We start from the raw sequence: 57,345 nt of genomic DNA, 5'->3' as shown, positions 1-57,345 counted from the left end.
TAATTTTTTGGCCCAATATGAACACAGACATAGAGCAAGTCATAGAAAATTAGCAAATTTGTTCAAAATTCAAACATAATAATTCTCATGAACCATTAATTGTAAGTGAAATACCTAAATATCCATGGGAGAAAGTTGGAGGAGATTTATTACAATATAAAGACAAAAAGTATCTAGTTGTGATTGATTATTATTCAAAATATATAGAATTAGCTTTGTTAAATACTGGATCTTCAGCAAAACATGTCATTTTACATTTTAAATCGATATTTGCCCGCCATGGTATTCCCTTAAAACTATTTACAGACAATGGACCTCCATTTGATTCAATGGAATTTAAAGAATTTTGTACAAATTGGGATATAAGTCATAGTACGTCGAGTTTTTTCCACAATCTAATGGACAAGTATAGAGTCAGCTGTCAAGATTGTAAAAATATTTTACGCAAGTCAGATGAAGATAATGTAGATCCATATTTAGCACTTTTGCACTATCGTTCTAATGCAAAAGAATACATGAAGTCTCCTGCGGAAATGCTAATGTCAAGAAAGTTGAGGTATAATTTACCAATAAAGATGAAATTACTGAAACCTAAAACAGTGAGATTCAAAGATATTGAAGAAAAATTAAGGAAGCACAAAGAAAACTATAAAAAATATTATGATAAACGCACAAGAGAATTAACTCCATTGAATAAGGGTGATCACATATGGTATAAGAAAACTCCAAATAGTAATTGGTCGCCAGGTATAGTCATAGACATAGTAAATAATTGTCCAAGATCATACTTAATTAGGTGTAATGATGGCTCCCAATATAGGAGAAATCGTTATCATTTAAGATTAAATAAAAATAATAATGAAATACTGAAACAAAATAAAAATTTAAAACGGTCATTCACTTCTTTACAGAAAAAATTGTCAGATGAAACCAATTTGTTAACAAATAAATATTCTAGTCTACCTATATGTCAAGTCAGGTTTCTGGGTCAGAACAAAATCATTCAACACAGTCACATAATGGTACATTGTCTCGATCAAGTCAAAGCTATGTTCAAGAACCTGATCACAGCACATCAGTAACAGTCTTGCCATCTGAGTGCCAAAATGATACAGTAAATGATGTCTCTAACAACTCACAAATCCAGTCGAATGGTACTCTTAATGTTAATAATAAATCACTGTCTTGTAATGTTGATGGTAATCCCACTATGAGAACAAGGTCTGGACGTGTTGTCCGACCACCTGTTAAACTTGATTGTTAATTTTAAATTATAATGAATAGAATGTGAGCATTTTCTCATTTATATAAATTCATGTTCATTTCTTTAAATTTTGTTTATCTTTATGTCAACATAGGAGATGTTGTGTATTTTGTTTATCTATGGTTGGGTATGAAGAATCAATCTGTGGCGGACATCGAAGTAGGAAGTAACTTTTAACTTGTCAGATTTATAATAAATAAAATTACAAAATATCAATCATTGTTTTAATGAATAAAATACAGTACACTTTGTTATGTCCATGGTACTGCTCATGTCTATAGGCGACTGTTACTACTTTCCATCAGGTGGGTCATCAGCTTGTTTGCCATTCTAAGTTGTATAAGAAAAAATCTTAATAGTATCTGCTTACAGGGCACATTTCTGTTTATTGATTTATTAACTGACTTTAAAAAAAAGGAGATTCTCAATTCGGTTGTATGTTTTTTTTTTATATAAGTAATAAACCTCATAACTCCGTCAGTTGTAAATTGTTTTTTTTTATGGGTAAAGATGAAATGGTAACCCCGCCTGAGCTATCGGTATACGCTGGCGGGGCACCAGTGAACGGTGACAGGTGAGGATGAAGGCAGGTCAGTAGGCCTATAGTAACCAATTGAACAAGAATTAATCACTATGGTTTCCAGGGGGAGTCGCGTGGAGGTTAACCTGATGGGGTGCATTGTTAGCAATCAGACTGTTAACCCTTCACCTCCCCATTGTAAACCGATTTGGGAAATTATTATTTTTTATCTGAAAGTATAGAATAGTGATGATAACAGAGTGGGCTCATGAAAAATTTATCAAAATCAGTTTAATAGTTTAGTTTTTAGATTAAAGTACTGAAAAAATATTAATTAATTAAAAATAATAAAAGAAAAAAAAAAACTTCGACACTGACATATATTGTGATAATACCAATATTGTTATTATTATTTTACATTATTTTTATTACATTAACATAATAAGTAGATATAATTAATTACTATACACATACTTAAATATACATACATATATAGTTTTAACAGAATTACCTAAATGCTCTATAATAAGTAGTATGGTTGATTATTTTGCCTTGAACTGCAAAAACAAGTCTACACAAGGTCCATATCGTTATGTCGTGTCGCAATAGCTCGTTAGTCGGTATAAAGGGTCTTTGACATGTCTCCTTTTCTATACTCTGTATGTTGTAGTATGGTGCGCATGACAAATTTCTAAATCCATACAAAAAGCAAGTATATTTTGCAACGCACACATGCTCACACTCACATATGTATATACACGTACATCCACACATATACATACATGTACACACATGAAGGCAGATAGAGAGAAATATTTATATACTGTATATATTTGAAATAAGAACGTAGAAGTGCGTGTTTACAAATGTTACTTAGCTGCAACCAGTTTTTTGCTCCACATAAAAAAAGGCAGTGTCTATCGTTACAAAAATTATATGGGATCAATATGGATGTAAATTCTATACCACCTTTTATCTATATCACCAGACGGAGACTTTGTACAAAATTGCTTGGGCACCTCTGTCCCAATTATGTTTTTACCGTGAAGCAGTTGTGTTTGCATGGCTGTGTTTCGGTTTGAAGGGTGGGATATGGCAGTGAATTTATAGTGTATAGAGGAATAACACCTAAGTCAATGAAATCAGGAACAGCAATGCATGGGGATATCATGGGCGAAACAGTATACTCTGTTATGCCCATGGTACTGCTCATGTCTATAGGCAAGGGTTACCACTTTCCATTAGGTAGACCGTCAGTTTGTTCATCATTCTAAGTTGCATAAAAAAAAACTCTATACATTGCAAAAATAATTGTGAAAATCAGTTCAGAACTAGATACGTAATCGTATAAAATTGTGGCATGAAAAAATCACACGAATTGGGAAATTTCTTTTTTCTTTAATGGATGATAATGGAATGGTAACCCAGCCTGCGCCATTGGTATACACGGCGGGGCACCAGTGGAAGATGATAAGGTGAGAATGATTGCAGGTCTGTTGGCCCACCATGATTAATTCGACAAGAATTAACCATGATGGTTTCCAAGGGGAACCACGTGGAGACCGACCTGAGAGGGTATATTGCTAGCAATGGGACTATCAGACCTCATTACTAACAATCCCTTTCCCCCAACATAGATAATTTCAACAAACTGACATTTTTTCGAGATTATGAGTTAACACTAATTATATTATCTGAGAGCCTATAGAGCGTCTATAATGGAATTGTACAAGATGTTATCTGTACAAGTGGACTCAAGTAACCCAAACTTCGCTAATCTAGCGTTGGTAAACGGTAAAATCTCACTTACAAGGCAATCCGGTGGTATGTTATGCGAAATTGAAGTTGCGAAACGGACCCTTTTGATATTGCATCGAAACCAATCTGTACCTTTCAAGTGGATTAGACTGTGTATAAATGTTTACTTACATTGATTGAGTCTATATATTTTACGAATACCTACATTTTTGTCTGTTGTCTCGTATTTATGTAACCCATTTCTTTATTTAATTAATAACTAGCTTTTTTTTTAATGGGTGATAATGGAATGGGTACCAGTGAAGGATGATAAGTGAGAATGAATCAGATTAATTAGTTCATCGTAATGAATTCAACAAGAATTGGTCACGATGGTTTCCAGGGGGAATCACGTGGAGGTCGACCTAATATTGCTAGCAATGGGTCTGTCATACTCCATTGCTAACAATCCCTTTCTCCCCATTAATGACTACATGTATACTGCGACTCTGCCCGCATGAAACTGTGCAGTCCTATGTGCTAAGTTGGGATATAAGTTACCTATGTATATTGGGGGAAAGGGATTGTTAGTAATGAAGTCTAATAGTCCCATTGCATGCATTATAACTTTTCAGGTCGGCCTCCACGTAGTTCCCCTTGGAAACCATCATGGTTAATTCTTGTTGAATTAATCATGGTGGGCCAACTGACCTGCAATCATTATCACCTTATCATCTTCCAATGGTGCCCCGCCGGTGTATACCAACAGCGCAGGCGGGGTTACCATGCCATTATCATCCATTAAAAAAATCTGCCTATGTTTCAAACATTCAAATCTGTTTAGTAGCTTTTGTACGACAGAGTAACAAACATCCATCTATCTATAATTACAAACTTTCGAATTCATTACATTAAATAAAAGTAAATTACTAAGTTACCAGAGGGAGACTTTGTACAAAAGTCGATTGCTTGGGTACCTCTGTCCCATTCGTGTTTCAACCGTGAAGCAGTTGTGTTTGCATGGCTGTGTTTCGGTTTGAAGGGTGGGATATAGCGTGAATTTACTGGGTACAGAGGAATAACACCTGAGTCCTCAGGAATGGCAACGCATGGGGGGTATCATGGGCGGAACAGTACACTCTGTTATGTCCATGGTTGTGTCGTCCACTGCTCATGTCTATAGGCGACGGTTACCACTTTCCATCAGGTGGACCGTTAGCTTGTTTGGACTTGGTTTTATAGAAATTTTAATCAAAATCGTTTAAAGACTTTAGTCTTTTTTCATTCGTGTAGTCCCGGCAAAAAACGAGCCACCCCTTACTTTTCCATGGCTATCGTAAGGGGTTTTTAAGGGAATTCAAGGGTCGAGGGATGGGCAGCAGTGTTGCTCTTAAAATGTCACCCAATATTTAAGTGCAGCTGCCAATTCACCTGCCAAACATGGCAACTACTGGGCCCTTCTTTTTACGGGGTAGCCCAATGTTCAGCAGTGGACAGTTACCGGCTGTTATATTGACTTTAGTTTTAAATCAAAATATCTGTTTCTATCACAACTGAAGTCGATATTTGTGGAATAAAATTACATTTTATTAAGTAGGTTAAATTATACACATACATACATACATATCTGTCACGCCTGTCTCCCATTAGGGTAGGCAGAAACAAGGGAATGCCAAATGCTTCGATTCAAACAAACCTCTTTCGCTTCTTCCACATTCATCAATCTTTTCATACACGCTCGCCGGTTACGGGTACTTTTAATTTGGCCCTTCTTCAGCACGTCGCCTATTTGGTCAACATACGTCCGTCTAGGGCGGCCCCTACCGACATTTCCATTCATTCTTGCTCGATAAATCTCTTTCGTAATTCTTCTTTCATCCATCCTCTCCAAATGACCAAACCAACGCAACATTCCTTTTTCGATTTTTGTCACTACATCGTCTTTCAGTCCACACTTCTCTAATTATACACGTTCTGCATAATTATCGTTACCTTGAACTTGAATAGTAAAAGTAGAGGGAAATTAAACGAACAATGGTCGCCACAAACCGTGAAGTCGAAAGTGTACGCCATTTTAATTACTGCAATTATACAATACTGATAATTGTTATGTTAAAGTCGCGTTTACATCATACAAAGTGTAATGCACTAACAGATCTACTTATCAACTGAATTAGTTTCCTTAAGGAACATAAATGAAGTATAAAAATGTATATTTTTTCATATCATCTTATTAGCCTTAAATGTCCACTGTTGAACACAAGTCTCCTCTTATCTATGTGCTAGTAGTTGCCACGCTTGGCAGGCGGATTGGCAACCGCAGTTAGGCTTTAGAGATATTTTGAGAGGGACTCTAGTGTGTATCCCTCGTCCTCCCTTAGTCGCCTCTAATGACATCCATGGGAAAGGAAGAGGTGGCCTAGTCTATGCCGAGACTTTGTACCACAGGGAGACTTTGTACAAAAGTCAATTGCTTGGGTATCTCTGTCCCATTCGTGTTTCAACCGTAAAGCAGTTGTGTTTGCATGGCTGTGTTTCGGTTTGAAGGGTGGGATATGGTGTGAATTTACTGGGTACGGAGAAATAACACCTGAGTCCTCAGGAATGGCAAGGCATGGGGGTATCATGGGTGAAACAGTATACTCTGTTATGTCCATGGTACTGCTCATGTCTATAGGCGACGGTTACCACTTTCCATCAGGTGGGCCATCAGCTTTTTTGCCATTCTAAGTTGTATAAAAAAAAGACCACACGGCCATACGGTTTATTAAGATCAATTATTTCTCTAAATAAATTTATGAATAATAAAATGATAGCTAAACAATATTATCATAAAGTATTTATACATAAACAACAAAATCAAGAGGCAAAATAATAAGATCATTTCGTCCGTTCCAACGAAGTAATTCCTGAAACGGCCGCCATTATAACTAAGCGAGTAATCTTCATAAGATTTCATTATTTTTAGCGAACTAGCCAAGTACAGTAATGAATATATATTGCATGTAATATATGTACGCATTTATGGTAACAAACCTATTATTTTGGGAGCATCGAAGGAGATTTGCCACTGAGAAATTTCTAGAAGTATTATTACGTTACTTTTGGTACGTCTTTACATAATCTATAGAACGACAATGCTGATGGTAAATGTTCTATTGGGTTTTGTGATTTTTGCTCTTCGCCTGTGTATTTTTATTAGAGTACCATTGGAATTAAGTAGGTTCGTCTAATTAATTAAAGATGAGTTGAAATGTCTCTTTCAGTATATTGTCTATGAAGTAAAATGTAAGAAAAATCTATACTAATATTAGAAAGAAGTTGGCGACTTTAGATGTTCGTGGTAATCTCCGGTACTACTCTAATTTTGAAAATAATTTCACTGTCAATCGATAAAATAAATCAGTTGCAGTGGCCAGAGTAGACCAGTTCCTACGGGCAGCATTCGTTCACGAGTATGACGGATTGTATGGATTTGGTACACGGGTAGGTAGTATTTTTATTTCAAACACAGGATATTTTATATAAAGATTTACGCAGGTGAGGCTGCATGAAATTAGTAGTAATTAATTTGTATATATATTTAATATTATAAAGAAGAAATATTGCATTTTTTGTTTCTTTGTCTATAATAATTATATAGAGGAAAGATTTGATTGTTTGTTTGTACTGAATACATTTAAAAAGTATTTAACTGATTGTATAGTTAACTATACCAGTTAGGGGGAGGGCCCCATTGCAATGCACTCAACCAGTTCTTCTTCTACGAGGTTCCCCCTTAAAACCATTGTGGTTAATTCTTGGTCAATTCGTCACGATTGGTCAACTGACCTGACTTCATCTCCATTTATCGCCGATCACTGGACTCCTTTAGGGTGTACAGGTAGCACAGGCGAGGATCCCATTCCATTTTCATCCATTAAAAAATCTATATTAGTGAGTAGTCAGTCGAGTCAGGCATATTTCGCCAATCAACAATTAAGTAAGCACCACGAAAGTACGTATTGCGCAAGCGTGTATACCGACACTTATGCCGTAAGGTTATATTAGAAACATATTATGCTTGTATTACGTCGTAAAGGCATTTAATGATGCGTACATAATGTTCAACTATAGTACTTATACACGTAACAATAGAGTTCAGTGAAAATGTAGAATAAACGATTAATTGACTACGACCATAGACAGTAAAAAAAAAAAGAGTATTTTTTTATGCAACATAGAATGACAAACAAGCTGACAGCCCATCTGATGGAAAGTGGTAAACTTCGTCTATAGACATGAGCAGTACTATGGACATAACAGAGTATACTGTTTCGCCCATGATACCCTCCATGCGTTGCCATTTCTGAGGACTCAGGTGTTATTATATGTATTGTTCATATCTATAGGTGACCGTTATCATTTTTCATCAAGTTAGCCATAATCTAGTTTGTAATTCTACGTTGCATTAAAAAAAATTGGAATTTAGACTAAATTATAACAATGCAATTAGGAGTTCTACTTAGTACCAATAGCAGGGCCGTAGCTAGACCCAAGTTTAAGGTAGGGCAAAAAAACTTTTTGGTAGGGCAGAAGCCATAATTAAGTGACATCGAAAAAGCGAATCTGTCTCATTTTATTAGAGCATTTTCATTTTAAAGTAGGGCATTGCCTGTCAATGCCGTTCCTTCCCCCTTCCTTCTCCCTTCCCCAGTTATAGCCATGACCAACAGTCACTAGTATACATACAAATAACACCAGTTCGTTAAACGAAACAAGTTAACTTTTAATTTTGTTGTAGTAATTATTATCTTTTACGTCACTAAACTAGAAATATGTTACCGATAATATCAAATTGATTGTTTACTGAATAACAAAAACTTGTGTCTGATATTCATTGAAGAGTATCCATATTTGTCGACAGTGAATTATTATGAATCATTATCAAAACAAACAATTAAATGACATAACTACTATGAAAATTACAGTTATTTTGTAAAGTAAAAAAATTGTTTCTGATTTGATTGATTAAGCACCCCTGGACCACCCATTATTTCCTCTCTTCATGATACCGTATAGTCTTGGCATAGAATAGGCTACTTTTTCGTTTCTCTTGGATGTGATAAGAGTCGATTAAGGCAATGTAATTGTCGAGGGATGGGCAGCAGCGTTTCGCTTAAAATGTCACCAAAGCTTAATTGCGGATAAGTGCCAACCCGTCTGCCAAGCGTGGCACCTACTGGCAAAACTTTCCTTATGGGGAAAACCTATGTTGAGCAGTGGATATATATATATATATATATATATATATATATATATATATATATATATATATATATATATATATATATATATATATATATATATATATATATATATATATATATATACTATATTATATAGTTATATAGCTAGTTTTAACCGGCCACTACGTACGAGTGACCGAGAAATGTTTATTGATCAGAATGAAAAGTAATCTATACTCTTTTCCATCCCATATTACACGTGTATATCGGATTTCTTAGCGATTGATTAAGCGCTATAAAATAACAAACAAACAAACTCACTTTCATATTTATTATATTAGTAAGAACAGAGATTAATATACATTTATATACATATTTCCTATTTTACTCTGATAGTAATTATGTTATCATCCTTAAAATCAATCGCTCATTTCTGTGAACCTGTGAATATCATGTTGATATTGTTTATCAATATAGAATTAGAGGGATAGTAATGAGTTCCAGGGATCTTACTACTAATAATAGGTATACCTTGTCCTTAAAATCTGTCAACTACGATAAAGTAAATAATTCAGAAAAATCAAAATCAAGAGTGCAATGATATAGCGTTTATTTGGTCCAATCTCGGCTTATTAGAAGTCGACCCGAGAGGAATTCGGTCGCTTAAATACTTTTTTAAATGCTCCAAAACGTGTTTCTAACAGCAGTTTGCCGTGGCGATTTAACCTTATTTGATTATAAAATGTTATGTAATTTGCACATTTAAATGTCATTATAGTATAATTCAATACTTAAAGTTTGAAGACGAAGGTCTCTAACCAATGCGTGTTGTTAATGATGACCTATAAAATCGAAACATGGTCCTACATGGTTACCAGTATGCAAAGGCTTCAATTTGTTCAGCGAGCTATGAGAGAGGCTGGGAGTTTCTTTGCGTGACAGAATCCGATATGAGATCCGATATGATAAAATTTAAAAAAAATTAGAAAAACACTGGTATATAAAAAGGGTATAAATATAGTAAATAACAAGGAATAAGTAAGTGCATAAAACATGCCTACCTCGATTTGGAATCAAAATTTTTGTTTGTATGAATAAAATCCATTATTGGCTGTATTCATGAGAGACTTAGCATGTAAGTTATTTTTTAAGAGCTGTGGATTTTTGTATAAAATAAAATAAAAAAAATATTTATTTTATTTATTTATTTACCAGTAATACTTTGTACACACTAATTATATATTAAAATATGACAGAGGTAATCAAATGTACAAAGGCGAGCTTAACTTTAAAAGAGTTCTCTTCCAGCAAACCTTAAGTGGAACGGAGCATCAATGTCAGCAGATAAAGTGGCAAATATATACAATATAGACATGATATATAAAATGTAACTACATATAATTTAAAATAGAGACTTGATGGCTGTTTGTAAAATATTTTTGAAGGCGTCCAGATGCGAGTTGAAGATATCTATTTATATAAGAAATGACATACCTCAAAAAGGAAGAAATTTTCAATTCCTTGGATTTTTTTTATGTTTACGCGATATCTTTGTCAAAACTGAACCGATATTGATAATTCTTTTTGCAATCAAACAGTTTGAAACAAGTTTATTAACAAAACATATATTTGCCATTTCGCAACAGTATGAAAATAAAAATATACACAAAAAGCAACTTATTATAGTAAATCGAGAGATGTCAAATTATTAGTTTATTGTGAAGCACCGTGCCATATAAATTCTATGGTCTTCACATACGTATATATGTGAAGAGCATGTCTATTCCCCATTGTAAGCAGAAATCAATACTCCCATTCAAAGTTTCAAACTGACTTCTTTCGCTTCCTCCACGTCAGTTACGAAGTTATCAGTTCGGACTAACGTACGTATAAAAAATTAGAAAATTTTTACTTAATTTTATAGGTAAACATGAAAGTATGTTTGTTAGCTCTTGCCACTTTAACGATTCGTCAAATAGTCACGAAATTTGGCATTGGCATATTCAAGATTAATTTCTAGGGCTGAGCCTGATGTGGGGGGGGGGAGGCTTAAAAAGGAGCATTATGTACTCTAAGATATATATTTCGCATAGTTAAAATTTCTGCACTTTCCCTGAGGAGGGCACCACACTATTCCAGGGTGGGCACGACCCACCCGGCCCCTTAAATACGCCTATGTATGTACGTAGTACTTGTATTTGGGATGGTGAAAAAGGCTACCTATTATTCCTGTTAATCAATATATCTCGATCACGCGATTATCAGAGGGGGACTTTGTACAAGGCGTTTGCTTGGGTACCTCTGTTCCATTCGTGTTTCAACTGTGAAGCAGTTGTGTTTGCATGGCTGTGTTATGGTTTGAAGGGTGGGATATGGCAGTGAATTTACAAGGTACATAGGAATAACACCTGAGTTCTCAGGAATAGCAACGCATGAAAGGAATCATGGGCGAAGCAGTATACCCTGTTATGTCCATGGTAATGCACATGTCTGTAGGTGACGGTTACCACTTTCTATCAGGTGGGCCATCAGCCTGTTTGCCATTCTGTTGCATAAAAAAAAAACTCGAACGAAGTAGGGGATACAGACTAGTAAATAATAATAATTACTCTGTACTGTTAACTCATAATGTAGCTAATTACAAAAAAAAAGTACTCTCTGTCTCTAATTATAAAGAAAATCAGACCCCATCTTCTTCTAACTCACTTATAAACTTTTTTATATGGAGTTTTTTTGATCCACATTTTTCACTCTTCCTCACAATTTTTGACACATTATTGTTCGGAAGGGATTCGCTTAAATACATACATTCTATAATTTATTTATAAATATACTCGTAGATAAAATACAACGAACTGGCTTATCACAAAAACGATGTTTAGCAAGCAACTTTTAGATGGAGACGAGCAATATGTTTGGATTCAATTTTTAGCCGATTAAAAAGTAAAATCTTGGTAGCCTTCATCTACTTAACCCTACCACAGTCGACACCAAGGGGGGGACTGGTTCCTCACCAGTTGCAACGCCAATTCAGTTCCTGACCGTTGTGTTACAAGACAAACATACTCTTCGTTTTGATAGACGTTTTATTTGACATACAAAATGTGTGGGGAAATGGGCAAAGCTGTACTTCGAGCGCTGACTGGAGCCTTACTTTGTGGATTGGTTTCTGATGCAGCGTATTTACAAGTAAGTTTTAGATTAAAATAGTGCTTAGTATAATTATTTATATTTATAATAAGTTTACTATTGTAATCTTTTGGAGGAAACAATAAAGAGTATCTATCTATCTATCTAGTTTGCAAGCAAGGGGGCTGCTGGAGGAGATTGCTCTTAGCGATAAGGCCGCCCATTGTTTCCTTGGTTTATTCTTTTCATATAATTGTTTGTATTATTTTTTTGTAAAATGTTTACAAATGTATTTTTTTTGGAGGAAACAATAAAGAGTATCTATCTATCTATCTATCTATCTATCTATCTATCTTAGATATTGCAAATTTGATAGGATTATTAGTATAAAATTTTGTAGAATAATTTAACCTTTTCATCGTATGCTTTTTAATTTATATTATTAATTTTTTTTTATGCAGCTTGGAACTGCAAACAAGCTGACGGCTGTATTATTTTATAAAGCGTATTATTGATGCATAGGGTTTTATTTACAGTTTTTCTTATGATATTTTTTTATGGGTGAAAATGGTATGGTAACGGAAACTCCGCCTGCGCTAACGGGATACGCTGGCGGAGCACCAGTGAAGGGTGATAGATGAGAATGAAAACAGGCCAGTTAGCCTATCATGATAAATTCATCAGGAATTAACCATTATAGTTTCCAGAGGAAACCGCGAGGAGGTCGACCTGGTTTAGTATATTGATAGCAATGTGCTGTAAAAAAAAAATTCTCAGTCTCCATTACTAACAATCCATTTCTCCCCTCCTTGTGGTGTTTTGTGTTTTACTCCTTTAGTTCACCTTAAGATATCTTGGGAATGAGAAGGATTGGATGATTCGTTATCATTTTAATAAAATATATATTATTATAAAACTCATATTTATAATTAATATAATAGATGCGTTATAATAGAATTTTAAATATGTTAATAATATTTATGGATTTTACCAACTTTATGGTTATACAAAAATGCAGATGAATGCATTTCTTTCGAAGTTGTCTATAAATTATCACTTAAACATTAATATATATATATATATATATATATATATATATATATATATATAATAACAGTGCAAACAAAGGTATTATTTTTATTAATGTACATAAATGGAATTGTAACTCCGTCAACGCTTATTATCTTTGGCAAGTTACCAGAGATGGATGATATGCGATAATAAAGTCAGGTCAATTGGCCTATCGTTATGAATTTTCCAAATATTCCATCAAACGATAGTGCTTAAATAGGTCATGTCAAGGTCGACTGAATATTGCTAATACTGGTATTGCTAGCAATGGGGTCTGGTGTCCCCAAGGCATTTTTTGCTAGCCATCTATTCCCTCCCAATTTATTTAAACAAGAGTGTTTGAAACAACCAAACAATATTATGTTACAAAAAAAAAAGAATTTTAATGGTGGCAAAACTAGTTATTTTAATTTAAAAACCAAACAGCTGAACTGATTTTGATAAAATTTCTATAAGACAAATTTGAAAGTATATTCTTTCAGATAAATATGAACCGATAGTTAAAAGGATTTTTTAACTATCGGTTCATAAATGGCGGAGTTATGAGGTAAGAGACATAAAAAAAATACAAGCGAATTGAAAACGTCTTCCTCTTTTGAAGTCGGCTAAAAAAATATTATGGGGCCCTAATAGACCTGAGAACTGAGCGGACACAAGCGGGGCAAACAAATATCGTTCAGCAAACAACAGCGGTCGGAGTCAATAATACATTGTTTGTTGGGGTCGCAGCGTCCCATTTGTTTGGATGGATATGTTTTTGTGATATGTTAGGGTTGTACCCATCGTTATTCCACATGTTTTTTTGTTGATAAGCTGTCACTGTTACAGTCAGAACGAGGTTGAGGTTTTAAAAAGGGGCCCCGGTGATAAATAATATTTGTGTTTGGTAAATTTGTTTGATAAGTAATTTGGAAATGTGAAACGGTCGCGCGAAGCGGATGAAACGATATAAATAAATTTGTAAAGTTTAGATTGTTCGTTAATTAATTAATTACGCTAAAATGGCTGGACAGATATGAATAAAACTTGGCACATAGATAGACATTTGAGAACCTTATTAAATTTATTTATTTATTTACAAGAAACATGGCAAGTGTATAGATGTTAACAATAGGTATAAGTACTCATATTTCGCCATAATTAGGCCATAATTAACTTCTACTACTTGTCATTATAAATTGTTTTTTTCTTTCTCTTTCTCTTGTCTAGTTTTTGTTCTCTATATCTACATGTCTCGTTGTGTGTCTTTTTTCCTCAACCCAATGGTTGTCTGGAAGAGATTGCTTTAGCGATAAGACCGTCTTTTGTACTTCATATATATATATATATATATATATATATATATATATATATATATATATATATATATATATATATATATATATATATATATATATATATATATATATATATATATATATATATATATATATATATATATATATGTATTATTTTAAAGTGGCACTATAAAAAGTAAACAAATAAAATAAATAAATGGTCGTAATCTCAATTTACGCGATAAATAAAAACAACAACAATAAAAAGTTGATCTGTTTTCTGCAAAGTATTTAGACGGACTACATTAAACACACCAGAAACATGTTATTACAATCACAAAGTGGTTGCTTTGCGGTTCCCCAAAGCGTTTAGAATTAATATGCTAAACTGCAGACACACAATGCTGGCTAACTGCAGTCGGTTTACGGCAAGTCTATTTAATACTTTGACAGTAATATGTGAAAATATAGTGTATAAAATAGAAGTACTCCCACTTTTAGTGTAAAATTACTTCTTCTTATCTATAGCATGGATAGAGACTGAATAGTCTAAATACACTGTCTTTTACCGCACGCACGCACGCACGCATTTACAGCGTACAGAGGAATAACACCTAAGTCCTCAGGAATGGCAAAGCATGGGGGGTATTATGGGCGTAACAGTATACTCTGTTATGTCCATGGTACTGCTCATGTCTGTAGGCAACGGTTACCACTTTCTATTAGGTGGACCTTTAGCATTGAAAAATATAACTTCAAATTTGTAGTACAATAAATTTTCATGTATAGTTTTCGAAATTATGTATACGGTAAAACAACGTTCGCCGAGTCAGCTAGTATTTTTATAAATTTTGACATTTATAATATTGTGTAATATTGGCATTTAAAATGAATTGTAGCCAAGTTGGCGGGTAGAAATGAGATTATTAAGAATTTTTTAATGAATTGTGGTGGTTGCGGTGACAAGTTTCACGTTTCGTTGTGGTAAATAACATTAATTAAAAATAAGTACAAAGTTTTACTATCAAAATTTGTAATCTATATTTCAAGCTTTTGTTGCTAAATTTGGTATATGTATAACACTTCGATAATGCAGTAATAGAGGCGAGTGAAGTATTTCTGAGGATAACACTCGAAAGTGGATATTTAATGTACGTTATTTTTTTTTTATATATAATAATTGGAAAATATTTTTTTTTATACAACTTAGAATGGCAAACAAGCTGACGGCCCACCTGAAGGAAAGTGGTAACCGTCGCCTATAGACATGAGCAGTACCATGGACATAACAGAGTATACTGTTTCGAGTATTCGGGGGGTATCCCCCATGCGTTGCCATTCCTGAGGACTCAGGTGTTATTCCTCTGTACCCAGTAATTTCACGCCATATCTCACCCTTCAAACCGAAACACAGCCATGCAAACACAACTGCTTCATGGTTGAAACACGAATGGGACAGAGGTACCCAAGCAATCGACTTTACATATTTCAATTACATGAATAATTGGATTGATTTACGTATATTTTTCTCGAGAATAATCGACTAGTTAAGTCGTATTATTGTTGTAATTAAAATATAACGTGTAATTAGGAAATTTTTAATATATTATTTATTATGGAAAAAATTAAGATAAAAGTTATTACAACTATTTTGAAAATGCATAAATTATTTATTTATTTATTAACTTTTTATTGCACTATTTAAGGAATAATATATACTGCATATAATTCACAATTATATTATTTAGTTCTCCACTTTTGCAGTTGTTTATAAATAGCAGTTAATATGTAATTTATTCATATGTATATTAAAATGTGAAGCTTTTTGATTAATTTTTTAAATGCCATATGAATTTTTAAAATTTTTCACTGAAGTCATTTCAAATATTTGCACGTCAAATCCATCGATGCATAACATTCAATTAGGACACGTTATTAAAATTGTACCAACGAGCCAGCTTTTGTTTTTATATAAACAAGCATTACGCCAACGTACGAGCAAACAGGATATTTTCCTATCATGATTATAACAAAGTGGCCTATAATTTTCGGACTTTCCAATAGCAATTCATAATTCACAAAGGGTAAAGTTTTGATATAATTGGTGTTTAAACTAGAGTTATAGCAATAAAAGGGCCGGCGAGTCGCGACCTTAAAATATCTAGTAGCAATAACTCGGCCCCTCATAAGGGAACACTAACTTTTGCAATTTTCCTTTCTCCGAGTTTCCCTTGAGCCCTTCAAAGGCGAATTACTGTTGGTTAAATTTACTCTCATTTTCGTCGGAGGCCGTGAAAGCCTGTTTTTTAGTTTTATTTCTTTGATCAAGCTCCTCAAAGTGGAAATTGTTTGAAACTTGGTCGTGGCACCAAATTGGTATTCAGTAGTAATTTCACAAATTCTCACCTTGTGGACGGGTGCCCTTTTTTATTTAATACTCGCCGCCTTCGGGTTGTTTGCGCCGCGTTCCGCGCCCGATGCTCACAGGATGGCGCTTTAGAAAATTTGCACCGTTGTGCCAACTCGAACCAACGGATAGACTATAAATCAGTAAGAATTTTGATTGTTTTTTTTTTTTCTTCTTATACAGTATTTATTTTTATTTTTGTCGCTTATTAATAATTTATATAATCATCATCTTTCTATCCTTATCCCAATTTTTATAATTTATATATAATATATTAATTAAATAATTTATTTTTTAATTTTCTTAAAATTATAATTACTAAGATTCTAAATCAGAGCTAGTGTTTCAGATAATTTTGTTCTTTTGTTGTAAAACAATTTACAATTTAAGGATGCTAACTGAGGTCCTTTCCACAATGTAAATGACAAATTTTCGGACTTAAAGTCGACATTAAGTATTTTTATGATTATTAAATCGATAGAAGTAATTTTATTTATTAATGAATTCATCTCTATACCCTTTTTTTAGTAGTGTTATTAAAAAAAGGGTATAGAGATGATTTCTTCACCATCATCCATTGAGTCTGCTACAAAATATTCACTTAGGGTATTAACTGTCCACTGCTGAACATAGGCCTTCCTCTATTGCGGGACTTCGTCAGTAGTTGCCACGTTTAGCAAGCGCGTTGGCAAGCAGTTAGGCTTTGGTGATGTTTTAAGAGGGACTCTGCTCATCCTTCGACCATAAAGTTTCCTTAGTCGCCTCTTACGACACCCATGGGAAAGGAAGGGGTGGCTCATTCTATGCTGGGAATCACACGGCAGTATTAATTATACTCACTTTTTTTTATAAAGTATATAAGGAGTTACTTCTCAGGATTTTTATTTCTCATTAAATCAATCCGAGCTATTCATAAGTGGTCCACTTATTGGCTACTCAGCTTCCTGATCTTTCTTTATTTTTTCCCCACTTACAATTTCTAAGAACATTTCTGTGACTGTTTTTATATAGGTATAATTAATAATTAATGTGCTCTGATTTTTGGTACAAATAAATAAATAAAGATGGACGAAAAATAAAATAAACGTACAAAGGTGCCGTTTTTTAGAAATCAACGCTACGGTTCCGAGAACAGGGCATGTTTTTTTTTTCATTAGTCTCTAAAAGATAAAAGTACACTCCTCGTGTTTGGCAACTAATAAAAACTCCAAGGAACCTCTCCAGTTATTGAAACTTTTTTATTAAAACATCAACGTATTAAAAATACTTACCAACTATTGGAATTACAACAGGCAGAGTTGTTCAAGTTACTACAATGAACTAACAGGTGTAGACTACAATGAAATAATAAGTTATAGAAGTTTAAGTCTTTGTCAGAGAGGATTTTATTTATTATTTTATTTTATTTATTTTATTTACACTTTATTGCACCAAATAAAAAGAGAAATAACAAATACAGTAAATATTAATGAGAAGTGATACAAAAGGCGGCCTTATCGCTAAGCAATCTCTTCCAGACAACCTTTGGGTAGAGGACATTGAGAAAAAGACAAAGAGTAGGTATCTATTTATTTTTTCATTTTTCTTTTACTTATGCTTTTCTTTTTTTTTAACATAGTTTTTTATTTCGTGCGTGTGCTACAGTAATACAAAATTGTCACAACTCAGTTTATTGGTTTCCCCTTAAAAGAGCAAAACACTGATATTCTGTTGTGGCTCAAAGCCATGTATAATTGGAAAATTAATTACGGTTTGTAAGACCAATCATGCTTAGAGATTAAATAGATGTTGACATTTCGTAAGTATACTAATAAAATATATATTTGCAATATTAATGTGAGTGTTAGCAAACGATATGTACCTAAAATCTAGTAAATTCGAGATCAAAACTTGCACTTTCCGGACTGCGCAACGCCGGGCGGCCGTGACAGGCGCAGATCGTTGCCCCCTCTCACTGCGCGTGCGCACCCAACTGTTTCGTAACACCCACTGGACTTGTTTGAATCGAGTCGGTAATATAACTTTCGTGTATTTATGATCCACTTTATAATTTTTGAAAGATTTTAGGAATACTATTGGAGACTCCTTGTCCATTTTATATTTTTTATAAAAATATTAATAAAATAAAAAGAGAATTTCATATTAAAAATAAAATAAATTACTAAATTATATAATGATAAAGAGAAGAAGATGAAGAGACTCGCTGAAAATCGTAGTGAGTGACAAGAGCTCCACCGACAAGAGCGTAGCTCTTAAATAGGATAGATAATGATAAAAAGTATTAATATATAATATGGAATTTAATAAAAGGCTGTGTGGTCCCGGCATGGAATAAGCCACCCCTTCTTTTCCAATAGGTATTGTAAGAGGCGACTAATGGAGGGCGAAGGTTGGGCAGCAGCGTCCCTCTCAAAACATCTCCAAAACCTAACTGCGATTGTCAAATCGCCTGCCAAACGTGGCAAATACTGGCAACCCTCCACTAAGGGAGAGGCTTACATCTACTTATTTATTCTTTATTAGCGACCCGTTCCGGTTTCGCACAGATGGACATTTTTACGTTTTAAAAAGTGGCCATTAAGGCTGCACACGCGATGGAAGCTTAAAAATGGAGTAACTTTTCCCGTTTTCCCAACATTTCCCTTCACTGCTCTACTCCGATTGATCGTAGCGCGATGAAAAGTATTCTATAACCTGACCAGGAGTATGAAGAATAATTGTACCAAGTTTCGTTAAAATCCGTCGAGTAGTTTTTGTTTCTATAACAAACATACAGACAGACAGACAAAAATTTTACAGATTGCATTTTTGGCATCAGTATCGATCACTAATCACCCCTGATAGTTATTTTGAAAATATATTTCATGTACAGAATTAACCTCTCTACAGATTTATTATAAGTATAGATTGCACAATAAAATTTTGTACAAGTGACAAGCTTAATGCCATAATGCATTCTCTACCAGCTAACTATTAGGTAAAAACATAAATATATATGGTTATACTATAATATATGAAATATAATAATATATGAAATATAATAATATATAAAATATAAATGTATACATCAAAACGACGATAAGCATTATGAGATATAGTAACTATTGAGTAACTTGTAACCAGAGCTGGTTTTATCGACTCAACAAATAATTGAAATATCAAGCATTGAACAATTAATTGCTGACATAACATACGAGTACAACTATTATGTTATAAAAAAAAATAATAATAAACACGTAACTCGCATTGCTAGTTACATCGGCACCTACATATAAAACTGTTAAACTTTTATAGCAGTTTATTAAATTAATATTAAAATTTATTATAATAACTAAGAAAGTTATACATAATTATATAAGACTCTTATGTAAGTTAACAAAAAGTAGGTCAAGTTCGTGGTTTGTGTAACGAGCGGCCTTTAAGCAGAGCAACTTAGTATTGCATAGCGTGAAAGTTAGTTAGCATACGTTTAATTGTATATAATTATTTTAATTACAATATGAATGCATAATTTAATATTGTGTCCCTTAAAAAAAAACATAAGATTTCAGTGGGAGCATTTTGAAAGTAATACACGTTACGTGAAAGTAATACGGCGAAACAGTATACTCTGTTATGTCCATGGTACTGCTCATGTCTATAGGCGACGGTTATCACTTTCCATCAGGTGGGCCGTCAGCTTGTTTGCGATTCTAAGTTGTATAAAAAAAAAAAAATTTGTATGTTAGATTTTCATTATAATTTTATTATTATTAAAACAAATTTATTAAATAATAAGTAAATTAAATCTATACTGATATAATAAAGCGATAGAGTATGTTTCAACGTGCTAATCTATGGAAATACTAGTCTGCATTTGGTAGCTCTTTTATTTAGGAAGGTTATGTTAAACTATTTAATGTCACGATACGACCACAGGTGAAGCCACGGGAGATAGCTAGTAATACATAAATCTAGAATTACAGTTAAATTAATAGTATATAAGTAATAATAATATTAAAGGTTAATGACTCGAAATCATTAATTATTCAACACTGTAGAGCATTTTAATACATACAGTTGGCGAACATTCGATACACAGTATTAATGTAGGTATACGAATCATCATCATCATTTCAGCCGTTATCTGTCCACTGCTGGACAAAGGCCACCATAGATTGCCATAAGAAATAGTCCTTAGCCATCTGCATTTATTGACTTCCTGCAATGCATTTGAGGTCTATCTAGTGGATGGTCATCCTACACTGCATTTACGCCAATCAAGAATCTTTCTTCCCCATCGGTTGTCGGTTTTACTATACGTACGGTATACGTTTACATACTGCAAATAAGGATTTAAAATAATTTCATGTACTTTGTAAAAAAAAAGATTTTAATTTTTAAATGAATGTCGTTTTTGTTACAGCAATACGAGCCTTATGATGTCCAGTACCAACAAGCGCTGTACCGCAAACCGTTAAGAGAACACGAGAAGCCACAGGATCTCCGCAACGTGCCAGGAGTGCCCGGGGTGGATTATCCCATCTACCATCAGGTTCCTGACACCAGCTTCTCATGTGCTCACGTTCCCGTTCATCCAGGAATGTACGCTAATGTCGAGACTGGATGCCAGGTGAGTAATATAAAAACGAAAACAATTTTTTATACAATTTAAAATAGCAATCAAACTATGGACATGAACAGTATCGGGGACAACAGAGTATATTGTGTCACCTATGATACCCTTTCTCTGTTGCCATTTCTGAAAACAAAGGTTTTTTGCCTTTGTACTCTGAAATTTTACTGCTATATCCCCTTCAAACTTGGAGTAAAAAAGCTATCAATATACTTTGTCAGATCGACTTTAACGTGATCACGCTGAAAACCATCGTGCTGAATTCCAGGTGTATAACATCACGATGGGTTAACTGACCTGCCTTTTCATTCTGTCTGTCCTGACCTGTTTTCGCAGGCAGGGTATTAGTGAGGGATGATAGGTGAGAATGAAAGGGCAAGTCAGTTAGTCCATCGTGACGAATTCAACAATAAATTAGTCACGATAGTTTTCAAGGGGAACCACGTGGAGGTCGACCTGATAGAATATATTGATAGAAATGGGGTCTAACCTCCCCATTATTAACAATTTCTTTCCCCCCCAAGCTACTAGATTAGGTGTTGTACAATTTTAAAATAAATATTTAACAAAGAAAAGAATTATTTGCACATGTCCTATAAATAGTTTTAGGCGAGTGTTATCTGTCGCTTTGGTGAAAGAGAAAGCTGCCACTTGGGCATTGTTCCAGCGGCCCGAATAATCTTTACCTCTCTGGGGCTTTAACGCTAATGTACTCGTATTCGTAAATGCCAAGTTACTTATGTTGCTTACGCGGGGGTCAGGTTTACGTTTTTATTCTTTTGGCGAATTACGTATCGAATTGCGTAAATTACATATTTTTTTAGAGAATCCTCAAGTAATAATAATATAAATGTACCTTTTGACGTCTTATGAAATTTGATATACATGTATGTATGTACACTTTATTGCACCATTTATAAAATAGTAAACACATTTAACTGTAATAAGAAATGATACAAAAGGCGGCCTTATCGCTAAGCAATCTCTTTCAGACAACCTTTGGGTAGAGAACATTGAGAAAACAAAGAAAAATAAAGGGTAGGTGTATAGGGTACATGTATTATTATTAAGTATTTTCGTTGTTGGGCAGGGTGCGTCTTAGTACAAATAGTGTCCTGAAGACAATTGTCGGTAAAATGGACTGTCCTATCCTAAAATATTTGGTGGGACAGGTTATTAATGCAAGAGCGTCATGACCGCTCATTTATTAACATAAGTTAAGTAAATTTATAACTAACAATTTAGGCCTTATGTTGTCTAAATAAATAAATATTCTTATTATATGACGAAGAAAGATATTATCTCGATCAATAAACAAATCTCGATCTCGTGAACGAAGTCGCAGGTAAAAACTAGTTTAGTATATGTACTTACTCATCATTGCCGAGGCTTTTCATCCTTTTTTTTTAATACTTCAATTAAAGATCTCCTGTAACCTAAACTGTAATTACTCATCATTGCCGAGGCTTTTCATTCTTTTTTTTTAATACAACAATCAAAAGTCTCCTATAACCTAAAAGTCTCATACTTAAGGGGCTACACTTAGAGTAATTTGAACTCGGAAGGGGCGAAGCTGGTCCATTCAGGCTACACCTGTTTATCACAAACAATTTTATGTGAAATATTTTGAAATTTCTGTCTTAGAAGCAGTAAGAAAAAATGTTAACATTGTTGTGAACAATACATTTGGCTTTTTTAAGACAGTTAGAAAGACAAAAAACTGACTGCCTAGCTGATGGAATGTTGTAACCATCAGCTTTGGGGGGAAAGGGATTGTTAGTAATGGGGTCTAATAGCCCCATTACTGGCAATATACCCGCTCAGATTGACCTCCACGTGGTTTCCCCTGGAAACCATCATGTTTAATTCTTGTCGTATTCATCAGTGTGGGCCAACTAATCTGCATTCATTCTCATCTATCATCTTCCACTGGTGCCTCGTCGGTGTATACCAATAGCGCGGGCGGGGTTACCAATCCATTTTCACCCATTAAAAAAAAAACCATCAGCTTTAGATATAAACATTACCATGGATATCATAGAATACACTGTGATGCTAATGATACTCCTTATACTTTGTCATTCCTGAGAACTATAACGTTATGCCTCCGTACTTTGTAATTTCATTGCCATATCCACCCTTCAAATCAAAACACAGTCATGTAAGTACAGCAATGGACAGAAGTACAGTAAGGAACAGAGGCATCTATGCAGATGTTTAAGAACAAAGTCTCCCTCTGATACAGGTTCGCTAGTGCGGGGTTCAATGTACTCGCTGTTGTAAATTTTTTGTATTTAATAAATAAATAAATCAATAAAATATAAAAAAAAATGATGATTTGCTCATTACGATAAAACAAAATACTGAAAGAAACTAAAATGATTAATAGCCGAGCATTATTAAAAAGTCTACAATCGCTATCGTTGGCGCAGGAAAATGTTGGAAACCTTCCAATCTTTGCTCGGTTTAATATCAAAAGGTCCCAAATCATTGTGTACTGTTAATTACCCCAACTATCTAAGAAAACAGGCATTATTGCTACATAAACCGTATCTCCATCAGGCCAGATTGTTTCTGTAGTGTAAATATTATTACGAAACGACGTCGGGATCGTGACTCGTCGCTCGTGAATTTAATCTCTACCCTCATTCACAGATGGAATTATTCATTAACCGTGCAATAAGTAATACAGTTACTATAAACATTGGTAATGTTATAGTCACATTTTTTTAATGTTGGTAAATTGTTATGAATATTGATAATATGAGAATACAATTTCTGTCTAATTTCGGTAACCTTTTTCAACACATTACAAATTAAAATTTCAAAACATGGCTACAGAATTTTATAAGATAGACATGCTTTTGACTTCTCTTTTAAAGTATATTGAAGTTATATATATATATATATTATTTCATTACCAAACGTATTTAAATCAATTAATTAGGTAAACAGAGGATATAGTTGCTATAAACAGTGGTAATGTTATAGTCACATTTTTTGGAAGTTGGTAAACTATTATGAAGGTAATTATCAGATAATGCAATTTCTGTCTAATTTCGGTAACCTTTTTCAACATATCATTACAAATTAAAATTTCAAGAGATGGCTTTTGAGCGATAAGGTCAATTTCCTCATTTTTGATTATTTTTTGTAACTAAATTATATTAAATTAATTAATTATTGTAATCTTTTTCATTATGTTACAATAAAGAGTATTTATTTATCTATCTCAATTCGGTTGTATTTTTTATGCTTGTTAACTCATAACTCCGCCAGTTCTAAACTGATTTGGAAAATTATTTACTTATCTGAAAGAATATATTTAAAAAATTGATTCCACAGAAATTTTAACAAAATCAGTTCAAATTCAAATCACTGAGTTTTTAAATAAAAATAACTAATATTACCAAAATTTAAGTCTATTTTTTTTGTTGAACACAATCTTATTTATTACCAAGTCTTCAGGCAAGTTAATGTCCATAGAAAGTATTTAAAAAAATGCTTCTTTATATATTTTTAGAACATTTAGAACAGCTTTTCTGAGAATTCGGAAGTTTTCAACTTCGACGTACAATCACAAACCTTTCAGGTCTACCGAAGTTGGATTGGGGTAACATTTGCTGAATTTTGCCCATGACACATGTTTTGGTGTTATTTTATCATCGTAAAAAATATATAAAAATATAATTATTTTCAATAAAATTTTTTTATGCAATTTAGAATGGTAAATAAGCTGACGGCCCATCTGATGGAAAGTGGTAACCGTCGCCTATAGTCATGAGCAGTATCATGGACATAACAGAGTACACTGTTTCGTCCATGATACCCCCCCATGCGTTGCCATTCTTGAGGACTCAGGTGTTATTCCTCTGTACCCTGTAAGTTCACTGCCATATCTGACCCTTCAAATTTTAAATAACAAAAAATAGAATATACAGTAATACCCATGGCATACCTTATGCGCTACCATTTCTGAGGACTAGAGTGCTTCTATATCCTATAATTCTAATAGTATATCTCACCTTTCAAACCGAAACACAGCCATGCAACCATTGCTGCATCACGATAGAAACACGAGTGGCACTGATTTTTGTTCAATCTCTTTTTAGTAAAACTCAGAGTGTAGGAACCTTAGAACGATTTCCAATTAGTCTAATTTACAATAATAAAATAAGTACGTGTAGGTAAAAAAATAATCAATTCTAGTAGATAGCTTTTAATATGATAAGAAACAATTTCTAATTGTATTAAATGTTTTGTGTGAATTTGTGAAATATATGAGTTTCTTCTTGTTCAGCAAGCGGCTTTTGTGACATTATTTTTATAATTTATGTTCATTTCATAATACGATGAATTTAAATTAAATTAAAACAGGAATTTAACTTCATACTTTAACTAAATAACGATTTTTTTGTCATTTCGACAATTATATCGATTTTATCCGGAAGTCTTCTTTAGAGGGCATACAGCGTTTTGCGTCTTGCACTGCTACAATTGTCGGAAACGACAAACACAGTAAGTTCGTTAAATTCTCGTTGTGCATGCATATAGACTTTTGCAATGTTATACATTTGAGTAATATGTATTTTCTAACGTTGATTTATGTTACAATTACAAGAAAGCAATACTATCTGTTCATGACATAAAAACCTTTTTGCATTGTTTATAAAACTAATTATCCGGCTCGAAGGACCAAAATCGATATATAAATCGTAGTTTAAATTGCGAAGATAAATAAAACACTACAATGGAATTTTCTCATCTTATGTTGTTTTTTTTTTAATTTGTGTTTATAATTGTACTCCTTTAAAGCTTGAATAGTTTTATAAGCAATCCAAAAAAGTTTTATGTGGTGGACACTGTCTCCTACTGTAAATACAGATACTGGTAAAATTGTTTTTATACTGGTACTGTACTTATTGGTTATTTCAATACATCATTGCTATTATTATATGGTAAAATTGAGTCTACTTGAGTCGTTAAGGCGCCAAGGGATTACCCTTGGCGCCTTAACGACTTGATCAGTAATCATATTTGGTATATGTATACTGTTACGGATGGGGAAAAATAAATTATTTTTAATCCCAGTCAATGACCATATCTGAGTTAGAGAAAGCTGTAGATAAAAGCTAATTACGATTAATTTGTATAAAAAAGCCATCGAATCAGGCGTTAACTGACCACTGCTGAATATAGGCCTCCCCTTTGGGGATTTTACCAGTAGTTGCCACGTTTAGCAAGCGGATTGGCAACCGTAGTTAGGCTTTGGTGACGTTTTAAGAGGAACGCTGCTGCATCCCTGGACCATTAGAAGCCACAACAAAAATTAATAAGTACATAATTGTCGAGTTTACTCTTCAAGGCTCTTTGAGTTCCGCATACATACTGTGTACCGATGTAAATTGTTTGGACTATTACGTTTACTACATATTACGTTAACTGTTTAAAGTCCATTACTGTACTAACAGTATTATAAAACGTATAATTTCAAGCTGCACGCGTAATGTACCTATTTAAATTAGACTTAAGACTAAGTTGCTTATTACAATATAATATTAAAAGACAACTTACTAAGAGGTAATAAAGAAAATAAACAATCAAACTCAATTTCATAGTACTAATATTAGTAAGTGTTTAATAATATTACAAAAAAAAAAAAAATACAATTTTAAACGTAAAGTGGTAGATAGAAGAATATTCAGAAAGGAAACTATTTCAATAATAAATGTTTCATAAATCTATGGTTGTTATTTTCATCGATGTTTTATGTATCAGAAAAACATAATCTCGATGTTTCGGATGTCGGAATATCGGATAAAACACAACCAATATGCTACTTTGAGATAAGACACTTTCCATCTCGGTTGTAATATTGAAATTTAATTATTTGGCTATTATCACTGCATACAATATGAATGTACAATGAAAACAGGAATGAATATTTAGTAATTTAAAGTGTAAATATTTCCTGTATCCGTCCCGCATAATGCACCCCGAGGCGCATTAATTAATTATTTATATCAGTGTCACTCAACCGTTTAAATCAGCGGCCCGCAATCTTTTTCAAATTAATTTATTTAATTAATTAATTGTAACTCGTGACGTTGATCACTTGAAAAATGAATATTTTTCATACGATATTACAAACCTTGTCCTGAAAATTACAAATACATTACAACAAAAAAAAAAAAACAATAAAGTAAGCCAGATAGGTTCGTCCGGATCTGAAGTGATGCGATTACATATATATACCATATTTAGCAATTTATATTTATTTTCATCTATTACTTTATATTACTTACTTTATTGCTATATCATTAATTTTTATCTGGAACATAATTCGCGTAATGGAGATATGATTGATCGGAATAAAAATATAGCAAATGTCCTCCTTCGAAAGAAAGAGAGAAAGAAATATTTTTATTTACGTAGATTTAAGCATCCTCTTCCTTTTCCGTGGGTGTCGTAAGAGGCGACTAAGAAAGAGCGAGAAATGGGCAGCAGCGCCCATTTTAAAACATCTTTAGTTAGGGCTTAATTGTGGTTGCCAACTCGCCTTTCAAGCATGGCAAATACTGGCAAAAACCCCCAAGGGGGAGTTTTATGGTCAAGTGTGGACAGTTAAAGGCTGTTATGATGGTGGTCATGTAATTGTAATAGTAGTGAAAATTTAATACAATTATATAGTAATAAAATTATTAATACCGATAGCCACACCACTATAGTTAATTTTTGTGTTTTAATTTCCATGTGATAAACATTGGTGTGAGGTTACAGCTTTATTGTATCTTTGTTATTTTGTACCTTTTTCCCAATTAAATAAGGTTATTTATAGACTAATTAGAGGATGGAATGTTTTACGAATATTCTTTACTATACAAGAGACGTCCTGTGGGCGGAAACAAAATATTCCATTATAATTGTTTCATGTAATGTTGACTTGCTATGTTTAGATAGCGGTATATTATTTCTGTTTACTGTATATTTTAATATGTAAATTATTTGCTTATTATTTGTATATTACTACAGACTAGCTATGAATGTGACTTCTTTCATATGCGTAAGATTTAAATTTTTCCAATTTATGTATTCAATCATTTTTGAAACTGAAACTCAGCAAGGTTTATCACATTCATCCCCATCTATTTTTATATTGTTGAACATATTTTTATTATAAATAAATTAAAAATTTGCATAGGTAAAATTAAGGGCCACGTGTTGGTAACCACTGACATAAACCGTCATGCTTTGTTACAAAAAGGGCTCAGGATGAAACGCCGGGAGGCAGGCAATGTTAAAGCCGGTAATGTTCCTTTATTTAAAGGTTTCTTGTAATTACATTTGTCTTTGTGACGTCAACGACAAATTGCGTTTAGTAACATTGTGGATTATTTATTTTCTTAAGTTTTACACGGATGTTGATCTAGGTGATACTTATGTACTTAATAGGTTTTCTCTCAGTTACTTTTTTTTTTTGTATTTTTGCAATTTAAACAATTTTCAAATATAATTTAATTTTGGAACTACATTACGCAATTGTGATATTAATTTTGAATATTTTTTCCTTATTTTCCGTTGTAGTCTTATATTAATTTGGTGGTGGCTAAACCTGTTTTATTTACGGACTAAAAATCTGCTTTTCACGTAGTAAAGTGATTCCACGTTGTAAATTCAAATATTAATGTGTTTCCAAAAAAAATGTTTTTCGGTGTGTAAGTGTGCGTGTGTGTACGTGCGCGTGTATGCATGTGGTGTATGTGTGTGTGTGTGTGCGTCTTTTTATACCACGAAGGTGGCAAACAAGCATCCAGCTCGTCTGATGGTAAACAGTGACTGTAACCAATGGACGTTTGTGATACTAGGGATGTCACGTGCGCGTTGCCGATCCTGACTACGCGTGTGAGTGTATCTCTCTCTGCCTCTGTGTGTGTGAATATGCGTGTGTGTGTTTGTGTGTGTACAATTGTAGTTTTCTTTAAATTAAATTATGCACTTATATTAAATTATGTATTGTATATATTATATACATATACATAGTTATATTTTATAATAACAGCAAGCAGTAGATACCTAATAACAGATATTATTCAGCGGTATTGTGTTTGTTTTGTGTTTCATGAACTGTAATATCTTGATTCCGATATTCATTCCCCGTCTGTCACAATGACGGTCCGGTGGACTGTAATGAATAGGGAGACGCCTTAAATAGACCGGGTAGTGGAAGGAATACAAAAGATAAAAACGTAATTAAAGATTTTACAATGAATAATAAATGTTTTTTACGAATATTCTTTGTCACGAAATTTTGAAAATCGTTACGAAACTAATTTTCAGTCAACAAAGGAGTTAAGAGAAACGGGTTGATAATAAAAAAAAATTGATATTGTAGTTTTTTTTATTACGACTTCATCAGTAGGAAAACATAAAGACTATAAATGATAGAATTGTAAAACATAAGACAATAGAAAATCAGTAAAAAATATAAAAGGCGGATTATGATGGCCAGTAATACGCCACAGGAGTAAACCTTATCGTAGGAATGAGTAGATAATACGGATACCGATCCGATATCTATAGATTAGGTTCCTCTAGACCAGTGATTCTCAACCACTGTGCCGCGGCACTTTTGTGTGCCGTCAAATTTTAAAAGTGTGCCGCCAAATATTGGAAATATTTAAAATTTTTGTCATAAACTATTTATGCAGTGTGTTGTAGTAAGTAAATAATTTTTATCTTTTTCTTTGTGTGCCGCCAAATTTTGAAATCGTTAAATATGTGCCGCAACAAAAAAAAAGTTGATATATAGACATTTATGGCAGAAAAAAGATCACCACCCATTTTGATGTCGTCCACATCGGTGGAATAACAGACTTTTAACATATTCTTTACTGAATTAGATAGATACCTAGATAAACTTTTTATAGATAAACTAGTAGAACTAGTATATACATATTGTAACTAATATATATATATATATATATATATATATATATATATATATATATATATATATATATATATATATATATCAATCAATCAATCAATCAATCATCTTTATTCATATACATCTGTTACAGATACTTATGATACGTCAGTCTATAATTATAATAATAACTATAGAAAATAATATTGATTTAAGAAAAAATGCAACAATTACATTTACAATACAATTCATATATATATATATATATATATATATATATATATATATATATATATATATATATATATATATATATATATATATATATATATATATATATATATATATATATATATATAGTACCCACCTCTATATTTTTTTTTTATGGGTGAAAATGGTATGGTATGGTATGGTATATACGCTTGCGGAGCACCAGTGAAGGGTGATAGATGAGAATGAAAACAGGCCAGTTAGCCTATCATGATGAATTCATCAGGAATTAACCATGATAGTTTCCAGGGAGAACCGCGATGAGGTCGACCTGGTTGGGTATATTGCTGGCAATGGGATTCTCAGTCTCCATTGCTAACAATCCCTTTCCCCCCTCCCCATCTCTATATTGATTGTCAAATGTTTTGTCAATATCAGTTCATAAATGTCGCTACAATTGCTTAAAATAGCTCTGGTTTTACCAGAGAGAGGCTTTGTATAAAAGTCGTCAGTTTGAGTTCCGCTGTTCCATCCGTATTTCAGCCACGAAGAAGCTGTGTTTGCATGTATTTCGTTTTGAAAGGTGGGATATGGCAGTGAAATTATAGAGTATGGTTCCTCCTCCATCCTCAGGAATAGTAATGCATGAGGAGTATCATGAGCATCACAGTATACTCTCTGTGATGTTCAGGATCCTGTTCATGTATGTTTATAGGCAAGGGTTACCACTTCCCATCAGGTGGGCTGTCAGCTCGTTCGTTAGCCATTTTAAAGTCGATTGCTTAGGTACCTCTGTCCCATTCGTGTTTCTACCGTGTCGTATTTGTATGGCTTTGTTTCGGTTTGAAGAGTGGGATATGGCGTGAATTTACAGTGTACATAGTGGGAATAACATCTGAGTCCTCAGGAATGGCAACGCATAGGGGGTATCATGGGCGAAACAGTAAACTCTGTTATGTCCATGGTACTGCTCATGTCTATAGGCGACGGTTACCACTTTCCATCAGGTGGGCCGTCAGCTTGTTTGCCATTCTAAGTTGTATAAAAAAATGGCTATTAAACATTTAGATAAATTGAACAGCAATTTCTTTTAGAAGTCGCCTACAAATATACTTACTGTGAATTTATTTTTACAATAATACCTATGTACTAAACGATAAGTATCAATATCTATATTATATTTTCCGACCCAATGATCTTACGATTTACCATTAGAATGGTCGTGCTTTGATGTTTATACAAGTTCTAATTCAGTGGTAGCTATTTGACTATAGTTGACCTACTGATTAAGTGGGTCAGAATGTGTGAAACCAATCGAAAAAGACCAGGGAAATAAGGTAATAATAATAATAATAACGGCCGACTGTGCTTCTGCCGGGGGTTAGTTTGCCATCTCCTCTCCTTAAGAGGGGGGAATGTGAATTTTGTAGAAATTTAAAAAAAAAATAGTAATAATAATTTATTTTAAAATAAATGTTACATTTTAAATATAGGTAAAACTCTGCTCCCTAAATAGGTAAATCCTGTACTTTAGGATAAGCAGTGCTCTTCCCTATACGGCATAATGACACAAAATTATATATAAAAAAAAAGAAACAATACAAGTTAAGGTAAGTAAGAAACAATACAGTAATAATTTAATTTGCCCAAATAACATTCTGTAAATGAAATCTTGACTGTGTAATTTATGAATGTATGGAATAAGCGAACTGCGATCGAAATCACATTTCTAAATAGGCTTGAAAATATTGCTACTGTTAATTCATTATCATTTGATGAAATAATTTTTTTTAGTACAGTAATATCACAGGTGACAATACGAAAAGCTGTGATTTCCTCTTGCAAGGATCTAATGTTACTCTCGATATTATTTGCTATTGAAGTATGATTTATGATTTTATGTTCAGTGTGATAAAGACTCTATTCGCTAACTCTTTACGGCTTAGTCATTTGTTATTTGCTGGGATTTTATTTGGCTATTAATTCAATGTAGCTGATAATTTCTAATATATCCAAACGCAGTCACTATCTGCGATTTAGTGTTATTTTGTAGCGGTCTTCGAAACGCGACGTAGCACGTGTGATGTATGTTATTGAGTAGCAGCTGCTATTTTACATATTACCTGTGAAATATACCAAACCTAATCCCAAATAACTTGCAATCAATGGACTTTGAATTCAGAAATAATCATATTCCAACGGAATTATTATGACCCACCAATTTTCCCCAAATTGAATAAGTTTGGGGATATTGTCGTTCCGGGCAGCGTGCATTGTGACTTATTCGTGTCGTAGGGGCTTATTACACTATCCAATCATAATCTTGACCAACCTATTAATTTATGAAGATATTAATGCAGATATTTTTATTAGTGAAAAGGCTTACTACATTTTGTGCAGCTTAAAAAATAATCTAAAGAGATTCTCTCTTCGGTTTTAAATTGTATTAATGATTTAAAGTTTACCAGAGGGAGACTTTGTACAAAAATTGTTTGCTTGGGCATCTCTGTTCCATTCGTTTTTCTACTGTGAAGCAGTTGTATTTGCATGGCTGCGTTTTGGTTTGAAGGATGGGACATGGCAGTGAATTTACGGGGCACAGAAGAATAACACCTGAGTCCTCAGGAATGGCAACGCATGGGGGGTATCATGGGTGAAACAGTATACTCTGTTATGCATACTTTAAATTTAGTTTAATTGAACGGTTGTGTTTTATAATACCCTTACTAATATTATAAATGTAAAAAAGACATTATTTGTTTGTTACTTCTCAATACCTTAACAGCTTAAACAATCACTATAAAATTTGGTATACACATACTATAAGGATATAGGCTACTGTTGTTCTTGGCCAGTAAATATATTTTATTTACTTAACTTTTTAGTGCATCAGAAACAAAAATATACAATGACAAATAAACAATTCAAGTGATATACAGTAACATAAATTACAGATTAAAATATATAATATGTATATATGTATATAATATATACATATATATCCAAAGAATGTGGACGAAGACGCGAGTGAAAGCTTATAAGTCTAAATTTGTAACTGTATTCAAAATTTTTATTTGGCAAGACTATTTGTGTGAATGAATGAATAAACTTCTAATAATCCGGCGCTGATGGATGCAAAGTTATCAATACGATCGTGTTATATTTTCTTGGAATTATTGGTAATTTGACTTGAGGATATTTTTATAGAGAGAGAGAAAAAAGTAAGAAAATTTTGGTTAATATTAGAAAATTGGTAGAAAAGTAATCACAAAGTTGAAATTTTACGGGACACGTTCTTTGGAAATATCTTATTTATAGAATACTTGGAGAGATTGTTAGTTTGTGTTTGTTTAATGGTTTACTTGTCAATACACTTGCTCACGAGTAAGATGGGGAAATCAGTTACCAATGCGTTTCCTATTTGGAACGATTTTTTTTTGTAATTAAATCACATATAGACTTTAAATTACATAGTGATGCCCTGACTCCATTTAGAATAGCACCTATTTGGAATTTTTTTATTGTTTTTTTTCATGTAACTTCGAATGGCAAACAAGCTGACAGCCTACCTGATGATAAGTGGTAACCGTCACTTATAGACACGAGCAGTACCATGGACATGACAGAGTATACTGTTTCGCCCATGATCCCCCCCATGCTTTGTCATTCCTGAGGACTCAGGTGTTGTTCCTCTGTAACCTGTAAATTTACGCCATATCCCACCCTTCAAACCGAAACACAGCCATGCAAACACAACTGCTTTACGGTATGAAACAAGAATGGGACAGAAGTACCCAAGTAAACGATTTTTGTACAAAGTCTCCCTCTGGTATGTATAATCGAAAATCTAGATAATCGATTCCAAAATTAAATCAAACAATAATTAAAGTAAAAAAAAATATGTAAAGGGTTTTACATGTGTCATTTAAACGTAATTAAAGCCGTGTAGAATACGTCCGGATAATCGAAAATTCGAATAATCGATGTTCAGGTAATCGAGATTTTACTGTACTTGGAAATGCGTGTTTATGCTTATAAATCTACGAAATCTATTTAGATTCTGTAAGTAGATTTGGTTCACAATACGTAAAAAAATACTCTTTAAAGAAATTGACAGCATTCTACGTGGCAAAATTACACGTAATAATGAACCTACGCGTAAGTTTTTTTAATGGGGAAAAATTAATGAATGCGCTATCAGTATATGCTAACTGGACACCATTAATGGATGTTGGAGTTGAGGATGAAGCAGGCCAGTTAGCTCATTGTGATGAATTCATTAAGAATTCTTTCACCACGATCTTTTCCAGAGCGAACAGCATGTAAGTTTTAGTGCATGAAATCGGGGCACCAGTGAGTGGTGATAGGTGAGGATGAAATCAGGTCAGTTAGTTTATTGTAACGGATTCTGCAAGAACAAGTATTAATCATAATGGTTTCCAGGTGGAACCGCGTGGATGTCGATCTGACAGGGTATATTGTTAGCAATGGGGATTAATGTTCCCGTCACTAACAATCCTTATCCCCCATCATATGGAGATCGACTTGATAGGGTACCTATGTTACTAGCAATCTTTTCATTCCTTCGACGTGGGAGTAAACTTAATCATTTGTGACATACACTAAAGAAAAACATTATATACTTTAGTACTATTTTCCTGTGATCTCATTTTTTCTGTTACATGTGTGCTGTTAAGTATGTGTATGTATATATGTATATACATATGTTTGTATATGATAATATTTATATAATAGTGTGCCACCTACCCTTTGTCTTTTCCTCCATGTCCTCTACCCAAAGGTTGTCTGGAAGAGATTGCTTAGCGATAAGGCCTCCTTTTGTATCACTTCTCATTAATATTTACTGTATATGTTATTTCTCTTTTTACTTGAAGTCATAAATTAATAAATATATAGCTGAATTGAGAACTTCTCTCTTAATTACTTTGCACCTGCACTTTTGTTACTTAACAAACTGTAAATTACCTATTTAGCTCCAAATTGTAGAATGCCATTTAAAATTTCTATGCGAGACGTGGAATGTTCATTAATTTTCTCTTAAAAACAAACAAACAAGAAAATGAACGGGCAAGTAATTAACGGTTCGAAGCAATACTGTTTAATTAACTTTCAAACGACCTTATCGCCTGGCTAGTCTTTCTAGTGCTTTCTTGCATTTCTTAGTTGTAAAGAATTTTTAATTATTCATGCCTTGTATAAACTTATTTCATTATAAATCATTAGTTTTGCGGTCGCTCGGACGGTGTCTCTTTTGCATATTTATATTAATGATTACCAATGAGTGAGTGGGTGTGATAAGAAATATAATAATTGGAAAAAATGTTTTTATTTATTTAATTTATTTATTTATTCTTTATAGACCATATTAAAAAAAAATTGGTACAAAAGGCGGACTTGTTGTCCCCGTCAACATTTGGCAAAACCGAAATGTAGTTATATTGGGAAAAATTGGAAATATATTTGGATTTTTTTTTTGTGTAATATAATTTAATTTAATTTTTTATTAACAAAATTTCTGTTCTAATAATATTTTAAATATTTTATAGTACAAGTACATTCTTAGTTTCTTTGCTGAAAATGTTCCATTTATATTGTGGGGGATTTCTTTACAAAAAAAAACGTTAACCTTTCCGACGTCACCCTGTATATCACCCTTAGCTGCGTCACTCGAAGTTTGATAGACAGTCATTGTGAAACTTTCAACACATTCTCAAAAGTCCCATATTTGCAGCGAATAAGTACATTGTTAGCGCAATTTCTGGTGGCGTGCCAAGACTCGGTTGCACCTTGGCTGGGCGACGTGTTATTAAATCGATAATATATTTGAGTACGTCGTGGAAAATGAAAAATGTCCGTTGGAAAAATTACTATAGAGAATCGGCGGATTGTTCTCTTTGAATATTATTAAAATAGTAGCTGTCTCACGCGGCGTTGCTTGCATTTTTGTATATCATCATTAATATAGATAGATAGATACTCTTTATTGTTTCCTCCAAAAGATTACAATAGTAAACTTATTATAAATATAAACAATTACAAGAAATAATCACAATGAAAAAACAATGGGCGACCTTATCGCTAAGAGCGATCTCTTCCAGGCAACCTTTGGATGGAGAGGAGAGATAAACAATTTGGTGGGAGGCACGATGAAAATCAGCTATTAACTGTCCACTGCTGAACATAGGCCTTTCTGGTAAGAAGGGGTTTGACAGTAGTTACCACGCTTGGAAGGTGGGTTGGCAGCTGCAGTTTTTTTTAATGGGTGATAAAGGAATGGTAACTCCGCCTGTGCTATTGGTGGTTTGCTATTCTAAGCTGTATAAAAAAAAATCCCTTTCCCCTACTGGTTAGGTTTTGGTAATGTTTTAAAAGGGACGCTGCTGATCATCTCTCGACCGTTAAGTTCCCTCAGTCGCTTCTTACGACATGAGAAAGGAAGGGGTGCTTCATTCTAAGCCTGGATTCTATGTCAGGTGTTTTATATACGAACTAGCTGACCCGGTAAACTTCGTTCCGCCTAACTGCGCGCGGTACTGGACAATACTTGGGCATTGCAAGATTACTTTATTTTTCTAAAATAAAAGAATTTTTCTAAAATAAACGTAGCCTAAGTTATTCCTTATTACATCAGCTACCTACCAATAAAAGTCCCGTCAAAATTGGTCCAGCCATTTCAGAGATTAGCCAGAACAAACAGACAAAACTTGTAAAAAATGTTATTTTGGTGTATGCACCGTATATATATTCATATGCATGTAGTAAAAAAACGGTTATTTCAATATTACAAACGGACACTCCAATTTTATTTATATGTGTAGATAATAAATAAATATTGTTTGTTCACAGGCGTACCACGTCTGCCACGATGGTCGCGAGGGTCATCAGGGTGCGTCGTTCCTGTGCACCAACGGGACACTATTCGATCAGACCAAGTTCGCCTGCGATTGGTGGTACAACGTGGATTGTTCTCAAGCTGTCCAGCATTACAAGTGAGTGTTTGGAGAGAACAGAATAATCCACTTTTTTTTCTTGTTACCTTTGTCCACTTCTTTTTTCTTTTTTATTTAAGAGCTGCGCTCTTGTCGGTGGAGCTCTTGCCACTCACTACGATTTTCAGCGAGTCTCTTCACCTCTTGATATATATATATATATATACACATATATATCTTTCTTTTAGGATTGGGAGAGAATGCTTTCAGTATTAAATCCGCCTTGTACACATAATGAATAAATAAATGAAATATATCTTTTGTTATTATAAGGCTATTGTATTTAACCTGTTATGGACTGTTTCAGGTTAAACGCCGATCCGTTGAAAAACCCATACGTGCCAAAACCGAAGCCCGAGGAACAAGAATACGCGCAAGGAATATACTATAAGAATGTATAGACTCACTCCATATTAATGTATCCTATTAATGATATTTTAAACCTTACATGAGTTGAAATAAAGTCGCGTCGAAGAATACGCGAAAATATATTTTAGGAACCTGTAGAAGTTCATTCCATAATTATCATAATTATCATTACAGCCACCTATCATTCATTACTGAATTTAGGTCTCTTTCATATTTCGTCACAAAGTAGAATCCTGCGCCACTTAATAAATAGCAAATCGATTTTTTAATATTTATTTATTTTTTAATTAAAAAGATTTACGTCTCATTCACATTGCATTATAGGATTAAATAGATTTTTTGGTAATTAAAAAAAAATGAAGGATATTAAATTAGCTTTATTTATTATTTTATTTAATTTTTTTTTATTATAACTCATTCCAATAACTTTTTTGTAGCACGTTTGCTGATTTTACACTATTATACTGATTATCTATTTAGTTTTAGTGTTTATTGTGATAATTTTTTTAATTATAATGCGTTTTTATAAAAACTATATATTTTTTATTGCGTTCCGTATAACGCAGCATTGCATTGTATAATAGATTAACAACAATATTTCAATGTCTAAGCACAGTGTAAGGATAACCAGTAGACAATCTTTTGCTATGGTCCGGACGATTATTTAACTATACGCATTTCTTTATTTAGACGTCTTCGTCGGATCAAAGAGTTATTTATACTGTGACGTAACAATATATAATATATAATACACACCTGCAATGCCGCTGGTGTTGTGGGTGATCATGGGCGGCGGTAGTCACTTACCATCAGGTGAGCCGCATGCTCGTTTGCCCCCTGTGTTGTAAAAAAATATATATATATGTTTAAGATATATTTATTATTATTTTTTTTCTGTCTATAAAATACTTGTGTATCTCACTTACATGCGATTGTTAATAAGTTGTATGATACACGATATAAGTATTTTCAATAGACTTCAAAACAGGTGGAGGTTTACAATCCAGTTATTTATTTTTATATTTGTTATCTTGTGTTTCTGTCATTTAGGTATAAATTGTTTTGACAAATTCTTTTTTTTTTTTATCTGAAAGGATCCAATTTAAGATTAATATCGTAGATATATTATTAAAATCATATCAGTAATTTACTTTTTATATTGTAATTATGTATGATAATGATCAAAATGATTGAATTTGGTTTTTTAACATATTTCAAAAAGAAGGAAGTTCTTTGTTTGTTTTTATGTTTGTTACGTGATAAAAATGTTTGGCGGACGTAGTACTATATAGCATTCACCAGTCAATCTTTGGCAAAATAGAAATGCAATTTTGAGGTATATATATATATATATATATATATATATATATATATATATATATATATATATATATATATATATATATATATATATATATATATATATATATATATATATATATATATATATATTCTCTTGCATTATATCCTTTCAACTAAACTTCAGTTTGTCTTCTAATTTTCTAGATATATGTTATACCCTTTAAAAACAAGTTGTAAATGAATATATTGATAGTACGTTTATTCGTTAGCATTCATGTGAGAAAAAGAGACCAGATATTGCTGTTTCGTTCTATCTCACGTACGTGTGCGACGACGATCTACGTCTATCGATAAATTTCTTTGCCATTTATCTGTAACGACCTTCTATTAACAAAACTTTTATGGGAATAATTTAAATGAAATATATGAAACTATAAATCTTCTTTATCATATTACTATTTAATTACTATATGTTACACATAATAATAAGTTGGTAAATTATTAAAAAAGATATATATTTTGTTTATACAAATAAAAAAGTATCGGTTTTAAAACATAAATTAAATTTACATAGGTATTTATAGAGATTAAATTTTATTTCATAAAAAAAGTGCGTTTCGTTTTAATCAAATATTCATTCCTTTCTTGTATAATTTTTGTGTAGTGAAATAGTTTGTGAAAGTGGTAACCGTCGCCTCTAGACATGAACAGTACCATGGACATAACAGAGTATACTGTTTCGCCCATGATACCCCCCATGCGTTGCCATTCCTGAGGACTCAGGTGTTATTCCTTTGTACCCTGTAAATTTACGCCATATCCCACCCTTCAAATCGAAACACAGCCGTGTTATAAACATTTCATTAATCTTTATTAGTAAACTATTTAAAATATTCTTTAATGGTCATTTATATTAATGACATTATTATGAAAGTGTATGTGTGTGTGTGTGTGTGTGTGATTTTATCTCCTTAATAACTTATCCAATTATCAAGAAATTTAGCATTTAGGATGAAGAAGAACGTAGATTACTTTTTATCGTGGTAAATCAATATATTTCAGCTCGCTAAAATGTATGAAATCTCAAATTACGCAGTTTACATAAAATATTGAAAAATTGCGTAAAGTAACCACAAAAAAATGAAACTACTCAAATGCGAGTTAAACTCATACGCCGAGGGTTCCGTACATTAATAAATAAATATGAAATAAATTGATCTTTATTGCATTTCCCATACGATACAGCAACGTCATATTTCTAGAATATTCAGTTGTTTTATCAGGTTGAATATTACTGTAATAAAATAAGGATAACACTGCCCCAGTCCATAGCTCGAATGCCGACACATCAGATAACGATTGATTTATACGGAGCCGGCCTTTGGATAATAACTTCAAGCCCCCATTTGTTTTCGCTCATGTAAATCAATAAGTAACACCATTTAATATAATATTCATATAGAGACAGTCAAATTTAATTAGAAATCAATTTGGATAATATTTGAATTTCGAACGCAGAATCAAATGTTGAAATAATTAATTTAAATTTAGAATTTTAAATACAATCAGTTCATTTTAATTTATAATAGGTTACTTTAATCGTAAGCACGCACGCACACATGTTCGCCTTAAGCCCGATTTTTTTAAATGTTTTTTCCTCATAACTCCGTTAATTATAAACCGATTTGGATTTTTTTTTCTAAAAGGATATTATTACAGATTGGTCCCATGGAAATTTTATAAAAATCTACTTTATTTGTTTAGTTTTTAAATCAAATTAATTATTTTTGTCACAATTGAAGTCAAATTTCTCAGTTAGCTATGGAGAGGATTGTGCTCAGAGTTTCTTTACGTGATAGAATTCGAAATGAGGATATCCGCAAAAGAGCCAAATTTACCGACATAGTCCCGAATGATAAGCAAGCAAGCGACAAGCGATGGGGAAGAAAAGTTCTTGAGTGACGACTCCATAGAGGCAAACACAATGTAGAATGATCCCCACTAGATGGAGTGTTGATCTCAAATCAAATTAGGGACGGGAGTCATTGGATATAGGTGGCTCAAGATTGTTCTTTATGGCAGTCTATGGGGGCCTATGATCATTAGTGGACAGATAATGGCTGAGATAATGATCATGATTTTAATGATGTAGTACATATAGTATGTATAGTTTTTTTATAACACTATCCTAAATTGTATATGTTAAAGATATAATTATAACATGAAAAACATTAGGAAAACCTTTGTTTCACCTGTAAAGTTAATTATAAGAGAAATGTAATTTGTTACATGCTACAGCAACGTTATTAAATTTATGAAATTTCGGAAATGATGGTCTTTAGGGTTCCGTGTCGGGATCGAACCTAATTATTTTTTTTTACAACACAGGGAGCGGCGGCTCACCTGATGGTAAGTGACTACCGCCGCCCATGGTCACCCACAACACCAACGGCACTGCAGGTGTGCTGCCGGCCTTTTAAAAAGGAACATGCTCTTTTCTTGAAGGTTATGATATCGTATCGGTTCGGAAATACTGCTGCTGATTCCAAAAAAAAAAATTTTTCTCTAATAATAAATCTTTTTTGGATCATGTAGGTATTTACTTATGTATTTTGAAATTTGATAGTATTTCAAACACATCATATCGAATTAAAATTTCAAAATTAGCCACGGAACCCTATGGGACAGATAACGCTCTTGGCGTCTCTTTTAAAACAAATTGAAGTAAAATATCCTGTTTTGTTTTCATTAACAAACGCATTTAAATTAATTAATTAGATAAACAGAGCATACATTTTTCATTACGTTGTGCGACATAAGCGTTAATGGTTCTTTTTCAACCGACTTCAAAAAGAAGGACTTTGTACAAAAGTCGATTGCTTGGGCACCTCTGTCCCATTCGTGTTTCAACCGTGAAGCAGCTGTGTTTGCATGGCTGTGTTCCGGTTTGAAGGGTGGGATATGGCGTGAATTTACAGGGTACAGAGGAATAACAGTCCTCAGGATTGAGTGAGTGAGATTTTTTGTTGCTCATGTCTATAGGCGACGGTTACCACTTTCCATCAGGTGGGCCGTCAGCTTGTTTGTCATTCGTTTGTATTTTTTTTTACGTTTGTAACCTCATAACTCCATCAGTTGTAAACTCATTTGAAAACTTCTTTTCTAATATGAGGGAATATACTTACAAATTTAATAATAAGTATACCTTAAAGAATTCACCACCGTACAACCCGCCATAAACTAAAATTTCATCCCAATCATCTGGACGAGCGGCGGTCCTCCACCGTGCGTTTTTCAAGGCACTTTCTCCAACGCACAACCACTCTTTGGAATCAACTTCCAGCAGCAGTATTTCCGAACCGATATGACAACATAACCTTCAAGAAAAAAGTATATTCCTTTTTAAAAGGCTGACAGCACACCTGCAAGGAATAAAAAGAGATATTTTTAAGAGGGACGTTGCTGCCCATCCTACACCCTCCGTTAGTCGCCTCTTACGAATGACACCCACGGGAAAGGAAGAGATGGCCCATTCTATTCCAGGGCACACATGGCACACACAATTCCATTATCAACCAGTAATTAGCTTTGTAACGTTTAACGCCCATTTCCATGAGAGACCAAATTAAATTTTCGAAACATAAACAAGTTGTATACCTTATTATAAATAGAAAAGAAGTTAGTTACTGCCTTCTACTCTACGAGTAGTAATAATTCATATTAAAAACGACTTATTTATTAATATTATTACCATAATGCAATCATCACACCATTTTTGTCATAAAGTCTTACCGCGCGCCGTCGTTAACGGGAGAGTAATTAACTAAATGTTCATTAAACTTTTAAATTAAACGGCTGTTGATTAATATTGGAAAAAAAAAGTGTACACCCCTTCCCAATCGAGGGCTATCGGCACGGCGAAGTATTTTAATTAATTGAATTAAATTTTTGCCACGCTCCGACGAGCCGACTTTTATTTCATTAATAGATATTGCGAAATTTTTCATGGCTTACGTAATGAAAGCTGCACTAAAATATTTATGTGTTTTAAAAGTTTGAAATTGAGAAAAAGTAATATTAGACTTTGTAAAATCGACTACAAAAACAAAAAAGGGATGGAAAAGGGTAGTATGCATTCGTAATATAAGTGGAAAATAAGAAACATAATTTTCCGTTTACATAACGTTTGTATAACATGTTTATATTTTTTATTTATTTTATACTTTATAGACCACGAATAAAATATGACTCCTTAATAGAGGTGCGATTTCATATTATTATATTTTTTTTTTATATGATTTTACCTCGCAAAAAATACGCCTTTAATCATAACAAAATTAATATAGATCTATAGTAACATAGAGGATGGATGAAAGAAGAATTACGAAAGAGATTTATCGAGCAAGAATGAATGGAGACATCGGTAGGGGCCGCCCTAGACGGACGTATGTTGACCAAATAGGCGACGTGCTGAAGAAGGGCCAAATTAAAAGTACCCGTAACCGGTGAGCGTGTATGAAAAGATTGATGAATGTGGGAGAAGCGAAGAAGGTTTGTTTGAATCGAAGTATTTGGCGTTCCATTGTTTCTGCCTACCCTAATGGGAGACAGGCGTGACAGATATGTATGTATGTATGTTACATATGCTGTATGATTTCGTCATTTAATAGGTCACTATTTCTTTCCCATGAGTGTCGTAAGAGGCGACTAAGGTAACTTAATAGTTGAAGGATGGGCAGCAGCGTCTCTCTTAAAACATCACCAAAGTCTACTGTTGCCAATCCACCTGCCAAGCGTAGCAACTACTGGCAAAACCTTTTCTTACGGGGAAAGGTGCATTCAGCAGTGCACACGTTCAGCAGTCTCAGCAGCAGAGTGTAAAAGCTGATATAATAATAATAAAAATTATAATAAATGTAAAAAACATTTATATGAAAGTAAAAGTTATTTTTTATGTTTATTGATTCTATACGAATTTGGGTGCTTTAAAAATGTATTTTTTTTTCTTTACAAAATAAAGTACATTCAAGTATTTCCATCATTTTATATCCTGTGCTCAGCCTAGGATTGCATGGTGCTACATAATACTGTCTATTGCTGAACATAGGTTTTCCCTTTAAGGAGGGGGGGGGGGGGGCGTTTGCCAGTCGTTGCCATGGTTGGTACGCGAATTAGCAACTGCAGTTACGTTTTGGTAATGTTTTAAAAGGGACACTGCTAATCACCCTTCGATCATTAAGTTTCCTTAATCGCCTCTTACGACAGCCGCGGGAAAAAAGGGGTGGCCTATTCTAAGCTGGAACCACACGGCTAGTTGTATAATATTTCTAGTGGTATTTATTATAATTACTCACCAGAGGGAGACTTTGTACAAAAGTCGATTGTGTTGGTACCTCTGTCCCATTCGTGTTTCAACCGTAAATCAGTTGTGTTTGCATGGCTGTGTTTCCGTTTAAAGGGTGGGATATGGCGTAAATTTACAGGGTACACAGGAATAACATCTGAGTCCTCAGGAATGACAACGCATCGGGGGTATCATGGGCGAAACAGTACACTCTGTTATGTCCATGGTACTGCTTATATCTATAGGCGACGGTTACCACTTTCCATCAGGTGGGCCGGCAGCTTGTTTGCCATTCTAAGCTGTATAAAGAAATTATTATTTATTGAGCGAACAAATCGAATGATAACAAAGAGTAATATCTATTTTGTATGTTGTTACACCACACTCGGTAATTCGATTCGCGAGCCCGGTGTCAATATTTAATGTTTCACTGGTACAAATTAGACATAAATGAAATAGGGTTTACACCTAGTCCGGCCTGAACGACACAACGGGGTGTTGTAAAACGGCCATTACGCTGCCCCTCAAATCCAGCCCTGGAATCATAATGCGCGTATAAATTAAATATGAAGCCCTGAATTAGGCACTGCGATGAGATCAACGACAAATTTTAAGCACATTTTTTTTTATTACCGCAACTATAGTGCTCGAGGGATTTTACGTTATTTTCAACTGGCAATGGTTTCTTTTAGTTTTTTCTTTACGATTGTCATCTTTTTTCCTTTTTATGCAGTGAAAATAGCAATGTTTTGTTTGATGATAACTAGTATTACAGCGCTTATAATTTAACATTTTCTGCGTACTGCCAACCCTTGTAAAATAAGGATTTAAAGACCCAGTATCAAGTACTTTATTTTTATAGCTGAAAGAAACAGTTTTGTGGTTAGCATATATGAGACAGACGTAAACACTAAATGTATTTATATGGACTTCATTCTTCGAGGATTACAACAGGGAGACTTTGTACAAAAGTCATCCGCTTGGGTACTTTTGTCCCACTCATATTTCTATTAGCAATATGCGTGTATGACTGGCAACGCATGGGTGTATCATGGGCGAAACAGTATACTCTGTTATGTCCATGGTACTTCTCACGTCTATAGGCGACAGTTACCGCTTTCCATCAGGTGGGTCGTCAACTTGTTTGTCATTCTAAGTTGTATAAAAAAAAACAGTCTATGGGGGAGGCTTTTTTTGATGGGTGAAAATGGTATGATAACCCTGCCTGCGCTAACGGAATATGGAGCACCAGTGAAGGGTGATAGATGAGAATGAAAACAGGCCAGTTAGCTCATTGTGATGAATATATCAGGAATTAACTATGATAGTTTCCAGGGAGAACCGCGAGGAGGTCGATCTGGTTGGGTATATTGCTAGCAATGGGATTCTTAGTCTTCATTACTAACAATCCCTTTCCCTCTGGGGGAGGCTTATGTCTAGCAGTGGACGGATGATGGCTGAAATGATGATGATGATGTCTGTGATCAAACTACACGCGACTTCTTCCGCGTGACATGAATTAACCACTATAAAAAGTAGCCTATGTCTTTCACTATACTTTTTGTATGCAACTTACAATGACAAACAAGCTAACGGCCTACCTAATGGAAAGTGGCAACCGTCATCCATAGACATGAACAGTTTCATGGACATAACCGAGTATACTGTGCCGCCCATGATACCCTTCATGTTTTGCTATTCCTGGACTAAGGTGTTACGCTTCTATACCCTGTAGTTTCATCACTGTATATTGTCCTTCGAACCGAACACAGCTATCCAAATACAACTGCTTTATGGCAGAAACAAGAATGGGATAAAGGTACCAAAGCAGCCCACTTTTTGCACAAACTTTCCCTCTAATAATATTTATTTTATTTATTTATTTTATTTTACAAAAGGCAGTCTTATCACTAAGCAATCTCTTCCTTCTTCTTTTTCCTCTTCCAGAGGACATTGAGAAAAAGACACTATGTACATTATAGGTATTATGATGTTTGGATGCTAAGAGATAACACAGTTATCATATTTTTTTTTATTTATACTTTATTATACATACTAATTTAATTGTAAATAATATAAATATACTAGCTGACTCGGTAAACGTGGGGGGAAAGGGATTGTTAGTAATGGAGACTGAGAATCCCATTGCTAGCAATATACCCAACCAGGTCGATCTCCTCGCGGTTCCCCCTGGAAACTTATCATGGTTAATTCCCGATGAATTCATCATGATGGGCTAACTGGCCTGTTTTCATTCTCATCTATCATCTTCATTGGTGCTCCGCCAGCGTATCCCGTTAGCGCAGGCGGGGTTACCATACCATTTTCACCGATCAAAAAAAAAAAAAAAACTCGGTAAACGTTGTTTTCCCATATACATTATTTCTAGAACGATACATGAAAATATATCGTACTACAATTATTATATTCGATTGTCATTCTGCAACCCTATTGCGGCATATAAAAATTGCGATTAAAAAACAAGAGTTGATCGTAAAAGCGTGAAAATTTTAATTTGTATGTAGTTTTCAATGCTAAATCATAATAAAATAAAAATAAAAAAAATTGGCAATAAAAAATTAAAAAAAAATATTTAGAGGTGGGTCACTCCTATCATTGAGGGGTATAAAAAATAGATGTTGGCCGATTCTCAGACCTACCTAATATGCACACAAAATTTCATAAAAATCGGTAAAGCCGTTTCGAAGGAGTTTGGTAACAAACACCGCGACACGAGAATTTTATATATTAGAGATAATTTATGACATATGGCATTAAGCTTACCACTTGTACAAAGTTTTATTGTGCAAGAATAAATTAATAAAAAAATAAATAAATAATTAATTATTATTATTTGATTAGTTAGAAATAAAAAATTCTGTCAATTCGATTTCTTATAAATACGACTCAGTAAAGGCCGATATTATTAAAATTAATTCATAGCTACCCTGATCGGATTTTCGAGTAAATACAATGAATTTAAAAGAGGGTAAACATCGGCTTTGACTACGTTTGGAGAAAAATCTATACATTTATTAGCTTAAAGATGACTGTAACTGAAGGAAAAATAAATCAGAAAAAAAGGAAAGTAAGAAAAAAGAAAGAAAGGGAGAAATATTTTTATTTCATGAGTTCTTAAAGGTACGATATTATTAATTTACTTGCATTCTTTTTTCGAGCGATTTTCAAACGAAGAATATTTTCAATTCGCCTGATTTTTTTGCGTGACTATGACGCAAATTCTAACGAAAGTGTTATTACCGTGTTATTTATTTTCCGCATGATTTGAATATGTCAATTAACTGGGAGAAATGATATCCCAGGCCCTTCTCCACCCTATACAGCACGTGTACAGGCCCAGGGATGGACAGTAGCGTTACTTTTAAAACATCTCTAAAGCGTAACTGCGGTTGGCAATCCGCCTGCCAAGCTTGGCAACTACTGGTAAAACTCCCTAAAGAGGAAGCTTATGTTCAGCATTGGACATTTAAAGTCTGAAATGATGATAATTAGTAAAAATATTACCTTAAGAATATTTAGTGCGTGATGTTAGTTTAGAAGGTAATGTAATGTAGTTAACCTAAAGTTTAACTTATTAAGTAACCACTTATCGAAACTCTCACAAAAACATGTTCCCAATAATCAAACCCATATATAGAGAAATCAATTCTCCGCAGCAAGAAAAACATACTTTATCTTGGAACCCATAAAAATGGGGGATGAAGCAAACAGCTCTATACCGTCTTACCAAATGAATAGTCTTGAGGGACCCATAAATAAGGCCCGAGGCACACCAACGGCAGATAAGCGAGGATCTATTGGGCTTATAAACCACTTGGTCCGCGAGGTGTGCAGGTTCCCTTATGTAGGATTTATGTTGCACCTGTGGGATGTGGGAACAACGGCTGCTGTTGCCATCTTAGAAGTACAATTTAAGTAAAACTTAGGCTATAAAAATATATAAATTTGAATATATATGCTTATCGTATATAAGAGAGTTTGTTTGTCGAATATAGATTACCAGAGGGAGGCTTTATGCGAGTATAAAATGTTTCATGTTTCAGCTGTGACGCAGTTGTGGTTGCATGGCTGTGATTCGGTTTTAAGAGTGGATGTTGGTAGTAAAATTAAAGGGTATAACACCATAGTCGTCTAGAATGGCAACGTATGAATAGTGTCATAAATATTGTTTGCCATTTATTTTATGCAACTTAGAATACAAAAAAACTGACGGCTCACCTGATAGAAAGTGGTTACCGTCCCCTAGTATCCTAGAGAGAGAGAGAGAGAGAGAATACTAGAACACAAAACACAGCCATACAATCACGACTGCTTTACAGCAGAAACACGAATGGAACAGAGATATCCAAGCAGACGACTTTTGTACAAAATCTCCCTCTAATATTCCAAATATCATATTTCAAGTATCGTCTCCCTTTGGCGGCCATTCCAAGTATTATAAACAAGACAGTTCGCGTAGTATTTAGCATAAGATACTTTTATTCTGGACAGAAGACGCAGATATAGTTAGTATTAGTATTTTTTTTATACAATTTAGAATGGCAAACAAGCTGACGGCCCACCTGATGGAAAGTGGTAACCGTCGCCTATAGACAAGCAGTACCATGAACATAACAGAGTATACTGTTTCGCCCATGATACCCCCATGTGTTGCCATTCCTGATGACTTAGATGTTATTCCTTTGTACCCTGTAAATTCACGCCATATCCCACCCTTCAAACCGAAACACAGTCATGCAAACACAACTGCTTTACGGTTGAAACACGAATAGGACAAAGGTACCCAAGCAGTAGACTTTTGTACAAAGTCTCCCTCTGGTTTATTTTTTTTCCATCTAGTCACACCTGATTCTGAAGCTAGGATACAATAGTATATAAGATGCAATAGTAATCCGGTAACCGACTTCTAGGAGCATAACTCAGAATACCCAGTCCTAAGCCAGTTTAGAAATCTTCTTTTCTATACCGGTCTGACTAGGAACGAAATTCGGTACCTTATTTTCACATAGTATCGTAGGTCCATTATTGCGCTATGTATGTAGATATTGGTCCCACAGTGAATCGAACCCGGGACTTCATTTACACAAAGCAACATAGACCACTACTGGGCCATGTAGATTATTAGATCTTACTTAATTTACGTGAGGAAAGCTACTGAATACAGCGGATGTTTATTTATTGAATTGGAAAAAATAGCGGGTTCAAATGTTGTAAGTTAAATGTGAAACAAGCCGTGCATTTGTGAAGATCGCTGTGATTAAAGCGAACGTTTCAAATTAAGCACAACACACTGCGCTGTATTGAAGAGCTACAGTCTGTAGAGTGCGTATATTAATAGAGACTCTTAATCCTCAGGCGTTATTTTGTGGTGTAAGTAATGAGACAGAAGCGATTTGTAATATTTTTGTAATTTGTTACTTGATTAGTATGATATACCGTATTGTATTGAAGAGTCTTTAATACTGTACACACAGTATGTATATTAGTATAGACTTTCCATCAGGTGGGCCGTCAGCTTTTTTGCCATTTTAAATTGTATAAAAAAATAGACGTTTAATCCAGATTTTTTTTGTGATGCAAGTGATGAGAGAGAAGTGTAATATTTTTTAAGCTGGTTACTTGATTAGTATAACATATAACGCTGCCTTTTGTCTGTACAATACGAATACAGACATTTAATCCTGAGGTTTGACTTTGTGGTGCAAGTAATGAAAGAAAAGCGAATTATAATATTTTTGAAACTGGTTACTTGATTAGTATAACATATAACGCTGTATAGAATAGTCTTTTGTCTGTACAATACGAATATAGACGTTCAATTTTGAGGTTTGACTTTGTGGTGCAAGTAATAAAAGAAAAGCGAATTATAATGTTTTTGAAACTGGTTACTTCATTAGTATAACATACTGAGCTGTATAGAAAAGTCTATTGTCTGTACAATGTACAGGCAAAAGACTTTTCTCTCTGTCTCTTAAAAGACCATATTAGTATACATATTGACATATATTAATATAGTGGTATAAGTAATGAGAGGGAAGAGAATTGTAATATTTTTGAAACTACTTACTTGATTTGTTTAAAATACTGCGCTGTAATAGGGAGGCTTCTGTGTGTACATTGCGTATATTGGTAGAGAAACATTATTTTGTGATGTAAGTAATGAGAAAAAAGCGAATTATAATATTTTTAAACTGGTTCTTTGATTTGATACATCGCACTGTATTGAAGAATCTTAAACTATTAAAATACGTATATTAATATCGATACTGAATTTTGGTGCATTATTTTGTAGCGTAAGTAATAAGAGACAAGCGAATTAAACGCTTATTGATATGTGTTTGTAAAGAACTAATGTATTACTAAAATTGAATATTTTCCCTAGGATATATGGGTCGAAAAATTATAAAGAATTTTGAGTTAAGTTAAAAAAGGATTGTTATAATTTGATGTCGTATTTCATACTTTTATATGTTAAAAAGAATTCTTCAGTTTTACTGACAAAACTCTCTTATAAAAGTGTTTTTGATTCAGATTTAATATGTGAAATATTATAAACATATATACCCAAAAATTTTATATAGTAAAACAAATTCGCTTCCCTCTGTCTGTACGCTTAGAGCTATTAAATCACACAACTGATTTTAATACCGTTTACTGATGGAAACCATCATTAGATAGAGTGATTCAAGAGTAAGGTTTATATTTATAGTTTAATATTATTCTGTGGTAATGTGTGAAAAAATGACGATAATTGTTCAAGATGTCGGAAGAAATCAAGTCGAATGAGAGCTTTTATCAAAAATGCTGAAAAATAACATTACGTAATGTATGATGAAATTGTACCTCTTTATTAGGACTACTTCTCTCTCCTTTAAAAGCAACGTATATCATTCTCCAATCTATACAGTGTATACCAAATTTCATAGTGATTGTTAAAGCCGTAAAGCAGCTATAATGTAACGAACAAACAATCCCACTTTCACATTTATGATATTAGTAAAGATATCCCCCTATAGACGTTTTTTTTTTAAGTCGGTTAAGTCGAAAACCCTCTCGACAATATACGAACATTATCCGATCTAAATGCAGATTGACACTTGTGGTGTTACGTCGCAGTTAATCCGCTTGTAAGCTACCATCTTCCTGATCTATTTCGAGGTAAATATTCAGCTTGCTCTACGATGTGTCAGTTGATAAGGCTTACCAACATTAAAAACATAAAAGTAAGTTTGTTACGTCTTGGAGTTTGCTATTAGCTCCTTGCTGAGGTTTTCCCAAGAGACTACAGTATGGGGTTCTTCAAAAGGGGGGTAAAGAGGTTTCTTCAGGGTCGGCAGCGCGCGCGTAATACCTCTGGTATTGCAGGCGTTTACAGGCTACGGTAACCGCTTACAATCAGGTGGGCCGTATGCTTGTTTGCCACCTCAGTGGTATAAAAAAATCTATCTATCTATCTATCCATCCATCTACTCTTACCAACATTCGGATTTATAATAGGATATTATTTTTCATTACACAATGTATTCTATAATGCTTGGTCTGTTTCGCCCATTCGACGGTCGACCGGAAAGCGATCGAGGTTGCCCAATCGATGGCCAGCGACTCAATTTATTTCAGTAGCAGTCTCAGGCCGTTCATTTTACTTACTTCATGTCCTCTAACATCAGTTTTTACGCCCAAACAATACACAATATGCCCAATATAATAGATATCCTACCATCTAAAAAAATCTACATAACATCTAAAAAATCACATCCATTTAAAAAAAAGCCCGTTCTGTCATAGTGCTACTGAAGTCTATTTTTTTTATACAACTTAGAATGGCAAACAAGCTGACGGCCCACCTGATGGAAAGTGGTAACCGTCGCCTACAAACATGAGCAATACCATGGACATAACAGAGTATACTGTTTCGTCCATGATACCCCCATGTGTTGCCATTATTGAGAACTCAGATGTTATTCCTCTGTACCCTGTAAATTCACGCCATATCCCACCCTTCAAATCGAAACACAGCTATGCAAACACAACGGCTTCTCGGTAGAAACACGAGTGGGACAGAGGTACCCAATCGACTTTTGTACAAAGTCCTCTGAAGTCCCTCTGAAGTCTATATGCGACGTTTACCACTTTCCATGAGGTGAGCCGTCGAATTGCCATTTCGAATAGCATAAAAAAGAAATATCATTCACAACTACACCACAACAAAGGACCGCGCTCTGCTACCAACATACGACGCATCAATCAATCAAAAATATTTTTATACTCGGTTGATTCAATTACTCAATATGTCACACACACTGAGTAATTGATCCTAGCGACCGATTCGGAAAATAGTTTAAGTCGAAAAAGAGCAAGAGTATGATAAAAATGTCTCGAGAAATAAGTAAAGGACTTATATTGTTAATGGCACTTTTTAGATTAACTTTTATAATTTAAAAAACACTGTTTTTAATGTAATTTATCGTGAAACAGCACGGTACGATTTTCCCATGGAATTGGTACGCGGGGAGAGAGAATTACCATGTGTATCCACCATAATATCATCATATTGGCCATGTTCAACATATATGGTTGTAGAAAATAAATCTTTTAGATTATTTTCCTCATTCCTTGGGCGCATGGTATACTACCACTGTCCCTGAATTCCGTTCATCTCTACCTCTTACATCTAGGTTGTGAAATAAGGTCCCATCTTTTCTGTTTACTATACCTATATAATATGGGAAATTTCAAAAAAACGTGCCTGCTAACATTCAAAAGACCGGCAATGCACAAGCAACTCCTCTCGTGTTGGAGGCGTTCATGGGCGACGGTAGCCGCTTTCCATCAGGTGGAATGTCTGTTCGTTTGGCTCCTTAATAATAAAAAAGAACTCGTGACGCAAATTTGCCGTTTTATAAATTAGAAAAGCTGCCAGCCACTAACATAAAGTAGGCAACATTGGCCGTGCGGTCCCGGCGTAGAATAGGCCATCCCTTCCTTTCCCGTTGGTGTCGTAAGAGACGACTAAGGGAGGGCGAGGAATGGGCAGCAGTGTGCCTTTAAAAACATTTCTAAAAGCCTAACTGCGCTTGCGCACCCGCTTGCCAAACGTGGCAACTACTGAGAAACTCCTCTTATGGGGAACGCTTATGTCCAGCCGTGGACAGTTAATATAATTAATAAAATTTTACCAAAACTAAACATTTGTATAATATATTATTTTATGAATTTTATGAAAAGTAAGAAAGAGACAGTCAGCTTATAATTTGAACAGTACCAATATATGTGTGTTAGTAATAACAAAGCAGGAAGTCGTTTATGGAATGATCTCTGGTAATTATCTATGCATTCAGAACAGACTCGTGACAAGAAATGCCCAATATCTGTGTGTTTGTTACAATTAGGCTACCGGATATGTGCATTATGAAGATAGTGTTTTTAGTTTGCGAGAGATTTATGCGACTTAGAATGGCAAATATTATATTTTACAATATCGACTGTTCTGGTGGTGTAGCGGTTTAACGCATTTATCATCAGATGGTCATGAGTTCGATTCCTGTAATATAATAATTTGAATTCATTATTATGTTTATATTCGTTTGGGCATTTGTTATGTTAAATTAGCATTTATATGTTTTTTTTTTTATGTAATTAGAATGGTAAACAAGCTAACGGCGCACCTGATGGAAAGTGGTAATCGTTGCGTATAGACGTAAAATATAACAGAGTATGCTGTGTTGTCCATGATACCATGATTTTTACTTTACCTTCATGCGTTACAATTCCTGAGGACTAAGGTGTTTTTTTTTTAATGGATGATAATGGAATGGTAACCCTACCCGCGCTATCGGTATACACCGGCGGGGCACCAGTGAAGGACGATAGGCAAGGATGAAGTAGGTCAGTTAGCCCATCGTGACGAATTCAACAAGAATTGTTCACGATGGTTCCCAGGGGGAACCACGTGGAGGTCGACCTAATAAGGCATATTGCTAGCAATGGGGCTGTCAAACTCCATTGCTAACAATCCCTTTCCCCCTGGACTAAGGTGTTATGCCTCTGTACCCCATAATTACATGTGGTTATTTCTACCCGAGTGTCGAAGAAGTGTTCCGTATTCACCCTAAAATTATGATGGTTAATTCCTAGTGTATTCGTTAGCATGAATCTGACTTTATCTTCACTTATTTATCATTCCACATTGGCATGTTAGACGCAGGATAATCGTTCGCTGATTGTGTGTTTAAAAAAAAACATAAATTATATAAATATAAGTAGATATATATCCCGTGGTCCCGGCATAGAATAGGCCATGCTTTTTTTTCCCGTGTGTGTCTTAAAGGTCGACTAAGTGAGGGTGAGGTGTGGGCAGCAGCGTCCCTCTTAAAACAGTTTATGTCTATAGGCGACGGTTACCACTTTCTAACAGATGAGAAGTCAGCTTATTTGCCATTCTCTCTTTTCATTTAAGAGTTTCCTCTTGTCGGTGCAACTAATTCATGTATCTTCCTCCAGCCAGCTCTATCCCAGGCTATATCCTTGACGACATGATGCCTAGTGTTTCCTTTACCTGTCCCATGTAGTTAATTCTCGGTCTTCCTCTTCCTCTTTTGCCCTCTATCTTTCCTTCTACTATGCTCTTAAAAAATCATCATGTCGTATAAGGTGGCCCAGCGTTTTGCCTCTTCTATTTGCCATTCTAAGTTACACAAAAAAATGCCTCACATAATTTCAATTAATTATTATCAATAAACGATTTTAGATTTATGCAATGAAAATAAAATAAAAAAAAAAATTGAGCCCACAATTGTACATTTGTACCTTTTCGATTAAAAGTATTCCCCGTAGTTCTTCCCGCATGGAATTCATTATTTCCTGTTTCCGTAGCAATTTTCAAAGGGATTTTCCTCAATGCCCGCATTACATCATCATCATATTAGATATTCACAGTCGAAAGCTATATATAGATTGAACAAAGAACTAACTTGAATCTCTACAAGCAGCAATATATTTGAGATATATGGCTGGCAGTAAATTTTAACTATTTAATATAACAAATATTTCGTTGTTATATGTTTTTTGCCGCCATTTATTTTATTGTATATATATATATTAATATTATATTGTAACACAACTTTGTACATAAGTCGATTGCTTGGGTACCTCTGTCCCATTCGTGTTTTTACCGTGAAGCAGTTGTGTTTGCATGGCTGTGTTTCGGTTTGTAGGGTGGGATGTAGCGTGAATTTACTGGGTACAGAGGAATGACACCTGAGTCCTCAGGAATAGCAACGCATGGGGGTATCATGGGTGAAACAGTATACTCTGTTATGTCCATGGTACTGCTCATGTCTATAGGCGACGGTTACCACTTTCCATCAGGTGGGCCGTCAGCTTGTTTGCCATTCTAAGTTGTATAAAAAAAAACATAGTGTAGCCAATATATTTTTACTCGTTTATTTTTATAATACGATGGTGGCAAACAAGTATATAGTCCATCTGATGGTAAACGGTCGCTTAATCTATGGACATTTGCAACATTTGGGGTGTTTTTTTTAATGTGTAAAAATGGCATGGTAACTTCGCCTGCGTTATCGGTATATACTAGTGGGGCACCAGTGAGAGGTGATAGGTGAGAATGAAAAGGCAGGTCAGTTAGCAATGGGGACTAACCTCCCCATTACCAACAATTCCTTCCCCCGGTGTTACGTGCGCATTGCTGACCTTGAAGAAATTTTTAATATACTTAATTAAATGTCAGAAGTGTTAATTAGTAAAATCTCTAGATTTTTTAACTACGCGTTTGATTGTTTTTATTTATAATAAATATTTTTTTATATCCTTTTTCGATTTATTATAATATTTATTATTCTTATCTTTACTTATATTATATAATTGAAAGTTTGTTTGTTTGTTACCTTATACTGCTTTAATGGTTTAACCAAACACTGGAATAGAAAAGAATTTGGGCAACTTTTTATCTGGGTCGGTAAACATATCTCGGTTACGCTAATGGAATTCTTTTTTTTTTATACAACTTAGAATGGCAAACAAGCTGACGGCCCACCTGATGGAAAGTGTTAACCGTCGCCTATAGACATGAGCAGTACCATGGACATAACAGAGTATACTGTTTCGCTCATGATACCCCCCATGCGTTGCCATCCCTGAGGACTCAGGTGTTATTCCTCTGTACCCAGTAAATTCACGCCATATCCCACCCTTCAAACCGAAACACAGCCATGCAAACACAACTGCTTCACGGTTGAAACACGAATGGGACAGAGGTACCCAAGCAATCGACTATTGTACAAAGTCTCCCTCTGGTAAAAGCCAGTGTATGTATGAATATTGATCGAAATGTTCTGAGAAATGAAAAAGAGAAAAACGCTTAATAAGCACTTTAATATGATTACATAGAACTTGCGGGCGTACGGTCGCTTACGTGTAAATTATACATTATAAATGTATTTATACCATTTCTAGATTTTCTAGGTTATTCTTTTTTTTTTTTTGTTGGCAATGAAAAGGACCAGTGTCCTTATTTTGGGAATTCATTCTATTGGTGTTCTCTTTCCTTTTTAAATGATAGAATCGTAACAAATGAAATTACCTGTTTAAAAAAACAGTTAAGTGGTACTTGGACTCGTACATCGAGGGTTCCGTTTATAAAATAGTCTGTAGGAAATTTATTTATTTATTTAAGATGAGAGTTAAAATGAACTTATGCAGAAATTTATTTATCGTAATATTTTTTTCATGTGAAATAGACTCTTAATATGATTATTATTATTAAGTCAGCCGTTAACTGTCCTCTGATGAACATAGGCCTACCCCATAAGGAGGGTTATGGCTGTAGTTGTTACACTTGGCAAACGGATTGGCAATCGCAGTTAGACTTGAGTGATGTTTTAAGTGGGACGTTGCTGT

At 34.0% G+C, this 57,345-nt stretch overlaps 1 protein-coding gene across 1 annotated transcript; it reads left to right on the top strand.

Annotated features, from left to right (window-relative positions):
- Nucleotides 1-11,765: 11,765 nt before the first annotated feature.
- LOC113523573 (U-scoloptoxin(01)-Cw1a-like) lies at nucleotides 11,766-39,096 on the top strand. The gene is made up of 4 exons (XM_026909565.3): nucleotides 11,766-11,938; nucleotides 21,039-21,245; nucleotides 37,252-37,394; nucleotides 37,702-39,096. Exons 1-4 carry the CDS (start codon nucleotides 11,852-11,854, stop codon nucleotides 37,793-37,795), a joined length of 531 nt encoding a protein of 176 aa, XP_026765366.1. The 5' UTR covers nucleotides 11,766-11,851; the 3' UTR covers nucleotides 37,796-39,096.
- Nucleotides 39,097-57,345: the final 18,249 nt, after the last annotated feature.

This window comes from Galleria mellonella, unplaced genomic scaffold (assembly GCF_026898425.1).
Source record: "Galleria mellonella isolate WM207_F2 unplaced genomic scaffold, CSIRO_AGI_GalMel_v1 utg96, whole genome shotgun sequence".
NCBI classification, from domain to species: domain Eukaryota; kingdom Metazoa; phylum Arthropoda; class Insecta; order Lepidoptera; family Pyralidae; genus Galleria; species Galleria mellonella.
This window is presented reverse-complemented; position numbering and strand designations above follow the sequence as displayed.

What these genes read in the sequence shown, in the direction of transcription:
- LOC113523573 (XM_026909565.3), top strand. Translation starts at nt 11,852, where the DNA reads ATGTGTGGGGAAATGGGCAAAGCTGTACTTCGAGCGCTGACTGGAGCC. An exon ending in ATGTCGAGACTGGATGCCAG is followed by an intron (nt 21,246 to 37,251) that starts GTGAGTAATATA and finishes GTTTGTTCACAG; the next exon opens with GCGTACCACGTCTGCCACGA. An exon ending in CAAGCTGTCCAGCATTACAA is followed by an intron (nt 37,395 to 37,701) that starts GTGAGTGTTTGG and finishes GGACTGTTTCAG; the next exon opens with GTTAAACGCCGATCCGTTGA.